Genomic DNA, 72,089 nt, shown 5'->3' with positions numbered 1-72,089 from the left:
ACGGATTTGTGATTGAATAAAGACAGTGACAAATAAATGACATAATTTAAAATATGACAGATTTTTTACGGAGTTATCTATGACAGATGTGTGACGACAATGAAATAACGACAGATCAATGACAAACCTTGAATGTGACGGATTTACGACTGAAATGTATGTGACAGATATGTGATGGAAACGGGATTGTGACGAATTAGTGACCAATATTAGTCAAACTCATACTTCTTTAAAAATATTATGACCGATTTGTGACCACCCTATTTTCCGTCATAAAATATGTCACCGATTTGTGACAAAACTAATTTCTGTCAAACAATATATGACTGAAATGTGACAAAAGTTTGGTTGTCACGAAATTCGTCGCAAAATTAGTCACGTAGTCGTCGCAATCAATTTGCAGAGTTTTTGTAATGGAAGAAGTCACAAATTTGTCACTAATTCGATCACTAGTTGTGACAGATTTAGTGTGTCACAAATTTTCCGTTACAAAAGCCATGTTTTTTGGTAGTGTTATGACTAGAATTAGTATTAATATTAGCATTATAATTAGAATTAGGATTCGGATTAGGATTAGAATTAACATTAGCATAATATAATTAGTATTAAGATTAGCGTTAGCATTAGCATATGTGTATTTTTAGGATAAGAACTATGATTAGTATTATTATTATAAATAAAATTAGCATTAAAATTAAGATTAGCATTATGATTAGGACTATAATTAGGATTAAGATTAAGATTATAATTATAATTATGATTAGAATTAATATTAGGATTGTATGATTATCATTAGCATTAGTGTTAGGGTTAGGATTACCATTAGCATTAGAAGTAGAAGTAGAATTAGCATTAATATATTAGCATCAGCGTATTAGGATTAATGTTAATAATAGCATATTAGGATTGACATTAGTATTAACGTATTTGGATTAGGATTAGCATTAACACTAGCATTAGGATTATAAGATTATAATTGATATTGACAATGGTATTAGCATTAACATTAGCATATTAGGATTATCAGTAGCATTAGTATTACTAATAGTAATAGTATTATTATCAGATTAGTATTAATATTTGTAAAGGAAAAAGGTAATAGTAATGGTAATGGTAATGATATTGGTTTTGGTATTGCTATTTTTTTTGCTATTGGTTTTAGTATTAGTACATTAGTATTGGCATTAGTACATTAATATTAGAATTAATGTATTAACATTAGTAGTAGTATTAATATTAATATTAGTATTAGTATTAATAGTAGTGTTAGTATTAGTATTAATATTAGTATTAGTATGAGGAATATGATTAAGATTAATACTAATAAAACAATTGGTATTGATATTTGTATTGGTATTAGTATTGGTTTTGGTATTGATATTTGTATTGATATTGGTTTTAGTATCAGTACATTAGTATTGGCATTAGTACATTAATATTAGCATTAAAGTATTAGTATTAGTAGTAGCATTAGTATTAGTATTAGTATTAGCATTAGTTTTAGTACAAGTATTTGTAATAATATTAGTATTAGTATTAATATTAATATTAATATTAATATTAGTATTAGTATGATGATTATGACTAAGACTAATACTAATAAAACAATTTTGAAATTGAAATTTTTTATGACATGCTTATCCGTGATTCAGATCCATTTTTTGATCTTATAGAGTTTGTTTACTTGGATATGGTGAGCAACCTGTTCAATCCTGAGTACTTTGAGGCCATAACAATTATTGCATCGGCTAATGAAAGTGTCGGTTTTGTGAATGATATTTTTTGTCGCTCATAACTGGAGAAGAGGATGTTTATTTGAATTCCGATAGTGTGCACAATGAGGAGTTAATATCATAGATCCGAGTTCCTCAACACCATATCGTACTCCAGAATTCCACCTAGGTTGCATTGAAAAGATGTATTCCCGTTATGCTCATCAAAAATATTGATCAGGTTAGAGGATCGTGCAGTGGAACTAGGCTTCAGGTTATTAATATGGGAAAACACGTTCTCAAATGCATGACACTACCCGATAAACATGTTGACCATATAGTGTACGTTCATTGCTCAAATGACATTGGTACCGTCCAACTCTACATCGCCTATTAAATTTTAGCAATGTCAGTCTTCGGCGATGGTTTCCTTTGCAATTACAATGAATAAAAGTTAAAGACAAACTCTTTCCCATGTAGTACTGCACTTGCTCAGACATGTTTTCAGTCATGGATAACTCTATGTCGCACTCTCGAGAGTTAATAGTTGAAGTGGCATAAGGATTTTGATCACGTCGGAATCTAGCGATACAACCAACTACAAATAATGTGGTACAAGGATGTTTTTTCGGCATATATGAAGGTAACTATATAAAAAATTGCTACAATTTTACATAATGACCTTTATTTTGTATAACTTATATGTTTTGGCATTCCTCATTTGTAGGTTAATTTGCATTGTACTAGAAACTTGCTACGGGCTCCACTCAATATTTTTATCAAGGTAATTTATTGTAGAATGATTTTATGTCATTAAATATTTATATTTGTATTATTTTGGTAACGTTTTACTTATTTTGTATAATCATTGTACAAAATAGCAGGTGAATTGCATTGTATTGGATTCGTTACATGCGTTTAGGGATATTGTAGCTGAGACACGCTCAAATAAGCTTCAACAAACGAATCATTGAGCTCCATCCTCTTTACTTGCCTCTACAGTATCCTCTTTTATTTCCTTACAAGGAAGATGATTATCGAGACGATATCTGTTTGAGAGAATCTTCGCTTGCTGATAATAGATAATGGATGAAGGTAAGCATGCGAGATTTCTTTGCATATCTAATCCAGAAACGGCGTTGATAACATTTGTTACTTTTGCATTTCAAGAAGTTATTTCAGCAGTTATGTGGTTATGGATTTTCGATGGTAAAGTCACAGAGGTTGAATTTCATAAGGTTGAATCAAGATCAACTTAGGGTTGACATGTACAAGGGTATCGAAGAAAATATTTTTAAAGGAGACACTGAGGGTAAATCAGTTGGACAACGCATTATAATTCCAGGGTCGTTCACCGCAGGTCCAAGGTATATGTTTAACAACTTCGTTGATGCTCTTCAAATATGTAACTGGATTGGATCTCCAACCATCTTCATTGCCATCACATGCAATCCTCAATGGCCAGAAATACAAAGGGTGTTGAAAGATACAAATCTCAGGCCGAAGGATCGGCCAGACATTCTTTGTCGTGTGTTCAAGATGAAGCTCAATAGTATGATGACAGAAATCAAGAAAGGTTGTATATTCAGACGTATTACAACATGTAAGTATTTAATTAGATCTCAGTTTATAATTATACATTTACTTCATTCATATAAATTAAAGAATTTGCTCATGTGTGAGTTTAACTACTTATTACTTCCTTAACTAAATTAATGCATATTTTTTTAATACCATATGTTTATATTTTCTATGCAGATGTATGCTTAATTGAATTTCAGAAACGAGGTCTACCGCATGCACATATTTTATTGTGGTTTCATAATAACGATAAGCCCAATAACCCAGAAGAAATTGATAGGATCATATGTGCTGAAAATCCTGACGAAGTAAACGACCGAAATATGTACCAGTTGGTGGAGAAGTATATGATACATGGACCGTGCGGTCAGGCGAATTTGAAATCTCCCTGTATGAAGGATCGAGTTTGCACGAAGTGATTTCCAAAGCCATTTGTGCAGCGAACTGAATCAGATACAAATGGTTTTACTGTGTACAGGAGAATGGGAGATGGCATAACAGTTACGAAGAAGAAGACTACTCTTGACAATGGGTTTGTAGTCCCGTACAATCGTATATTGTTGAGTAAATACCGATCTAACATTAATATCGAGTTATGCAACCAGAACAAGTCAATCAAATACATGTTCAAATACGTAAACAAGGGGAAATGCCGAGTTACGGCGACATTTTATGAAACACGCAATACAGATGGCGGTGCTGAGATTTGTGATGAGATAAAGATGTACTACGACTGCAGATATCTTTCGGCATGTGAGGCAATGTGGAGGTTTGCAAACTTGGGTTAAAAGAGGATTCTCGAACTTGGGCACCAAGGAAAAAAAGATTTTCTATTGGTAGGCTTGCGAATGTTCATCCTGGAAAGGGGAAAGACTAATACCTTAGATTGCTACTTAACATTCAGAAGGGATATACGTTCTACGAGGACATCAGAAAAGTTTTTGACTCCGTCTACCCTACGTTCATGGATGCATGTTATGTGTTGGGTTTATTAGATAACGACAAAGAATACATATATTCAATAATAGAAGTGAATACTTGGGCACCGAGGGATTATATAAGAAGGTTATTTGTAGTTATGCTTCTTTCCAATAGCTTAAGTCGGCCCGAATATGTTTGACAAAGTTGTTGGTTGGATTTGGCTGAGGGTATTGCTTACAAACAACAAAGTCTTCATAATAATCCAGGTATGGCAAATTGTATAACACATTATTCAATTAGATTTTAAATATTGCTCATCCTTTTAATATTGTCGTCTCTCACCGAAATAGAAAAAATATTGCAAATCAATGGTAAAAGCTTGCGAAATTACGCGCCCATGCCAGTTCCAATCGAATTCTCAGCGGATGACACAGTAAACATATTGGTGTTAGATGAACTGGATTACGACCGGATTGAAATGGGTAGGGAACTTCAACGGTGTCTTGCTTGAATTACAGACGTGCAAACAAAGATTTATGATGTAGTCATGGATGTTGTATCCAATGACCGTGGTGGAATGTTCTTTCTATATGGCCATGGTGAAACGGGAAAGACGTTTCTATGGTAAACTCTTTCGGCTGCAGTTCGTTCCAAGGGAGAGATTGTAATTAACGTTGCATCGAGTGGTATAGCATCGTTATTGCTCCCCAGTGGAAGAACAACTCATTCTCGATTTGGACTACCCATAAATGTACACGAGAGTTCCACCTGTAGCATATCGCAACAAAGTCCACAAGCGGAGTTGTTCATAAGGGCAAAGTTTATTATATGGGACGAGGCTCCTATGATGCATAGATACTGTTTTGAAACGCTTGACAAGACAATGAAGTCAATATTACAGGTTGACAAACTCTTTGGTGGTAAGGTGGTTGTTCTTAGAGGAGATTTTAGGCAGATTTTACCACTTGTGCTCAAAGCATCAAGGCAGGACATAGTACAAGCTACGATAAACTCCTCTCCGCTGTGGAATTTCTGTCGTGTCATGAAGTTGACTAAGAACATGAGATTGCAGTCATGCTCTTCTCCATCTAACGTGGATGAGGTAAAAGAATTTGGAGACTGGATACTGAAGGTTGGTAGTGAGGATGTTGGGGAACAAAATCATGGTGAAGCTTCGATAGTGATTCCCGATGACATGTTGATTGGTGATTCAGAAGATCCATTCAGAGACCTACTGGAATTCGTTTACCCAGATTGTTGAGTAACATGTATGATCCAGATTATTTTCAAGGGAGAGCAATTCTTGCACCAACTAATGAATGCGTCGAGTTTGTGAACGATCACTTAATGTCTCTCCTTCTAGGAGAGGAGAAGATGTACCTGAGCTCAGATAGTATGTTTAGGGACGAGCAAACAATGGAGGATAATGCAGAAATTTATTCGACTGAATTACTCAACACAATAAGATGCTCCGGACTTCGTTCTCATGCGTTGAAGTTAAAGATTGGTGCACCCGTTATGCTAATAAGAAACATCGATCAAGCTAAAGGATTGTGTAACGGGACCAAACTTCAAATTATTAGAACTGGCATTCACGTTATGAGTTGCAAAATTCTTTCCGGAAGAAATATCGGTGACATGGTGTTCATTCCTTGGATGACTTTAATACCATCTACCGGACTGGCAATTAAATTTCAGAGAAGACAGTTTCCGTTGATTGTTTATTTTGCAATGACGATCAATAAAAGTCAAGGTCAAACTCTTTCGCATGTTGGTTTGTATCTTCCTAAGCATGTCTTCAGCCATGATCAACTATATGTTGCACTGTCCAGAGTTACGAGCAGAGGTGGCATTAAAATAGTCATCAAGTTGGATTCGGGTGAACTCACCAATGTTACTAGAAATATCGTGTACAAGGAAGTATTTCATCGAATTTGAAGGTAGAGAATATTTTCATATTTACCAATTATTCATGTAACATGTCTTTTTTTTAACAACTTATTCTTTGGCAGGTGTTTCTTCTCTATTTAATTTCTCCCGTGCGATGTTATTTTCAGTCATGTCCCTAGGATTCTCACTGCAAATTTTATTATCTCTAAGATTTATTTTTTACGATATACTAATATTTAATATTATTCTTATGATGTAACTATGAAGAACATGATGCTTCAATATTGCTGGTCGCGTTTTGTATTTAAATTCAATGAGCGTAATAATTTATATATGCGTAAATTTATTTTTCAGACATGTATTTTCAGTTGAAAATATGCCACCCCGTGCATCGCACGGGTGAATACTAGTTTTAATCAGTTTTCCTTATTAGTCCATAAGCACCCTAATATATGATCTCTTTATTTCAACATAGAAAGAGGAGGAAAGAAGGTAAGTAAATTTGACGGAATATTCCAATTTTCAAATTAAATTAACATAAAATTCAAAATATGATGGTAGATTGAGATTTTCTAAGAGACTCCAAAATTATTACTATAAGTTTTGCTTTGACAAGATCCCACTGTATATATAATTTCCTTGTTTCTTTTTATTTATATTTTTTGCGTAGAATTCCATCAGTGTGATATTCACTTAACATATAAACATTTGACTTTTTCCTTATCGAAAACTATAAAAGAGACAACTTCTATGAAAAAAAAGAAACCTAAATTAATCAAAAAAAATTAGAAATAAACTATAAATAACCCTTCAAAAGTCTAATTAATTGCATTCATAATTCGTAAGCTAAGCTTCATAATTTTCTGCATCCATCTTCCGTATTAGCTTCTCTCTTGTAATGGCTGATCAGGTGATTTATTTCCCTATGTTATATTTCACTTCTCTCTCTCTCTCTCTCTCTCTCTCTCTCTCTCTCTCTCTCTCTCTCTCTCTCTCTCTCTCTCGTAGGCATGTTAATATTATATATATATATATATATACAGCCAGCACAGCAAAAGGTGGTGATGAAGGTGTTGGAGATGAAAGATGAGAAAACAAAAAAGAAAGCAATTGAAGCAGCTGCTGACATTACTGGTATTATATTACGTCTTAAAATTTTTAAATACATTATGATCTCAATTATCATAAGTCATAATCCAACAACAATTTAATTAATTTATATATATATATATAATTCAAAAAAAAAAAAAACAGGCGTGCTCTCAATCGAGTCAGATTTGGATGCTCAAACGCTGGTAGTGATTGGAGAAATGGATTCGGTTGCTCTGCTTAAGAAATTGAAGAGCAAAGTTGGCAAGATTGAAGTTTTATCAATTGGCCCTGCTGCATGATATATTGGATGATAATAAATTATTAATGATTTACTGTTTTTCTTTTTACTTTTCTAAGTTATTTATTCTCGGATTTTTCTAATTTATTAATGAATATTTTGTTTTACTTATCATATTCTGTTTGAAGCCATGCATTGATTCGATTTCTTGTTTTTCTGTACATTAGCTGTTAGTTTAAGTGTATGCAATTAGATATTAAAGAATGACGCACGGTATTCATGACATGTTGTATACAATACAATTGCAAAATTATTATTAATATAGATTATCTATCAGTTTGCTTTAACTAATCGATTTATAAGCTGAAATAATCACAATTATATTAAAAACCAGAACACCAATTCACACAATTTAAAAAACAAACTGCACTAATCTTCGAAAACGCCTCCGACAGTGCAATATCTTCATCCCCGGCTTCAGTGTTTCTGCCAAATATGCCTCTATTGACGCCCCTTACGAGAAATAATCAAAGCCAAAAAGCCCCCTAACAGCTTTTCGTGAAATGAAGTGCGGATTGTGGGAGTAGGAGTGTGTGTTTTGACTTGAGAAGTTAAAAATACCCTCTGAAATTCTTTTACAAATTAACATAAATCCAATCGGATTTAACTATAAATAATCCAAAATTTTGGATGAAATTGCAATTTAAAAAAAAAAAAAGATTGAAAAATAACGTCTTTTTTGTTGGAAAAGAAAACAAAAGAAAATTAAAGAACAGAGAGGAGAAACACTGTCTTCCCCAAAATTCTTAATTTTGGATGTACTATACACATGCGATAACCGGACAACAGTTTCCAAGAGGGACAGTCGCATCGTATGAAGTGGGATATTAATTAAACGAATGTGCTCTATTTGTGACGTAGATTGATATCCACCAATTTTTAGAAAGAGAGGTTGTCATATCGCTCTTATGTGGCCACACATGTGCCAAAATCCCGCTACCACGGGAAACCCCTATATGCGTCAGTTCGGTTTCTTGCAGCGTATTCCGCGCAATCCCGTTTTACTGCCGAGGAATAACAAAAAGAGTTAGAGGAGTTACATTGTCATGTAACCTTCTTTGGACTTGCATTGATACATACATGGGATTGTCGATGTCCCTTTTTACCAGGTGGATGGATATATGGATTGATAAATGATTGCCGATTGGTACGCATTTCCTTATGCAGTACCCGATCGATGGACCCTTCATGGCGGATTCGAAGATCCGAGTCTCCACCACTCCTAGAATTTACAACATTGTATGCAAATATACCTCTGTATTGGAGATATTTGTTGGAAATTTTATTAATAAAATATTTTTGAATGAAAATTAAAAAAGGTTTTTAGGCACCTATTTGATCAAATAGGTGTGACAATATGAAGAGGTGTGGTCACATCTCTTCACTTGTGTAATTTTCTAAGGGTTGTGTTCATTAATCACATCCATTGGAAACTTATAAATAGAAACTCTACATGTTTGATTTGATAACATAAAAATCAATTCAATTCCATAATTTTGTTCTATAGAATTCTTCTTTCTTTAGCACGTACGAAAATATTCTTCGTAGAATATTTTCTTTTGTATTCGACTCGAGATTTGAGACACAAAGTAACGTTCGTTGTACTCGCGATTTTGAGTGCTCATATTCCGAGTTTAGCCGTTTATCTTGGGAGACGATTGTCAAATAACCATAAGCATCGTAGCGGGGCAATATCGTCTTATGGAAAGAGTTTTCTCGCCTCGGCTAATCTTTTCGTATTTTCATAACTAATTATTTGTTCGACCATTTTACTAAATTTATTACCTATTTTATATACCGGGAAAAACAATCTCAAGACGATATTTTAATGTTTATGTGATGTAGTAAAGTGATTCTTTTTACACACGTTGGTAAACGGGGTGGAGAAAGAAGATAGTCAGCCAAAAATCAAGAAGTTACCAAATCATAGTGGAGGAAATAGTTTATTTTTCGGACAGAACACGAAGTCCAAGTTTCTGCAAATTTTCGAACGTGTTCAAGTCAGAATATGGAAAATTAGCATTCCACAGAAGTTGTAGATAATCAAGTTGGCTTTAAAAAACATATTAAATTTTCATAATCGGAGATGTTGCGGAGGAGTTATAATGAATACACGAAAGCGTGCCAGAACTGCAAATGCACATTTTCATGAAAACTACAACCGTTCGTGACCAATGCAACTTGTTGCATATTAAACGCCTCACCAATGTCCATTGCACGAAATTTTGGTGAAATAAGAATGAATCGAAGAATAATGATGAGGTTTTATATTATTTTCGATTCATGAATATTAATTAATATTTTTTGCGGTTCCACTGTAGGTGCATTTTTACAGCACACATATTCCGACTTCGAGGCTTAAATTGATCATTATCTAGTCCAAATATCATAAAACGTGGACGGAAGTTGTAGGAAATTGCGTTAGCGATTTGGATCATATAGAATCAACAAAATCGGACATCTGATGCGAAAGATATGATTAAATCATTTGACGCTGCCATATGACGAGTGAATAAATTCGCACGTTTCGGAATGCTCCAAGGAAATTTGAAAGAAAATTTAAATTTGATCGTGTACGATTTTTAATTATAAGATATATATTTGTACAATAAATTGATAATGCTATAATGGTGGATTATTGCATGATAGTTTAAATTCCATATGTGAAAGTATAGTAAACCAAATACAATATATATGCTTTAATGAATATTCATTATCTTTTTTTATCTACATTAATGAAATAAATAATTTTATCCTAAATGCAATAAAGTGAGAGCGTATGTGCTAATTATTTGAACAAGTTTATCATAAACCGTATGATAATAAGTGCTATACTACATGACATTTCTCATGAAAATGCAATATTTATTTACATATAGTTGTGATACGGGATTAGCTTTCTCACAATTGCCATTTGATGTGGAGCCGTCCAATTGATTGATTTCGAATATGTTACATGAAATTTGTGAGTGCGTGATTTTATTAACATTTTTATTATTGTCTATGAATGATTAAACTTGTCTCGTATATTAGTATGAGTTACTTAGTAAGAGGAATACTATTATGCATAAGTGCAAAATATTATGAAATATGTGCAATTAATAAAATGAATAATAAGGAGACATATTAATTCTTTAGAATTTTTGTTATTGCATGAGCACGTATGGATTACATGCTATAGATTTTATATCAATTCATTATGTTGGACATGAATAAATGTATGCTATGAAATATTACGTCGAAACTTTATGTTATTATATACTAGTGGTATACTATGTACATGTTGATAAAGTATATTTGGTCTATTGTTTCTTTCTATGATTAACTAGTATGAAAGTCGTGCTTACACCTCAAACAATGTCTACAATATTGATCTACATATATTTTATATATGAATCATACTACAATGCAATTAAAAGCATGGTTGAAATGAAATAAAAAGAAAGATCAGGAGCTCTATTCATAAGAGCACATGAGTAGTTTTTGTCTCAAGAACATAAAAGAAGATCGAATCGCTGGTTCAATTTGATTTTTTTTTAATATCATATTTGCAAGATGATGATCTACAATGTGAATGGATGAGATCGGATTTTGATTTTTCAAACATCCGAAATACTTATAAACAACAATGGTTGTTTTCTTGAAGAAATTCGAGCAATTTACTTGAGAGCTCGTTTTATAGAATTAAATTGTTGGATTGGCTAAATTTTGTACGGCATATTTAGGACATATAATCCTATATTATGAGCGGTTAAGATTATAATTTGTATATTCTAACTTTAATATTGAATAGTGGATGTCAACCATGATTTGGAGAGATTAATATTTTCTTGTTTATTGACAAGATTTAAGTATCTTGACGGGTTTTCTCTCTTTGAGGAAAAAAAAATCTTATTATCTCTTATTTGTTGACAAGATTTAAGTATCTTGAGAAGTTTCTTCTTTTTGTGCTTTCTTACGAGAAAGAAATACAATACTTTGTAATTAAATCATATTGGTGATCCAAAATATTTCTCTAACTAAAGAAGAAATGTATTTTGTTACATTGTGTATCCTTATTAATAAAATAAAAATAAGGATTTCAAAGCATTTGAATGCTATGTGAATGAGAGTTGGAAAAGCCAACTTTGACAAATGAATTAAATAATGAGTACTGAAACTCTTGGAAAAAGTTTATGGATATCATATTGATAAATTCTAGAATACATACTCTAGAATTTGTGGGGGAAATTATCCCGAGCTAACAACATTAATATTTAGAAATGTGGGGGTCTTTTGGCCCTAACCACATGAATATTTAGAAATGTGGGGGTGTTTAGGCCAAGGTAAAAGAAAAAGTACTTAAGTTAATATAAGACCTGGTATAGTTAAGTGGATAAATATTGACTATATAAATAATGATTGTGCAAGAGATAGTCACTCTTGATGCACATTCATTACATTGTATTTTCTTGTAAAAAAGGAAAATAAATAAGTTATAAATAAGAGAACTTATGAATGTGTAAGTGGTAAATCATCAAAGTGATGAACAACCAAGATACAACAAGATGGCAAAGAAAATCGATACATTTGATTTTGATTTGATTTTATAACTTATGAGTTATAAAATGAAGGAAGGATGATAAATGATATTGGAAGAATGTATGTGAAAGTTAGTTTGTCTTCTTCCAAATAGTAAACCATTAAGGTTTAGATGGAGTATTCAAAAGAAGGATTAAAAGGGTGGTCATATAAAGCTAAATTAGTAGTTATGGAGTTTTTTGATTATTTATAACAAGATATTGGAATCCGTTAAGTCATTCTAAAGTAATATTTGATACAATTGTGTTTTCAAATTCTCGTAATAACTTGTGTGACCAGTGTGTTGTTTATATTAAAAGCACATGGAAGTATATGTCTATAGAAGACATTATAATCATGAGATAGTGATCATGATATGATTTTGAACGTTGAGAAAATATTGAAAAAAAATAAAAATTAAATATTTGATTTGAAAGACGAGGGTCTTGACGATGTAATCTTATAGATTAAATTCACTGAGACAAATACAATGTTATTGAAAGTCTCATGTTGAGACACTACTAGAAAATTGATCTAGTTGTCTAAAGACCAAGTCTTTACTTTTCCAAAAATAATGATGAACAGTGGTTCAATTACAAATATTTTTTGGATAGTTTGGCAGCATAGTGGATTGCAAACTAGCAAATAGGTAATCCCAAAATAAATAACCATTCAATGATATTTATTATAAGGGTTCTTAGGTAATTAAGTATCGCCTTTAAATGGATTACATTAAAGAAAATATCCAATTGTATTAAGAAAGTACATTGGATACATGAGTCCACTAAGATTATGTATCTTGGAAATCCTCAAAGGTGGAATTCGATTATATAACTTGAGATAAAGTTAGAAAAGAAGTTGAATAAACTTCATAAAGAGGATGTTTTATGTTGGACTAAGTTGGTGCCTGCAATTATGAATAAATTGTGATATCAAATCGGTTACGATAAGGGAACTAACGACGTGTATAATGACAAGTATCAACATATTCGTCGTACACATAAGACCATTAGGCAACTGATCTCAAAATAAATAATTAATATAGATTATGAAAATCAATGGTTAATAGCGGATCCGCAACTAAAAGTCAACTAAGGAGATCAAACATATTGCATGTCTAGGGCAGAATAAAACCCACAAATTAAGATTTTGTAAAGTGGCCGGTAACCCAACCATGATGACTGGAGATACCAAAAACTGGTTCAAAAGGGACAACTAAGCTATGAAAATTGAGTGATGCACTAAAGAGTATATATTCCTATGGAATTATATATTTCCAACTCATTCCCGTGATAACATTTAGTGTTGCCTGCAGAGAGGGTAAAGGATAAGCGAAAGCTTTTAATGATTCCAAAACCTTGACAAAAGTTGAGGTATTGGCAGGATACCTTTAATCGGACATCACGTATCTATGTGTAGAAGTGTGGGCCGCACCAAATGAATATTCATTATGCTTTTGTATCTACATTAATGATATAAATAATTTTATCCTAAATGCAATAAAGTGAGATCGTATGTGCTAATTATTTGAATAAATTTATCATAAACTGATTGATAATAAGTGTTATACTTTTAATAGGACATCACCTATCTAAGTGTAGAAGTGTAACGTTCGTGTACTCAGGATTTTGAGTGCTCATATTCCGAGTTTAGCCGTTGTATATTGGGAGACGATTGTCAAATAACCGTAAGCACCGTAGCGGGGCAATATCGTCTTAAGGAAAGATTTTTCTCGCCTCCACTAATTTTTTCGTATTTTCACTAACTAATTAGTTCGACCATTTTACTAAATTTACTACCCGCTTTCTATACGGCGGAACAACAATATTAATATTAAATGATATATTTCACTAATAGGTTAAGCTTTTGGTTGAGGTGGCGACTTCACATGGTATCAGAGTCAGACCAAATGAAACGGTCTTGAGTTTGAATCCCACAACCACACATTTCAAATATTTCAAGTGCAATGCTTCAAATATGATTCGCCTGTACTTGAGGTCATTGAACACGTATTGGATATATTAATATTAAATGATACATATCACTATCAACTTAAACTTTGGTTAATGCGGTCATTCAACAATCCGCAGCTGAGACATGGATGTTCTACGTAACCTAGTTGGGAGTGTCTAGGGTCCGAGAGGCATTGTACTTCTCGGACCTAAACGATTGAAAATCTACCAACAAAAATGTGCCACGTAAGATAAGTACGAACCCCATAAAAAAAGTACGACATATGGGTTATAACTAAAATTACATAAATACCCTTAAAACTAAAACTTAATTAAAAACTAATAATTATAATTAATAACTAGTAACTAAGATTTGATTAGATATATAAATAATAATTATAATAAAACTATAACCTAATCGTCTATTAAATCTTTCTTTAAGAAATAACAATTTATATTCGTCGTCTTCTTCATATTACTGTAAAGCCCTAATCACCCATCTTTCTTTCTTATGTTTTTCTCCACCTCTCTTTTTTATCATCAACGGTTTCTCTTTCTTCTTTTCTTCTTTTTTTTTTTTTTTTTTTTTTTAGCATTCTAGAAGTACTATAATGTAAATACTAATAAAAGAAATATATATCTCAAATAGGAAAAATTGCATTCAGTCATAACAATCCTTCAAAATCTCCAAAGATAATAATAAATTCTGAGGCACAACAAAATTGAATTTAAGAAACAGAAGAAAAAAAAAATCATTCTTCTTCCTCTATTTCGACCCTTCTTCTTCATCATCAGTCATTACCACCAATAAGCAACATGCATTGTATATTTCTTCATCATCGTCCATATTATTATAATTCAAATTGGACCTTATTTCCATATTGTTATAATTTGTCCATATTCAAAATTATAAAAGTAATATTTATAAATATTGCTCTTACTGTGAGATTGATTTAGAAAAACTATTACACTAAGCTATAAGTTATAAACAAGCAATTTCTGCAACACTATGATACGAACCATCCCCAAATCTCCTAAGATTCAATTTGTCCTAAACCAAAATTAGAATTCAATAAGATATCTTCAATGTAACCCATCAAAATTTTCTTCCGCTAAATTAATAAAATAAAATTTTAATTACAAATTAGGAAAAAAAATATATATTAATTTAAAATTTAACCCATGTAACACTAAACCTAAAAACTCAGCTCCTCCTCCATCACAATTTTCACTTCCGGCACAAAACGTTTGAAACGACAATTCGATGGGGTAAGAGTGAGGGTGATGGTGAGGATGGGCTGTTTCTCCGCCACCAATGATTGGACCGAAGAGGACCGAAGAACTGTGCTGTTGTGGAAGAAAAGTGTGTGATTTAGAAATAAGAATGATAAGTTTGAATTATTTTTCATTTTGGTCATAATTTAATTAATGATTTAAGGGTAATAAAGTAATTTAAATAGAGTACGAAGTGAGTACGATATGTGTACAATCTATTTTTGCTAGGTTCGTACTTTAATTTATAGATTCCTAGGGTCATACTGTATCGTACTAGGCCGTACTTAAAATCAACGATTATAATTATTTACGTAATATTTTTAACGCACCAGATTCAACCGTTTAGGTGCGAGAAGTACAATACCTCTCGGACCCTAGACAACCCCATTTGAGATAGCATCTCACTAGCTTACATAATGTGGAAGAAGCCCAAGCTTTTTTTTTTTATTTTTTTTTTATGTTATTTAGTAAAATCCATTAGTTCTGATACGAACACAAATAATTAGCTTATACCATTTTCACCCTTTCAAACTCTAATTAGGGTTTGTTTTATCTTTATTTTATTTTGATTATTATTATTTTTATTTATTTATGAAAAAAAATTCAAAAAAATTATTATTATTATTATTTTATTTTCTAACTGTGGGCTAGGTAGTCGGAGCCTCGCGTAGCTGACTCAGTATTAGTTAAATCAATTAGTTGACATTTTTTTTTCTTTTATCTTATTCTTTTTTAACTTTTTTATGTGGCGGCGGATCGTCAGAGGTTCGTTTAATTAATTGACTCTTCATTAGTTAACATCAGAATTAGTTGATATTCCAATAATTTTTTGCGGGTCGTCGGAGCTCCGGTTAGCTAACTCAACATTAGTTAAGTTCAACATTAGTTGACATTGTTATGAAACTTGAAGGTGTGGGTGACCACCATTACTCACCATTACTCCCACCACTACTCCCCTCATTTACTCTCCATTATAGGCCCATAACTCCTTGTAACTCATGACCTTTCATGGTCTTACTTGTACTATATATAGTGCTTCATTGTATTGAGTTGGATACACAAGAAGAACAAGAGAATAATATATTTGTTTCTCTCTATATTACTATGTCAATTCATCTTTGCTTTGTTTTTCTTTATTAGTTTATTAATATGTTATCAACACGATTGTTCTATTTTCATTTTCGAGAAAAGATGATCCAAGGAAGATAATTCTTCTCAACATTAGAAGATAAAAAGGGAGTTGATTTCAAATATTTCATTGATGTTTTAAATTTATTAAATATTAATCATCTTAATTTTGTTGTAGGTGAATTTTCGTGCAATTCACGAGTCTGTACTTCGATGTCTGTTTTTGACCTGATATTGTCCGAATTTCTGAAAATTCAAAATACGAAACTTGTAGAATTTTCTGTTGGCTGTTCGGAACATTTTGAATCATCAAAATCGGATCTCTATCAAGAGAAATATACTTAAAATACTCAGCTCTGTCAGAGTTGTCCCTTGTGTGAATTTTGAACATGATGTTCTACAAACAAAAGGGACGATTAAAGGCCTAAAGCCTTAATTACATACGAGATTAGAAATCTCGATTGAGTATATTAAGTCTAAATGATGACTCTTGAACATTTGAGTTAGAGGGTATGCTCATTTATAGTACTATTCTTTCATGATCAATGTACTATAACAATTTTATTATATATTGAGACTTGACGCCCAAATCGAGCAGGTGCAATGAAGTGTCTCGAAGATTTGAGTGATATATTAAAGAAAAAAAAAGAAAAAAAATCTACTTGCTCTCTTGTTTATGCAACTTGAAAATCTCAATGAATCGAAAAGAACTCGAAGTTCATAAATTTTAGGCTCAAAACCTAGTTTAAATATGAAAGCTTGAAAGCTTATGTGGAGGCATATCAAATATAAAGGCTTGAGGCCTAGATTAAATTTGAAGACTCGAAGTCTCGATTGAATATATTAGACTCAAGGTCTAAGTGATGATACTCAAAATTGAATATTTGAGATAATGGGTATTTCCCACTCCATGTACTATTTTTTTTTTCCGATTAAGTACCAATTATAAAGGCTTGGCATAAAACGAGTACATAAATTCAAGGTATAAAACTCAATCCTTGATATTTGAATAATATATTGTACTCGAAAGAACGATTCAATTTGTGGTCCAATGATATATATGAAGATTTGAGTTGATTATAGTACTATTATTTTATGACAAATACTATATAATGATTTATATGAAGCCTTCTGGCTCAAATCGAGTACGTAATTTTAAGCAATAAAACTCAAATCTTGATATTATATATATATATAGGTACTCGAAAAGACTATTCATTTGTGATTCAATAATATGAGTCATATCACGCAATTTGAAATTATATATATTCGATAGTTCAAGAACAAACATAACTATAAGTTATGGATCATTGAAGTTGAAGATCCGTATATGTGTATTGGAAATACAAGCCAAGTATTTCATAATGAAAATGTGTCTAGAAGACACCGAGCAAAATATTTTTGTTTCATTTTCAAGAAACGAGTACTTAATTGGGGGTATGTGTCTTGAACACACAAGTAAAAGTAACATTACATCTAGTTACTTATGAAGAAGAAGAGAGATAGATATTTGATCCTCTCTATAATTTGTTCTCTTTAAATCTTGACTTGTTGTTTTGAAAACGACAAGTAAAATATTTCATATTCATATATGTGTCTTGAAGATACATATAATGACGAATTGTAAGACAAAATATTTTCTAATTTATGGATCTATATTATGATCATGAAGTAACAACTTAAAAACTCAAGTTGCACTCGTAATAGCAAAATAAAGATTTTTAATAGCATATCTTACTATAATACGAGTTGTGAGCTAATACAAAACTCGTTCAATTGTTGTTATTTTTTGAAAGTGAAAACAACAATATTAAAAAATTCAAAGAGATATGTTGACATGAAAAGCTATCATGGTGCTAAAACTTATTTACTATAAATTTTATCTCATCATTACAAGTGGAAGAGAGGTGTGAAATATGAAAAATGATTGGTCATATTTATTTTATGAGAAAGCATGTTGATAAGCTTTATCAAGCACCAATAGAAGAGCAAAAGAAATCGCGTTGATTTTGGTGTCACATTATTGACCAATTCAATTAAAGATTTTGAATCACAAAAGTTTAGTGATGCAAATTTCATTCAAAATCCATATCTATGGATGTATGCGCATGGTTTTTTATACTTGGTCTAGATGAGATGACATGAAATTTCAAACCAAACGATAAAAAGTGGGATCTCATTTTCTTGTTAAAATTTGAAACATCTGCATATTCTGATTTTCAAAAATTTACAGTTTAGTCCTTCAAAAATTTCAAAAATTTCATTTGACTTCCCTAGATTTAAAATTTTGAGATTCGGTCCAAATGTTTTTCAGAATATGCAGCTCGTTCCTTTCATCATCCACAATTATGAATCTATTTCAACATTTTCAGTTTTCACTGATTTTTTTAAAACTGCAGCCTTGTTCCTGAAGTTAAAATATTACAGTTTGGTCCCTAAATTTTTAAAATTTACAATTTTGTCCCTGAATTTTCAAAGTTGTGAAATTTGACCATTTATGTTCAGAATCTATTAGATTCTCAAACGAAGTTATATAGAACCACATAACATGATATCATGTGGTTTTTTTATTTTTTATACTATGCAAGATTTTGCACCCCTAATGGGAGATATTTCTATGGCATACATTGTCAATTGTCATTTTAATGAGACAATTTTTCCGCCGTTAAGGGGGAGATAAGAAGCCGGTTCTTGTATAACGGCGTGAATTATACGAAATGATATTTGTCTCATCTAAATTTGTGCATGGAAGTATTTAAGCACAAAAGAAAAAAGAATTCATTTGCAACAATTTTAATGTGTAAAATGCTAGATGCATTTATCGACAAAATAGCAACTTGATATTATAATATATGTTGCAAATGAGTGCAAGAAAAAATGTCTAAGAAGGACACATTGCACATTAGATTTTGCCATGAAAGGCTTAATAAACGAATGTCATCGAAGGACAAACCTCACATTGTGATTGCATCGTGAATCCCTAAATGGGTGAAAAATGATTATGGTACACAACTAACCAATCTTAATTTATGCATATTATAAGAGGGGGAGGTATATATGTTGGTTCGAATGATTAACACACTTATAAGTGGTGTGAATACCGTTCAATTAAAGTCTACTAGCGCTAGTAGCATCGTACTATCATCCTATTACTTATCTCATTCGATGAAAGGATTCGTCTTAAAGACAATGTTGGGGGACGCCTAAACCAATATCCATTACTGCGATTTGGGAAATTTTTGCCAGCTATGATGGCATAAATAAAATAAATATTTGGATGAGAAAATCATCGATGATATGGTAGCTACCGAGATCATTTTAAATTGAACCATTATATGTGCCAATAAAGAGTTGATTGGCAAATAAATCATGGTTAGCTTCTTCTCTAAGTGAATAGAGAAGCATTTGAGACTTTTAGTTCTCAATTTTGTTGTTGTACCGATATAATATTTGAAAATTCTTTTTGAATGAATATTCATGTACCAAATTGAATTTGTTTATATTGAGTTTGAAAGTGGAAAAGTAGTCCTCAATACTCCCTCCACATTGTGAAACTCAAAAGCGCGCGTTTTGTCCATGTAGGACATTTTTATTGAAATAAATAATGAGCTCAAGCACATAAAGTATTATGAAAACTTTATTGATGCAAGAAAATTCTCTATAAGAGAAAAATACATGGTACATGAAAAGATATGGATCTCTACAAGAGATCGTACCCACAAAGGCTACAATCCCCATTTATATGAATATAATTCTCTAAGGAGAATCCGGTACCGGAAAGTGAAATAGTGAGCTCTTGATTGATTATAAAGAAATATGGGGAGTACGAAGGATGTTATCTAATAACTATATGTACAATTATTTTTATAATCTGAAGAGCTTGAAGCTTGTACATTTTAATAGATGTCGACATCCAATTGGTCATTAGTATATGCATTCACAAATGCAATTGACCATGATTATTTGAAATTATTGATTACATGAATTGTACATTGACTTGCGGTCATTACACATAAAGTTGTAAAAGCCTTTAGTGCAAAAGTGAGTAAAATTATTGCGGTTCATTTGAATACCTTTTGAAAATATATTTATATGATGCAATCACTTTATGATGGTATTCAAAATACTTGGCACGCATCATATGGATGCAATTACCGCATATCTATATGGATGATAAAATTAATGGATAATTGATAATACGTTGTGCATATAATAAGAGGTTTCGTGAGTCGTACTCTAGAAATGATCCATTTACATATTATCTTCAAAATATGGTACATTCACATCAGTGAATACCTTGTCAAATATCAAATAATATGACTTACCATTATCATGGTATAGATGTGAATGACCTAAATTTTGTGGATACTCACGAAGAGCTCACAAAGATGGTCAATTATTTGGTGACATAATTTGAGATGAAAAATATTGGAAGGGCAAAATGCATCTCGAAAAGAAGATCATCAAACGAAATGTATCCATTAATACAAATAAGAAATGGATAAGACTCATCTATTGAATGATATTATGTGTGTCCAAGTTTTTATTCCAATAAATTATCATATTCATATATCGGAGTATTGCCAACTACTTCACCGAGAAGATGATTAAAAGTCATATGTCGGAATCAGGGGGAGCATGAGCACTACTTATAACAACACAGTACTCTTTTCTCCTTTGATTAGGTTTTGTCCCAATTGGTTTTCCGAACAAGGTTTTTAACGAGTTATATTCCATAGATGGTGGACATCCAAGGGGGAGCATTATGAAACTTAAAGGTGTGGATGACCACCATTACTCCCACCACTACTCCCACCATTTACTCACCATTATAGGCTCATAACTCCTTGTAACTCATGACCTTTTATGGTCTTACTTATACCTCCATTGTGTTGAGTTGGATACACAAGAAGAACAAGAGAATAATATATTTGTTTCTCTCTATATTACTATGTCAATTCATCTTAGCTTTGTTTTTCTCTTTATTAGTTTCTTAATAGACATTTGACATTCCACTTTTTTTTATCTTTTATCTTTTATCTTTTTTTTTTTTTTTTTTTTTTTTTTTTTTTTTTTTAATTTGTTACCGGTGGTGGGTCGTCGGAGCTCTAGTTAACTGACTCAACGTTAGTTAATTTCAACATTGCTTAATTTCGATATTAACTGACATATCATTCTTTTTCCCGACAGCGGGTCGTCAAAGCTCTGATTAGTTGACTTCAGGGGCGAACCCATGGGATTTTGGGTGGGGGCCTAGTAGGGGTGTGCACGGGTCGGTACGGTTCGGTTTTTGCAATAAACCAAACACATACCGATAATATCGGTTTTTCATATTTTAAAACCGTGTATGTCGGTTTTTTTCGGTTCGGTACTAATCGGTTTTTCGGTTTTCGATAAACGGTATCCGTATTAATTCGGTTTATTTTCGCTTTCGGTTTCGTTACCGGTTCGATTCGGTTCGGTATAAAACCGATATTTGATTAACGGTGAATTTAGACTTCTATCACATTTCTTTGAGAAAATTAACAAGTAACAATCCAAAATTAACTAATAAAACAAATTTACTGCCATTAAAAAACAAAACTTTGCTGCCATAAAAAAACGTAATGAGATTAACTAATAAACATAATGTCATCAATGTCATCTTCAAAAAATAAACTTCTTGCCCAATCACAAAAGAAGTCCAACTACATCAAAAGAATAAGTATGAATATGGCCACATTGATTACCAAAAAAATTTACCGATTTTTACTATCTATCAAACGACCTAGTTTTGTATTCCCAAATCGGTTCGGTTCAGTAAATCGGTTCGGCAAATTTTCTTTTCTCCATACACATACCGATTTGTTCGGTTTTTCAAAAAATATTTACCGTGTATGCGGTTTTAAGTCGGGACGGTGTATATCGGCTCGGTTTTTTCGGTTTTCGGTTCGGTTTTTCGGTTTCTCGGTTTTTATGCTCACCCCTAGGGCCTAGAAATATTTTTATAGTCTAAAAGTGTATAAAATTTTAACTTTGGGGAGCTAAAGTACATAAACTAATAGATAAAAATAACACTCTAATATTAAAAAGGGCTAAATACAGTTTGCACCCTTAAACTATAAGGGTGGTAACACTTACCCCCTTAAAGTTACAAATGTAACACTTACCCCCCTCATTAATGAATTTAAAGATATAACTTTGACTTTGAATGATGTGGCATTTTTTCTTCCCAAATTGTCCTTCTAGCCATTAATGAATATGTAATAATAAAAAATTCGGCAACTTTGCCAAAACTTAATTTTATTATTTCAATATTGTAAATTTATGAATGAAAAAAATTGAATTTTAGTTTATTTTTGTTTTACCTTGTGTTCATTTGTAGCTAATAAAAAGTTAACCATTATTCGAATTTTAATTATAATTTTATAGTTTATATAGTTATTTTAATGCGTATATGACTCTAATATAATCATCTCACTTTTTACTTTGAGAATCACAAAATGTATTCAAAAGTTAATAAGAAATTATAATTTAAACGTCTAAATATTTAAATATTATTTTATTAAAATTTATATTTAAGTAAAATAAATTTTCAAATCAATAATTATTATAAAAAAATTGGCCATTTAAGTCTTGAATATTTTTTTCTTGCGAATGTTTAACGTATTTTATATTAAAATATTGAGATTTTTATTTATATTAGGGTCTATAGTAATTAAAATGTGGAATTAAACATAAATCAAAATATTTTTTTAATAATTATTATATTTTACAAATTTTAGTTTTTGATATATTATTGAAAATATTTTATTATATATGCATCAATATAATACCTAGAAGGACAATTTGGGAAGAAAAAATGCCACATCATTCAAAGTCAAAGTTTATCATTAAATTCATTAATGAGGGGGGTAAGTGTTATATTTGTAACTTTAAGGGGGTAAGTGTTACCACCCCTATAGTTTAAGGGTGCAAAGTGTATTTCTGCAGGGACGGGGCCGCCCCTGGTTGACTTGCACTAGCAGATTACGTATTAATTAGCGGGACATAATCTTGGTCCCCCCTCCATAATCCCTTTGGTTGCGCTCGACGACGAAAATCCAACCAACATATTTTTGCAAGTAGCTTCTAATGTGCCGAGTGCCATCCACTGGTTGAAGCCGACCTCTATCGACACCTGAAATTCCAAAGGTAAGCCTTTCAGCGAACGATGCAATAATGTGTTTGCAGTTGCATTAAAATAATTCGTCTTCATGTTTTTTGCAGATGACGATGATGATGATGGTGTAACAATATTTGTTCTGGACCATTTATCGTCCCACGTAAACCGAAAGAAAACGTCCAAATCATCGTATTTGAATTTATGATACTGTCCGGGAGAGAAAGACAAGCCTATATTCCACTGCGCCGCAAAATATTCAGAAGAATCGTTGTTGACTAAAACCGTAACCCCTTCAACTTTGAAAATCGGATATCCATGTAACATATGGTCAACCATAACGAACGTCATCACCAAAGAAAATAAAATTAGAAATAATGCAGAGGCACCGAGCGCCAACTTCACTTGATCACAATATAATGATTGAGAAGATGAGTGAGAGGCGTCGCCGACACCATCGGAGTACAAAGAGAAGGCAGATGGCGGCGGTGCGGCGGCGGCACGAGTGGCGGAGATTGGGGGATGCATGTGGTGCTGTTGGGTAGCCGTATGGGACCGGTATTCCGATGCTGACTTGTTGATTCATGGTTATTGCAAAAGTTTCCAACAAATTAAATACCAAATTTGCGCACACAAGGTTTAATTTTAATGAGGCGTTATGATTTCTGTCAATATATTATAAGGGGACCCGATTATGACTAGTATTCCTATTGAAACACAAAAACGTACTTATATTTAATTATCGACTCCATTCTGCACTACACATCATAAAAGTATGATATTTTCAATATAACCCCCGTGAATATATACTCCGCCGGTATGAAAATATTACATTGTGCACCTGTGTTATTTTCTTTATTTATTAAAATCTTAATTATTTTATTTCCAATTCGAATAACACAAGATTTTCTTTTCTTTCTATTAATAATAATAATAAATAATAATAATAATAATTTATTATTATTATTATTATTATTATTATTATTATTATTATTATTATTATTATTATTATTATTATTATTATTATTATTATTATTATTATTATTATTATTATTATTATTATTATTATTATTATTATTATTATTATTATTATTATTATTATTATTTCCAAAAATAAGCTGTTAGGGAGCTTATAAGATATTTTAAAAAAAGTACCTCTACCCCACATATTTTCTTTAAGATCTTATTTGCTTCTTTACTAAAATACTTAAAATACAAAATTACCCTCAAATACTTTATTATATTACATGAATACTATTATTATTTATATTTTATCAAAACAACGTATTATTGTAATCAAGATTAATAATTAGTTAAATATAATTATCGTAATTATCATAATAATTGTAAAAAAAATTATTCTCTATTTATATTTTATATGTATATAAAAATACACGAATATTCTGATTATCACCATAATAAATTATATTTCTTTCATCTATAAAAAAAATCTATATTTCTTTTACAACTTTTATTTTATATTATTATATAATTTTATATTATTATTATTATTTGAAAAAATAATTTGTAAATATTATAATAATATTTTATGAACAAAAGTATTTGAATCAAATAAGTTTAACAATTATACTGGCGTCATGTACTTTTTTGTCATTATAGCAATAAGCAGACCTTTTATTTCCAAACACCTGAACAACTTATAAAAACAAAAAGTAACTTATAAGCTACATATCCAAACACCTTAAAAAATAATTTTTAAAATAAGATCTAACAGCTTATCAGCTCCTAAAATATCTTATCAAATGTAGGAACTTATAAGATGTTTTAAATAAGCTTAGCCAAACGACTCTAAATAACCCTATTAAAACAGTTTTGAAAGATCTTTAACCATTTGGGATAAATAATGTAAATAGTACATAGACCCAGTTCTAAATCCGGAACTGGGGAGGAAACTTTGCAATTTCCTTGTAAATTCCTTATTTCCTCAAAAGCTACCAAATTTAATTTCAAACTGGAACTTTGAGTTTAAAACCCATTCCAAGTTGAATCAAATCATTTGAGTGAGTAAAATTTTGATTCCAACGCAAGACTCCAGACGGACTCTTTTTTAGTGCAGTTTTAGAAAACAATTCATAACAAACTCATAACCTATCCAAATCATGCAAAAAACCTATAAAAATATCACACCATAGGATGCAAAGACGCATAATATATCATGATTTTATAAACATAACACATATACGAAAAGTATTTTTGAACTTCGGGAGTAAACATAGAATATTACTAGCCGAAAAGCATTTATAAATGCGTTTGGTAAAATTTGCTTTCATTTGCAAAATGCTACGGACTACCGAGTATATGAGCAAAAATACGGTAATCCTACTTACTATTATACATAATATCTGTAATAATTTGCACCGTTCGGAGGAAGCGATTGATAGTAAATACATAGTACGACTAAAAAATGAGATGTAGAAGAAAAGGCAAAGTAAGGAAAAAAAAATGGAGAAAAATAATGGGAGAAAAAAAAATAGAAACAAAAAGGGACGAGATGAGAGAAAATGGGGAAAATGAGAGAAGACAGAGAGGAGAGAGGAGAGAGAGAGAGAGAGAGAGAGAGAAGAAGAAGAATAAAACAAAAAACAAGTCAAAGTGAGGAAAAAAAAGGAAGATAGAGAAATGAATGGAGAATATAAAATGACGGATAATGGTCATATTCGATCAGCTCCGATCACCTTCTTTCATCAATTTCGATTTCGTTTATGATCCATTCCGATCAAGTTTATGATCAATTTCGATCAGGTTTCCGTTCGAACTTACGGTTACGAATGATCTTACGTTCATCATCCGTTCATGTTTAGATCTGATCTGATATGAGTTAATGCTAGAAATTTATCGTACATACATACAAATTCCCAAGAACCAACATGCTTGAATTAACGAGAATTATAAAGAAACATAAACACGGAAGCGTACCTTCCATCATTGAATCAAATCTTCGAATCTCAACTAGATTTGGGACATATCTTCGAAAGAATTCACAGTTCCTTAATTATCTCTCTAACGATGGATTTTAGAAGATACGGAATGATTGCGTTTCTTTGGGGACCATGACCGTTAATATAACTGTAGAGTTCAGTTATATTACAACTGTGATTCAGCCCCATCAATAAATCACAATTAAGCTCTAATTGTCTCTACACATTAGGCCCATACCTGTAGTCTAATACCCATAAGTCCAATCCAATAATCTTTATTAGATCACAATTAATTTGGGCTTTCTTTTAGATAGCCATACACATTTACGTTACATATGTGAGCCCACATAATTATTGAAATAATTCCAACAATCTCCCATTTGGGCCACATATGCTATATACCTTATAAATGTGTATACCTTATGAGCTCAAATATTGCTATCATATAAAAAGGTATTCCTTACAATCTCGTCCATTGACCATACTAATATAGGACTAAAGACGCTTTCGTCACATTGACCGTGTCTAAGTCCAACAGTAATCACGTATACCAATATAGCCAAACGACATAGATCAAATCATGGTGTGTAGCATGGAAATTACATATAATGTGATAACATGCCTATTACCAATTGGTCCCACTTTAAACTTTATTGAGACCAAACCTTAACATAATTGTACAAAGCGTAACCAAATACTTTATTTAAGCAGAAAAATAAATACACAAAATTTTGTCCAAACATATCATAGAGCTACCAAAATGTGTTTATATTTACACATACATACAAACTCCCACTGAACCAAAATAATATCCTTAAATGATATAACACCTACATGAGCAATGCTCATGAATACCTTATGTGTTAATCATTTAGTAAGAGGATCCACAATTGTGGAGTTTATCTTAATATGCTCTACTGTTCACTTTGAACCTTTAAAAACAAAGAACTTTTATAAGCTCTTGTTGTTGTTCGAAAGTATAGCTCTTAAATATTGTCACCGTATAACTTTAATAAAATCATAATGTGCAGCCTCGTGACAAAAGTTTATAGCTATATTGCAAAATAAGATGCCAAAAATTACCATAAATTCTTAACCATCGTGAAAAGAGCTTAAAGTGTTTGCTTAACACCTATGTCGAAATAGCTCAATCACTTAGGTCTACATTAACCAAAATTGATCTATACTTTATACTCATCATAAAATTCAAAATCATGAATAAACCAGACGATCTCCCAAAATATTTGATAAATGAGCATATGTATGTAACTTACATTCCCTATAATTACTGTATAACCCATTTGGTTGCTTTGCTAAATGATCCACTTTATAGGGTTATTGAAAAATCTGCCTAACCTTATGCATGCCTTAACCGAATGCGTACATTCTTTTACTCTAAAAAATTTATTGGGCATTGAAATGAGACTAAACAAGTCTCCTTTGTTGTGAGATTATCTCCCACTGATCCTTGGGTATGTACAATCATTAACTTTATTTATCTCAAAGTACATACGTGCAATTAATATCCTTCAAATCTTCGAAGTTTAAGATTATATGGTTGCACTTTATTGTTCCATATATATTACCATTTTAAAAACATATACGTTGTGCCCATAAATCTCTTAATAAAGTCGATATTAGTGAAATCTTTAATGACTAAACGTGCCATATATCTTTCAATATTGCCCATTTGAATTACATTTTGTCTCAATTATTTGTAACCAAAAAATTTCACACCTTACGGCAATTCGATAAGATCATAATGTCTTGTCATATAAATTGCAACTCATCTTTAATGCTTTATTATCTTAAGGTTGTTGAGTTTGCTCTTTAGTAACAATTACCAAAACTTGATTGAGGAATTGTTTCACATTGTCTTATCAAAACTCCAAATCTACTTTTCAAACAATGACAAGTATAAAAACATGTACATTGTCAAAAACAGTATTAGGAATCGAACTGATTCCTCTTTAAAGACAATGTCTATAATCTAAATTTCTCCCCTCAAACTCAACATCCTTAAAAGATTTTAAATTTCCCCTTTTACAAATAATATATTGCAGCACTTTCATGTTTCTCCTAAATGTACCTTAGTGAAAAAAGAATGACTTATCATACTTCTTTAAATGTCCTTGAATGTTCTATTCTTGAAGTTTGTACCATTTCAAATTGCTTTTGCAAGATTTTACTGTATGAGACTTTTACTTAAATTATAGGTCAAATTTTGAATTATAAAATAGACCAAGCTTAATGTTTCAAATGAACAAGCTAACCGAATTTGTTCAAGAGAAAATGTTAATCTATCTAATAACGGTACCAAAGGTCTATTTCATAATTCAAAAGAAAAGCTAAGAGTCCTCATAGCCTCAATCCCAAATGTCTTACATAACCTTCGTAGATGTATATCTTTGAACATCAATTAAATGTTCGTTATGTGAATAACCCTTTATATACACACTTATATGAATAGTGTAACCCATGATCTATTCACTAAATGTGTCTAGGTACAAAGTCGAAATATACTTTAGAACAAATTAAAGTAAGAAACAAGCATAATTACGTTATTCATCGTACCTGAGATGTAAACTGCAATTATATTGATTTTATCGTAAGGTGTACTAGTCAAATTAGCACTTAGTCTTTTCTCCCTTAATTATTTATTCTTGTGAACAATCAAAGTTTTACAACAAACCTTATATTGACCGTTCACGGAGAAAAATAAATTAAATCATATGCACTTTCAAGTCATTGAATTAATCACACTAACTGAAATGTTGTAATCGAAAATGAGATTAGACTATTACTTAATGTGCTTACTTATGTTCCTTTTCTTTATACATAATCCAAACAAGTGATGTCAAAATCTCATTTATTTTAGTTTTATTGTTTTTAAAATAGAACATATCTTTAAGGAACTATCTAGTACGTAGCCCCTAATTGAACTTTATGTCCAAAAAAAAGAAAAAAAAAATATTTAAGATGGTGCACCTAATGATCTTAAGCTTCAAAAAATAGAACGTTCATATACTCTAGGTTCTTCTATTGTTCTATCCAAAATAAAAAATCAAGATCTACGCACCATAATAAATAATAATAATAAAAATATTTGTGCAATTAAGCACAAAAGTGTTATAGACAGACAATGTGTAAGCCGATAAATAAATTAAATAGAGAACGCAAATAAAATCAATATGCTCACATTATAATCCAAAGTTTGACTTTGAAAATTTAAATAATTACGGAATACATCTCAAGATGCCTAGCACAACATTAATATCAAGTCGTAGGGACAATGATATTAATGGTAAGTGACACTCTTGTTATAGTAATCAAACATTGATAATAAATCCTATCAAATAATAAGTTCATCTTCGGGATATAACTTTTATTCACATGGAACCAAATAATCATCACACGTTTATTACCACAGTTGCATATGTGGTTCGGCCAAGTATTAACCTACCGTAGGGGTTGTGTTAAAATTTGCATGAATTCACATACACATAAACATCTTGACATTCTCAATTAGCTAATGTACACAGAGAGGTCACGAAGGGTTGCGTCATGCTTCAATTAGTTCTTTTAAATGTCAGACAAACTTAATAACAAGTCATTAGATGTACCAAAAAATTACTCAAAAAATTAAAAGTCGTTGTTGAACGCTAAGGCTCTAAAGACATAAGCTGATCAGCGCTAAGAGTATGTATCCAACACTAAGGTTGCCTCACTGTATTGTTTTCGAATCAAACTCAGTAATATGGTTATTCATAAAAATGAGTACGAATTGAAAATTTCGAATCCATTTTTATATTGAATTTGAGCAAAGATGATGTAGAGTTCCCAAGTCAATCTTATTTAGATTGAGTGGCCAAAATAAATTTTAACCGATAAATCTAACTTTATATGGATTGGAACTAAATTAATAAATTTAATTAGACTTAAATAAAATTCTTGAGTCAAATATCGAAAGTGTCAATCTTTTAGGGGTGAGCAAGTCGGACCCATCAACCCGCTACACCCGTCAAACCCGTGAAAAACCGCCCCGTTGGGACCGGACGGGTAGATCCATCCATAGGATTGGGTCCTAAAATGGTGTAGAACCGTGGGTTTGGGTCTTAGACGGGTTCAATATTTTTTAATACCCGTGAAACCCGTTCCGCCCCGCCATACAAAACGGCGTCGTTTTGTTTACATTATATAGTATAAAAATTAATAATATTAATGAATAAATTAAGTATCTCTAGTGTATCAAATACATAAATCAACTGAACTATAATTGTGGAAGTAATAGCTATAAAGATTATAAAACTCTCCAAGAAAATGTAGGAAAAAAAACATATATATACAACGGTCAACACACGGCAGAAAAAAAAAAAAGGAAAAAAATGGTGTTGAATGGAGCTGAATATCGTTTGTTATGCTTGAAAAAGCTATATTTATTTTATTAAATTTTGTCTTTTAAGTTATGAATTAGTTATTTTTAGTTTTATATTAATTTTTATTTACTCTTGACATTTACATTATTTATGTTTGGTTTCAATTTAAAATTTTAGGTTATTCATTTTAGTTTCTAATTATTCTCCCGTAAAACTTATAAATCATATATAAAAAAAATAGTTTAGACGATAACGGGTTTCGACCCGTAAATGTTGGGTCCTACTACAAACCCGCCATGGACCCGCCTATCGTAAACCCGTTAAAAACCCACAAGTTTGGTTCTTCAAAATCAAGAACCGTTGTTTGACGGGACGAGGGCGGGTTTTGATAGAACCCGCGGGTTTATGGCCCGCGCACACCCCTACAATCTTTATTTGGTTAATAATAACCACTATCCATATTTTGACTCATCAACGATTAAATGATAATGGATCATAAGTTTATTGAATTACAAATTAATTTGTATCCTTAATTTTGACCAATTAAAAAAAAAAATGGATCAAAAGCTTACTGAATTACAAATTAATTTGTATCCTTAGTTTTGACCCATTAATCAAAAAATTTAAGTCTAAACGGTATAAACTTTATCATCTGAAAATTCTCCAAATTAGCCTTAGAAAACCGAATTCAAAATTAATTTCACTTTATTGACCAAACAAAACCTTAAATGAATTTAAAAGAATTCACATATTAGATTTGGTCCCTCAAAATAATTGAAATATTTTAAACAGCCCCAAAACCTTAAATCAACTTTTTTATTCCTTAAAAATTGCCCTTGCCCCAAATCCATCAAATCTTAAAACTTGAAGGACTGAATAGAAATTTTGTAAGGAAAGTCTTTGATTTAAACGGACCTGAGATTCATAAATGCTTAATTTTGGGGGTTAAATTGTATTTTCTGAATGTCCATCACAGTTTTGAGAGAGACTTTAAAATCAGGGACTTAAATGCAGTTTTCGGGATCATTGGGAGGCCTAATTTGAAATTACAGAAACCCTAAATCTGGGGGTTAAAATGTAATTTCCCAAAACTTGATGAAACCAAATTGACTTTTGTTCTTTAACCACAGGAACACGCTGCCACCATCTTCACCCCAATTTGCCATGAACACCCCCCACCCCCCACACCACTGAGAGTCGCCGCCTCACACTGCCGCTTAACCATCACCGGGAAAGAGGAGCCTTAAAGCAATTCAAAAGGAGGAACTAAATGAAGTATCAAACTAAAAAACTACCACTTTGATATTCCAATTTGATAATCTATTTGGTACTTGTGGTTGGAGTGAATTTTTTTTCTAGAAGTATCAAAGTATTATATCAAGTATCAAATGAATGTTTAATGCTCCATTTTGATATCTCCTCATTGTAGTTGCTCTAAATGCTGCCACGCCTTGTCGCGTATTTGATTACCGTAACGAAGAGGAGAGCAACTATTTTCCTCCGTTGTCGGCGTCCTCAGTGCGGACATCGGTATCTTATCGGCGTTCCAGTTTATTCAACCACGACTCGAGAAGAAACAACTCTCGGTGGCCAGGGGAGTCTCCTGCGCATGGCCCGAAAACCGGATCGACCATGCCCGCCCGTCGCCGCCATGCCGTGAATTGCGAATTGCAAATTCCATCATCTGATGGAGATGGTTGCCCCTTAATCCTTGAATTATTTTGTGCCATTCATACTAAGGCCCCGGTTGGTTGGCAAGATAAGATTAGCCAAGATAAGACCCAATTATTTTATTGGAGCTTAAAACATCCAACAAAAAAAACTCATTAGAAGGTAAGATAAGCCAAGATAAGGCAAGATAAGCCATGATTATATAATTTTGCCAGGTCGACCCGGCAATTTATTGGAGATACCAAACATCAAATTAAGTCCAACTATTTGATTAATCATTAGTTTATCATGGGTTATCTTGGCAACCAAACGGGGCCTAAGTAACCCAGATTCCAATTTTGACTCATGAATATCAAGCCATACGGAAATTAATCAATAAGACGTTGAATTATCTCAAAAATTCAACCTAATTTCAGATTAGAATATGAACAAAGTTTTACAACTGAATCCATGAAAATCTAGATTTCATATAACATCGAAACAAGCAAATTTAGCAAACATAAAATCCCCGATGATCCAAAACATGCTGGCTCTGATACCAATTGTTAGAAATTTATCGTACGCATATATACATACGAATACCTAAGAATCAACATGCTTGAATCAACGAGAATTATACAGAAACATAAACACGGAAGCGTACCTTACATTGCTCTAGATCTTAATAACACAAAACAATTGTTTGCACCACCCTAATCAACACCAGTATCTTCCACCATGGCCACCGTCCAAGCACCATGGATTTTGTAACTTTCCTTCCACTCACGGCGACCACCGCTTTACCTTGAAAGGATATTTCTTTGGCAAAGGTAAGGCCTTACAAATGATGATGATATATTTGTCGAGAGACCTGAAGACCACGCTCATCAAGAACTAAAAAGAATGAGAGTTGTCATGCAAGAATCTGCACATAAGACCAATGCTCAAACATACAATATAGACCAACTCTGCAACTCCAATGAACAAGATTGGTACAGTGTTGTTGAAAGTGACAATGATAGTGATCTATAGAGTTTGAAAGGTTCAGAACATGAAGGTGATGGGTATGAACTATAATAAGAGAAAAAATTACCCCAATATGAATGAGTTTGAGATAAAAAAAATTGGTATTAAATTCCCTAATAGAGCCATCTTCAGAGAGGTCTTGAGAGATTGGGTACTTAGGAAGGGCTGGGATTTATCTTTCAAAAAGTGTGAAAGGCATAAAACCACAGCAATTTGTAAGAAAGGTTGCAATTGAAGACTCACGCTTCGTCTGTAATGAGAACATTAGTATTTCAGGCGAAGAGTATAAAATATACAGGGAAGAGAATTTGTGGATGTTGTGAGGGATAATCCTTTTGAGAGATTTGAAACACTTAAAGAGGAAAATTTGGAGGGACATTCAGGTAGATTGTAGCTTGCATATTGTATGTAGAGCAAAAAGATATGCAATAGTGCCGATCAAAGGAAATGTAAAGAGAGAATACAAAAGGGACTGTAATTGGCACATTTTGAGGTATTTCAACATACCCATTCTCCTAACTAGAATCATGTTCATGAACTTGCTCCTGATCCACTCCCACATGCTAATAATTGTTAAATCCATTGCCTCCAATATATAGCTATTGAAAGACTCGGACACTGTTGACTAACACAATTACATTTGGTTCTTGTGGGGAAATGAGATCTTGCCCAACCAATGATGTGCAGGAATTCTATTAAGCCAAACGTAAGGAGTAACTTCATTTTCCGCGGTGATATAATATTTGTCATCAATTGCTTTCATGATCTGATAATGCTCATTCACATTCGCCGTTCAAGCAGTACTCCAAAATAAGTTGAGTCCCTTGAATTTTAATTTAAAGTTATTGTACATGTGCCGCAAACAATACCTATGCTCAGCATGTGAAACAAACATTGTGAAAAAGGTAGAAAAACAAGTGGAATTAAGTAGGAATTGCTTCTCGAGTTGGGTAGGAAATGACAGGTTCGAAGTATTGCATCATGAGAACAATTATGTTGTCAAACTTAATAACAAATATTGCAGTTGTGGGATGTTTCAGGTGCCGGACTATGGCTGCCATCAGTCATCACATGTTGGAGGTAGAAGATGATGTGGAGCATTGGTTCAAAAAAGACACATATTTGGCTACTTATGATCACATGATTCGTCCCGTACCTGGAATGAAGTTTATTGCAAATAGTAACCACGGTCCAGTAGATCCTTCAATCATTAAAATAAAGAGCGGAAGGCCACAAAAGAAAAGAAGAAAGGACGGTAATGACACAAGAAATTCAAATATTGTATCAAGGAAAGGTTTGACGCACACTTCTTCTAATTGCTTAGAGCTTGGACACAACAAGAAAAGTTGTCGAAATCGTACTCATAAGAAGTCAAAGTTATACAAAGTAAGTTATTTACAATTTTACATTTATCTAAAATATTTTTTTTAGATACTAATTTATTTTTAATGCAGCCATCAAACACTAACATCAGGGAAAATAATGAAGTTAGAGGACGAGAAACAGAGACAACAATGCAAGATGTTACACCTGATGTTCCATTTCATCGATATACAAAAGCAACAAAATTAAAAGTTTTAAAGAAGAAACAAGATATCCAGGTAAATTGGTTAAGAGACTTTTTTATGATGTAATCAATAGGATCAATGTACTTTTATCTTTATTCTTATAATTATTTCTGCTGATTAATAGTATTTGCTTTATGGTTCTTAGCTATGTAGGTACCAAGGTCAAATGTTTATATAGTTCCCCCTCGTTGTAGTTTAAGGCCAATCAATAATGCATTGGCCTCTGAATATTTTATCGTAAATAATTCCGACAACTTCAGGACAAAAGGAGGCATTTACATATTACAGAGATGGTGTGATTTGATTTTTTTTTCCGTTTCTTTTCATTTATCTAGGTCTTACGAGAAAGACCTGCGATTCAGGAAAATAAAAAAAAAATCTACGCTTGTTGAAGGTGAAGTTTGGAAATAGAACAATTCTTTCTGTCATGCATCCTCGATTAATGCAACCTCGGATGCTATGTTTCAAATTTGATTCTAGTATTGAGCGAAATGTTACACCTAGAGGTTCTCTATTATGGGGCAATTCTACTCCACTAGTACCAATAGACAGCATAAGGGAAGAAGCACTACACCCAAGAATCAACAACACGAAAACCTTGGTAGAAATTACCCCTTATCCTTGTTGGGCTCGGGATTAAAAGAATAGTTTGAACAAAAAACATCCATCTTGTTCGTACTTTGGATACCAATATAACCATCGAAGGTTGTTGAAGTGACTAATTCCTGGAAATTTGGAGGCGTTGAAAATAAATAAATTGTTGGAGTTCTCATTTCTATCTAGTCCCTACACACTTGATGTTAAGAAAAGATCTCTTGCAGGAGGGTTGGCTAGAGATTTCTTGTAAAAATGCTAGCCCTGCTCAGTCCATGATGAGAATATTTTCATCTTTTTTTTTAATTTCATGTATTATTCTCCTTATGTACCTAAGGGAGGAACTGTATGAGATGAAAATCTCACGTACGGTTCTGGAACAGAGATTCTTTTAATTGAATTGCGACCGTAACGGATGTCAGCTCAATCCTAAGGAAATTATGCGGAAGCTTTACAGAATTATTATGAAGCTATGCGACTAGAAATTGATCCCGATGATTGACGTTATATACTCTATAATATAAGTCTTATCCATATAAGTAATGGAGAACATACAAAAGCTTTGGAATATTTTATTTGGAGCACTAGAACGAAATGTAAAAATAATTCACGTCTTTCTGGTTTATATTTTACAAGTACGTAATTAGTATAATATATTTTTAGTGTTAAATATGTAACGTACAATTATTCTTGCAGGAAAAATGTCTTTAGAGAAACATGTCATTTAAGGTTGAAAGTTGTAGAAAAATTGAAGCCAACTTTCGGATCTTTGGCGTGAAAGACATACGCTGACAAATTTGACAGTTAGGAGAGTGTGTGCAAGAAAAAAATAAAAGGGTATTAAAATATACATGTCTTTGGTGACAAAACTTATTAGAACTAAATGACAAATTCAACTAAACATTTGCTTCACATTCTTTAATAAATTCATTGCAAAAATGCTCCTCTATTCACAAATTCAATATTTACACTAAGTAATATTCAAACTGCATTTATCATTTTTCATCATGCATTTAATATCTCCATTTTGCATCTAACATATTTTATTTTATTTATTTTTACAGACTTATTCTCTTTATTTTTTTTCATTCCAACATTGTTTTATTATTATAAACAACTTATTTTTAACATTATATTGAATATTACGAAAAGAAATATATTTCTGCGTTTTGTTAAATAATACAGCAGATTGGAAAAATATTCTGGTGTACTATAGTGTACTTTGATGTACTATGGCATACTATGGTGTACTATTTCGAACACTATATATCACCCCACAACTGCCAGCCGCCGCGAAACCCTAACATCCAACATCTTTCAGCCGTCGTCAAACCATAGCAACCAACAAATTCCAGCCGCCGCCAAAACTTAGCAACCAACAATTCCCTTGCCGCCGCCGAACCCTATCTACCAAAATCTAGCTGCCCACCAACCCTAGTCGCCTACCAAATTAAACTCTAGCCGCCACCAAATTAAACCTTAGTTGCCCATAGTCGCCACCTCCCACCATAGATCTAACCTCACACTATCATAGCCGTCGTCTCCTCACACCATCATAGTCACCACCTCCTTACCTCCATAACCATCCGCTTCATTGCCGCCGCCTCCACCGCTATAGTTGCGCCATATCAACCGCCCTTCAACCAATAAATGGAATTGTGGAGAAGAGAGAAAGAGAGAGGAAGCGAACGAGAGAGAGAGAGAGAGAGAGAGAGAGAGAGAGAGAGAGAGAGAGAGAGAGAGAGAGAGAGAGAGAGAGAGAGTAGACCTGAGAATAACGTGATTCTAGAATTTATGAATCTAGGTTAAGGGCAAGTTAGGGATTAAAAAATAGAGGATGTGAATCATATCTTTTTTAAAGGATTCAGTTAAAAAAAATATTAGAGTTGTATTCCACATTTAATTATGTTTCCATCTAGGGGCCACTAGTATATTAACCTAAGAATAAAAGGGGATTCTACTCAATAAAATTAAATATAGGGGGATTTGGTGATGGTTTTACAAAACAAGGGCAGTTTTATGCTCTTTAGTCTTTACCCTTATGTATAACAATAGATAGATTTTTTAATATATATTTTGGCCCACCAATATTGATGTTTAAGTGATTTTTTTATTTTGGGTAAACGACTCTATATATACCCGTGTATTTTACTGCATTTATCGCATATTTTTTTTTTTTGACAAAGCATTTATCGCATTCACTAGCTTATATTTACTTTAATTGCTAAAAAAGATTCTTGTTATTAATATTATCAAACACGCCCTAAAAACATATTACCGTTTAGGAGGTTTACTAGAATATGCAATATATATACATGTAAAGGTCTAGGGTTCGAGTCCCCCTCCCCTACTTCTCCTTGTAATAGACTTGAATTTACTAAAAAAAAAAAAATAATAACATGCAATTTATGCACGTACACGTATATGGTTAAGAATTTGAAGTTTCAATTGAATCGTAAATCGTAAGATTTAATTAAACTGTATTATTTGAATCAATTAAGCTCGAGTGTTTTCAATTCGAAAACAACATTCAAAGATTTGAATCGAATAACCTCAAGTCCTTTCAATTCGTAAACAATATTCAAATATTTGAATCGATTAAGCTCAACAATTTACAAGATTGTATTAATTGAATTCACTATGTATATTCAAAGTTTAGTATTTTTTTTTATTGAATTTTATTTCCCCATTTTCGGACATGTCGTTTCCCCGTGCCCATTCCCCCATTTTCTCGTATCGCCTTTTTTCGTGTCTGCCCTAAATAAGTTTTGGGAGTTTGTTACTCCCTCAATTTCAAATTATTTGTCCATTTGGAGAAATTTTTGTGTTCCATATTATTTATCACTTTATAATTTCTGATTTGACCTAAACGGCCGGATAGAGAAACTAAGGTATGCGATGGTCTGAAGGACCACCAAAAGAAATCCCAAAGAGGAAAGCCCACTCTCAGCCCAAGAGACCTGCAAAAATGGAGTACCAGGAGGAGTCTCCTGGCGTTATCACTCTGATAATCAAGTCAGTGGGCTGCTTTTGAAAAAGACCTTTATATGTGAAAGTGTTGTTTTCCTTGTACCTCAAAACTGCTTTTTATACCAGCCCTTTTGGTGAGGCGGTGGGTCCCGCTGTCACTTTGCAGCCATACCTCTCGTCAGGGTGATGTTACCTTCTGAGTTTACTAGTCTGTCAAAGGCGAGCCCTTACTTTGGATTGCGAGCTCTTTATCGTGGGTAGTGAGCACTGACGAGCTTTAGCGGGCCCTATTAGGCCCTAGCGAGCTCTTTTGGTTACGCGGAGCGGAGGCTCGCTTTTTGAAAGGACGGTGCTTGCTTTGAAGGAGAGCTCGTTTCGACCCCACGTGGTAGGTTATCTGGTCTTTATCACTGCAGATCTTTTCGTCTTTGTTGTCACTTCAGTCGCAAAGCTAGTCCCATCTGTCAGCCGCCCATTCCTTGTGGGGAAGGGTGATGGGTTTGGGCCCAAGGTAAATTGGGCTTTTCTTACTGGGCTTTAAAGGGCAAATGTGCCCGGATCAACTGCATCCCCAGTTCGCTTGTAGAGACGACGTCTATTCGAGCTGAACATTATTTTGCAAAGTACTCCCCCAATTTGCAGGACAAATGGAGAGCATCTTTTGCCACCAAATACTTAGAACTCCCCTAGTTCGTTGAGCAAATGGAGAACATCTATTGCTACCAAATACTTACTTCTCCCCCAGTTCGCTGGGCAAATGGAGAGCATCTTGGACGAGCGAACTATCTTGAGAGAAAATCTTCAGTGATCACTTCCCTACTAGCGCGTCGATCTTTGTTTTAACACCGCAGCGCGTGGCGTGTCTTTTCAACTGAAAAGGCGTGTATGGCATTTAATATAATCAGTGTGTTTGATAATGATTCACTTCCAAGGATTGTGTTCCTCTGGCCATATTTGCGTGATGCAGTCTTTTCGTCTGCCATTTTTGTCAGTTATATTCCCCGACCCTAGATCTACACGAATCGTGTGGTTAGGGTTTAATGATGATTTCCCGGTTGAGCCCACATTTTTATTCTGAAATCTGCGCAGGGCTCTTGAGAGGCCGATGGATGTCTGCTTTATTAAATGTGTTGTCGTGTTTTTTGAACTGCCTCTGACGTGGCCCCCTCGGCGTCGTCCGACCGAGCTTGCACCATCGGTGGATCTTCCGGCCCTTTCTTCTTCCCTTGACCCATATAAATATGACGTACAAATGCCTTAGGCTTCCTTCTTATGCATTCATACTTTACTTTCTTCTTCGAAGGTTTTTGACTTCGTTATTATTTAGGTGTGTGCCAGTTTCTACAGGTTGTTGATATATTAAATATTATGAAATTGAGCACTTGAAATAAAGTATCTTTATTAGTTCGGTTGATAGTTACAAAAGAGATACACAAGACCTTGAAGAAAAAGCTAAAATTATAAATTAATCCTCTTCACATAATCTTGGTCCTCCCTCCATAATCCCTATGGTTGCATTCGACGACGAAAATCCAACAGACATGTTATTGCAAATAGCTTTTAAACTTGTCCAACCATCCAACAGACTTATCATTACCTCGAATTCCAAAGGTAAACCTTGGAGCGATCGAGCCAGCGATGTGTATCCAGTTGCATTAAAAGAATAACTCGAGTTTTCTCCGGATGACGTAACAATAGTTCTCGACCAGTCTTCGGACATAAACCGAAAGAAAACATTCAAATCTTGGTATTTGAATTTATGAAAACTGGTTCCGGGAGAGAAAGACAAGCCCATATTCCACTCTGCCGTCGCATATTCGGCACAAGAATTTTTAGAGTTGTGCACCAAAACCGTAACCTCTTCCACTTTGAAGCTCTTCGGATATCCCTTTGCGCAGAGGAAAAACAAAATTGAGAAGGCAGACATACAGATGGTAGTTGTTAATACTAATACCCAAGCCATGATATTGCAATCTTCTCCAAATTGACAGGCGGCGCCGCCACTGGAGGTAGGTGGAGGCCGTGCCCGGGTGGAGTTAGGGGGACATTGCAAAAGCTTTTGTTGAAGAACCGTCATTGCAAAACTTTCAAATTAGGTTTTATAAATTCTGTAGCGGCTGTCAATATAAGAAGAAATTAAATTAGGTCATGACCACTCATTACGCTCGGTTGGGCTTTGGACTCAAACTTTTATATATATATATATATATATATATATATATATATATATATAGGGCTCGAGGCTCGTTTGGTTCGCAATACAAGATTAATCAAGATAAAATTAAATAAGATCAAATTTTATTAATGATCCATCATCTTCACATTTAGTTCTACTTTAGTCCTCAATGTTCAATTGTCGCATTTTCATCCTTCATTCCTATAATTCATCTCATTATCACCCATTGGTATATATAAATGTTAACTGTAATAATTTTTTTTTAAAAACGGATTGAATATTTCATTGTTAGAATTAACTTTGATAAATTATGACTTTTTTCAGTAAATAATAAAGATTGTAATTTAAAAATAATATTTGGAACCAACAAAAATATAACTTATAAAAATATAATTTGTACAAAATATTGATTTATATTAACATAAAACGAATTATTTATTTTATGGATATATGACTTGAATTTAGAAAGATATTTATATAGTTATAATATTTCATCTACATATATTCTCTATCAAGAATTTATTTATATTTTTTTATGACCGTATGTTAATATTTAAAAAAATTAGGGCAAATGGCAAAAAGGCCCATGACAATGGCATTTAATTAAAAGAGTGACATCTGTTAAGTATATATTTTTATACTTTATCGTACCTTTTTATTTGAGCTTTTGGTGTGATTTAACGATAATTGGTGGTTAAAAAGTTGATTTATTGTATTTTAGGTATAAATTGAAGAATTGGAAAAGTTTGAGGTCAAAACTGCAAATTTGGAGAAAATATGGGCCAAAAGTGAAATAATAAAAAATATGCTGAAATTGGCTGAAAACAGGCCCGCACGGCCGTGCCAAAATTAGCCTATTTTTGGCACGGCCGTGCCAAATGCTGAATTTGGGCAGAAGGTTCGGCGATTCTCGCGCGGCCGTGCGAGAATTGCACTGATTTTCGCGCGGCCGTGCCAAATCACATTGGAGGCAATTTTGGACTTTTAAACACACAAGGAAACCTAGAATCATCTACCAAGTTGGGACATCTACTTAAGCCCAAAACAAGCATGAATCAAAGGGGGACTTTTGACACAACCTTGGAGCGAGAGGAGCGAGAGAACGAAGAATCGAAGACGGAGAATTGACAACTCTTCATCACAATTCTTCTTTTATCTATCTTTTCTTAATCTATTATTTTTATGTTTTTATTATGTTTTTCGTAGAGAACATGCGTAGCTAAGTTTTTAATCTAGGATTTTGTTGGAACCCTATGTAGGGATTGCGAACCCGTTTTCTTGAGATTATGGAATTATGATTTTATGATTATTTCTTCTACTCGTTATGATTGTTAGTGCATGAACTTGATCAATTTATGTTCTTTATCTGTGATTATTGGGATTGACTCGACAGAGCTATTTTGATAATTAGACGGTAAGTATAAGAACCTTCGAGTAGTTTTCACCGGATGAGTGTGTCAATTGCATGTGGTGTCGTAGACATACAGATATCACCTTAGGTAGTCATTTACGAGACTTGTTAGTTAATGCTTTATTTGTAATTGGTTTGCATAGACATATAGTGAATCGTTTATGAATAATAGACTCGTAATACACGCGACAGCGGGTTATGAGTAAATTAGTGTCTCGGGTTAATAATCATGAATCATATATTTCATAATTGAGGGGTTTTGGGTGAGCAATTCTTGCATAGGGGGAAGATAAAATCCTAGGTCCGTTTTTATTGATATTTTCTCGTGTTTAATTGCTTTCATAATTAGTTTAATTGTTTGATTGATTTTATTTGACAAACTTGCGTAGGCTGGATAAAAATCGTAATTGTTAGAATTTGGTATTTAGGATTAGGTAATTTACGTATTCCCTGTGGGATCGACATCCGACTCTCACGAGTCCACTTTTACTACTTGTTTGCGATACGTGCACTTGCGTGTTAGGTATTTAGCACCCAACAAGTTTTTGGCGCCGTTGCCGGGGAATACGGCTAAATTATCTATTTATCCTAATATTAAATTTGAGCAATTTTTCTTACTTCAGCCGTTTTATTTATTTTATTTAATTATTTTCTTTGCTTATTTTATTTTTATTATTTTTTTTTAGGTACTTTTTATGCGAATGGAAGAAGAGAATAATCGTAGGGGAGATGACCAAGGGCGCCTACCGAATGCGGCAGGAAATATCGTCAACGAGCAAGAGCAACGCCAGATAATTAATCCACCACCTCGTCAACGAGCACTGCATGAGTACACCGTCCCGACACTCAATGGGTTCCAATCAAGCATCCAGCAGCCCCCCATTGCAGCCAACAATTTTGAAATTCGAGCGGGACTCCTCACGATGCTTCAAAACAATGGTTTATTCAGCGGATTGGCTCATGAAGACCCACATCTCCACTTGGTCAAATTCCTCGAGACGTGTGATTCACACAAGATGAACGGAGTATCCCCCGAAGCACTGCAACTCCGCCTGTTCAAGCACTCCTTACAAGGAGCGGCCCGAGAATGGTTACAAACTCGCGCACCGCACTCCATCTCGTCTTGGGCCCAGCTAGCACAACTTTTCATGAACACATACAACTCCCCAACAAAAACTGAGAGAATCCGGAGAGAAATACAAAATTTCATACAAGAAGCCGGTGAAGCGCTATTCGAGACGTGGGAGCGGTTCAAACAATTAATTCGGAGATGCCCGAATCATGGACTTCAAGAGTGGCGGCAACTTCAAATATTTTATGATGGATTGCTAGATAATTCGAGAACGGTGCTCGATTCAGCAGCTGGCGGTATGTTCATGAGCTTGACCTATGACGAAGCTTACGAACTTTTGGAGCGAATCGCAAGGAACAAATACATGCGGGCATCGGACCGATCAAATAGCGGAGTCATAAAGACGGGAGGAATTTTGGAGTTAGACGGTGTCACCGCAATCACCGCCCAGTTAGAAAAGCTATCAAAGCAAGTAGCAGCTTTGCAGATTCAGCAAGTCCATGCAATCCAAGGACCCGGCCAGTGCTTAGAAGAAACGGAGTCTCTAAATTACGTCAATGACACCAACCGACAACAGACGAACCCGTACTCCAACACTTATAATCCGCGATGGAAAGATCACCCCAACTTTGGATGGGGAGGAAATCAGCAAGGACAAAGGCCAGCTCCCGAATTCCAAAATCCGCCTCAAGCTCCACCCCAAGGAGTTGACCTCGCTGACATCTTAGCAAAATTCATGACGTCGACTCAAGCATCCATTCGGAACCTTGAGACACAAATGGGTCAACTTGCAACCCAACTAAACGCGAGGCCGTCGCGAGCACTGCCGTCGAATACGGAAGATCCTCGAAAGAGCAACATCGAGCAGTGCAATGCAGTAACTTTGCGAAATGGGAGGCAATTAGAGGAAGGTCCTAAAAAGTCTGTTGCACCACCGCCTATTGTAGAGGAGCCCAAGGAAAAAATCGAGGTCGGGCCAAGCAACACAAAGATCACAGTAAGTGAACCTACTCCCAAGGTACCTTTCCCTCAACGTTTTCAAAACTCTAAGCTTGATATGCAATTTCAGTCATTTTTGGATTATCTTAAAAAATTGCATGTTAATATTCCTTTTGTTGAGGCACTTAAGCATATGCCGAATTGGGTTAAGTTTATAAAGGAACTTGTATCGAAGAAGATGAGGCTTCCGGAGTGTGCAGCAATCATAGACTTCAATGAGCAAATTAGTGCTATCCTTGCAAATAAAATTTCACCGAAGCTTAGAGATCCGGGCAGTTGTACCATTCCATGCACAATAGGTACTAGGTATTTTGGGCGGGCATTGTGTGATCAAGGGGCAAGCGTAAATTTAATGCCTTTATCAATCTATGAGAAATTGAATTTAGGAGAAATTAAGCCTACTTCCGTGACCTTGCAGCTAGCCGATAGATCTTTTACTCACCCTTTAGGTATAGTTGAGGATGTATTGGTTAAAGTAGATAAGTTCATACTCCCGGCTGATTTTCTAGTACTTGACATAGAGGAAGATGAAAATATTCCCCTTATCTTAGGACGCCCCTTTTTAGCAACCGGTAGATCAATTATTGATGTAGGAAAGAGAGAGCTAAGAATGAGTGTGGGGGACGAAACGGTGATCTTCAAGGTGTACCAGGTGGATGAAAAGCCTATTACGGCTAATGGATGTTATCTTCTTGATGAGGTAAGTGATTCTAAACTTTTTCCTGTTAAATTACATGATTTAAATTTTTTTGTGGATACTAATGTGCATGTAGGAGAACAAAAGAAAAAGGTTGAGTTGGTTACAACACCTACTCAAAACACCGTGATAAAAGACGATGTTGGCAAGCCTCATGACATCAAGAAGAATAAATTCAAGGGCATTCCTAAGCGAACCAGTCGAAAGAAGAATCGGATCAACCCATTTATTCAAGACTTTCTCCAAAAGGAAGTTAAGATATGGGTTCAAAAGCTAAGGAATTGAAGAGAAGGAACAAAGTCTGGCTGAAGACTATAAACTTAGCGCTTCTCGGGAGGCAACCCGAGATTTTTGTTTTTATTTATTTATTTATGTTTCTTGTTTTATTTTATTTATTTATTTTATAAGCATGCAAGCTAATTAAATAAGCAATTTTTTTTTGATTTTCAGGGGTCAAATCGCAATTTTGCAGCTCATACGGCCGTCCCAAAACAAGGCTTAATTTCACACGGCCGTGTGAAAAATCTGGAAGCTACTGCCCAATTTTGGCAAATCGCACGGCCGTGCGGAAAATAGTTCAAAATCTCATACGGCCGTGCGAAACTCAACAGAAGCATAATAAAGGCGAGGGTGGAGAGAAAACCGGAGACAGCCAAGACGACTTATTCAGGTGTATTCTATCCTTAAACTTCGTGTTAATTACATTGAGGGCAATGTAAATTTTAAGTTTGGGGGTGGAAAATTACCAGTTTTTATGTGCTTTAATTTTTTAGTTTGCATGCCTGTTTTTATGTGCTTTAATTTTTTAGTTTGCATGCCTTAAGTTTTTTTTTTTTATTTGAGTTATTTTATTTTAGTTTTTTCTTTCGAAAAAAAAAAAAAAAAAAATTGTGTTGAGATAAATGCTTCGATGAATCATGATGATGAAAGATGGTTGATGTTATGAAATTGCTTGCTTTATCTTGATTGTGATTGAATTTTGGTGAGCTTTTGATTCAAAGTGTCGTAGGAATGAGTCATTGTTAGGAATCACGAATTATGCCTTGCTTTGGTTGAAAGTTTTGTGTTTTAAAACGTGGAATTAATTTATGCTATATCATATGCTATTCGGTTTTAGAACTTGCCTTAGGAATTTACAAAGTGAAATATTAAATTGTTGAGCAATTTGGGAAGTGATTTGGGCCATCTTTGAACCGTTTGAGCCTTTCAAGCCTACCTTTAAATTTTTATCATTCGAACCTTGATTGAGCCTTGGAGAAACGGTGTTCTTTCTTTTAGCCAATGTGTATAAGGTAGAATAAGTGGAGATTTTTGAAAAATTAACCCTTGGAGTTCGGTCGAAAAAAATTTTATAAGGTCCTTCTTCTTCTTAAAAAAAAAAAAAATAAAAATAAAATAAAATAAAAGAGAAAGAGAAAGAAGAAGAAGAGACTAGAAGGGGAAGTAAGGACTAGTTGTTGAATTGTTTTGAAAGCTCGATCCATTGTCTTAAGAGCAAAAGTGGAGACTTTTGAACTCTTCAGAATCGAGTTTATTAAAGTCCTTAGAGGTGAATTCATTGTTTCAAACGCCTATCTTTCAAAATTTGGCGTAATCACCTCAATTCAAGAAGCATAGCCACATATACCCATATTTCCTACCTCGAACCAAAAAGCCCAACATTTGAAAGCCAAAAAGTCCCAATGATCCCAATAGCTCAATTATTTGATACTAGCCGAGTAGAGAAATTTGGTGAGTCTTTGGAGTTGAATATTATTATGTAAGTATAAATTTTCTCCATTTTTAATTTGTAAATATGGGATACTTGAAGCGATAGCATGGTTTGTGGTTTTTAGCAATGGTGAGTGAATACGTATCTTTGAATTACGAGCTTGTAATTTTTTGAGAATTGTCATGATAATTGCAAGTTCTGAAAAAATGAAAGTTGACCATTAATCTATGTGATGAGAGGCATTTGTTGAGAGTGTTGTTGTGAAAGTTGCTAGTTTTTGCTTGAGGACAAACAAAAGATCAAGTTTGGGGGTGTGTTAAGTATATATTTTTATACTTTATCGTACCTTTTTATTTGAGCTTTTGGTGTGATTTAACGATAATTGGTGGTTAAAAAGTTGATTTATTGTATTTTAGGTATAAATTGAAGAGTTGGAAAAGTTTGAGGTCAAAACTGCAAATTTGGAGAAAATATGGGCCAAAAGTGAAATAATAAAAAATATGCTGAAATTGGCTGAAAACAGGCCCGCACGGCCGTGCCAAAATTAGCCTATTTGTGGCACGGCCGTGCCAAATGCTGAATTTGGGCAGAAGGTTCGGCGATTCTCGCGCGGCCGTGCGAGAATTGCACTGATTTTCGCGCGGCCGTGCCAAATCACATTGGAGGCAATTTTGGACTTTTAAACACACAAGGAAACCTAGAATCATCTACCAAGTTGGGACATCTATTTAAGCCCAAACCAAGCACGAATCAAAGGGGGACTTTTGACACAACCTTGGAGCGAGAGGAGCGAGAGAACGAAGAATCGAAGACGGAGAATTGACAACTCTTCATCACAATTCTTCTTTTATCTATCTTTTCTTAATCTATTATTTTTATGTTTTTATTATGTTTTTCGTAGAGAACATGCGTAGCTAAGTTTTTAATCTAGGGTTTTGTTGGAACCCTATGTAGGGATTGCGAACCCGTTTTCTTGAGATTATGGAATTATGATTTTATGATTATTTCTTCTACTTGTTATGATTGTTAGTGCATGAACTTGATCAATTTATGTTCTTTATCTGTGATTATTGGGATTGACTCGACAGAGCTATTTTGATAATTAGACGGTAAGTATAAGAACCTTCGAGTAGTTTTCACCGGATGAGTGTGTCAATTGCATGTGGTGTCGTAGACATACAAATATCACCTTAGGTAGTCATTTACGAGACTTGTTAGTTAATGCTTTATTTATAATTGGTTTGCATAGACATATAGTGAATCGTTTATGAATAATAGACTCGTAATACACGCGACAGCGGGTTATGAGTAAATTAGTGTCTCGGGTTAATAATCATGAATCATATATTTCATAATTAAGGGGTTTTGGGTGAGCAATTCTTGCATAGGGGGAAGATAAAATCCTAGGTCCGTTTTTATTGATATTTTCTCGTGTTTAATTGCTTTCATAATTAGTTTAATTGTTTGATTGATTTTATTTGACAAACTTGCGTAGGCTGGATAAAAATCGTAATTGTTAGAATTTGGTACTTAGGATTAGGTAATTTACGTATTCCCTGTGGGATCGACATCCGACTCTCACGAGTCCACTTTTACTACTTGTTTGCGATACGTGCACTTGCGTGTTAGGTATTTAGCACCCAACAACATCCAACTTTTTTATCTATCAAATAAATCCAACTCATTCAAATTTATTTGCAAATAAGGAAAATCCTTTAACATATATCAAAATTACCCCCAATTCATTGAAACCCAATTCAACTTTAATTTCATGATTTACACCCCAATTTAGCCCAATTTCATCAATTAACCAATTTTAACCCTAATTTCAATTTTGACCCGCCACCACCGGAGACCGCCGGTCGCCGTCGTTGACCGACGGTCTCCGGCGTTGAATTTTTTTTTTTTGATAACTTTTTTCTTTTCCGGTAGGTCAACTGCCGTTGACCGCCGGATCTCCGGCGTTGACTTTTTTTTATATATATAATTTTTTTTTCTTAAAAAAAATACATTAATTAATATTACTTCTTGGCTGCTAAATTACTGTCGCCAGCAGTTATTTAACTGTCGGAGACAGTAATTTAACTCTTAATTGACTTTTTTTTTCTTCAAAATATTTTAATTAATATTACTGTCTTGGCTGCTAAATTACTGTCTCCAGCAGTTATTTAACTGTCGGAGACAGTAATTTAACCGTTAATTGACTTTTTTTTGAAATATTTTAATTAATATTGATGTATTCGTTGTAAATTACTGTCTCCAGCAATTATTTAACTATTAATTGACTTTTTTATTCTTAAAAAAACATTTTTTAATTAATATTACTGTATTGGTTGCTAAAGTAATAATTCGCTAAATTTATAAGATAATACGCATTCAAAACTTTTAAGGGTTTTCGTGCATAAGTCTCTGACCAACCATCTTTATTATTCTGGGTTAAGGGGTTATATCTCTTTCACCAATAAGCCCATAACTTTAATATTTATTATAAATAAAGGAAAAATTAATGTATATGACAAAATTACCTCCAACCCTTTACACCCGATTCTTAAATGTAACCCCAATTTAATCAATTTTGACCACAAAAAATCAATTTTGACTTTTGTTTTTCAAAATATATTTTTTTGCCGCCGGTTTCCGGCATTGTCTGGCGGTCAACGCCGGTCTCCGGCGTTGACTTTTTGATTTTTTTTTTTATCAGCCGCCGGATTCCGGAGATGACTTTTTTTAGTGATCTTTTTTCTCATAAAATGTTTATCCATTTTTTTTTACGCTTGCCGCTAAACGTTGACCGTAATTGTACTGTCATTAACAGTAATTATACTATCACTGACAGTACATTAACGTAATTATACTGTCACTGACAGTACATTAACGTAATTGTACTATCGTTGACAGTACATTTATGTAATTCTACTGGCATTGACAGTACAATTAGAGTTAACGACAATATTATTATTTTGTTGGGTTTTTTTCATTTTGTTTGATTTGTTGACAAGTCAACGTAAATATATTATTATCGTTGACAGTAAAATAACTGTAAACACAATAATATTACTATCAACAACATCAATATTATTACTCCATCTGTTCCACAATAACCGTCTCTTTTTAAAATTATTTTTGTTCCATATTATATGTCACTTTAGATTTCCAATATTGCATTAAATCCATTTTTTCCTGTTTTAACCTTATTAATTCAACTATAAGTATTAACTCTCTCTTATCACATTATTAAATAATCAAGGTTATTAGTCTTTCTAATATATTTTACCTAAAATCAAGACACATTTATTGAGCTTCTTAATCTTTGTGCAAAGCCAAAAACGACACTTAATAGGGAACGGAGGGAGTATTTCTTTTTGGGCTTTTTGTTTTGTTTGAGTTATTGACGGAGTAACATAATAATATTACTGTCTATTAAGTATAATAGTACTGTAAACACAGTAATACTACTGTGGTTGACGGTAATATTACTGTTGTTACAGTAATATTACTGTCAACCACAGTAATACTAATTCTCTTGCCTTTATATTATAATTTTTTTTTTGAGTAAATTCAAGTCCTTTACAAGGGGAAGTAGAGAAGGGGGGACTCAAACCCTTAGACCTTTACCCTATTGGTAAGGCTAGGTACCAACTCTCCTCACGAGGTCCTTTACCCTTTTTATTATGTTTACCTTTGTTGAACAGTCAACATATTTATATTACTCTATTACACAATAATAATGACTTTTGTTGTGTCAATATTACTGTGCTAGAGATTAATATAGCAATATTATTGTGTTAAACTGTAATATAGTTAATTTTACTTTGTTTAACAGTAATATAGTTAATATTAGTTAATATTACTGTCAACCGCACCAATATTGGTATTTAAACGGGGGGCAAAAAGATGTTAAAGAAGAAAAAAAATTCAGAAAAAAATAATCAAAAAAGTCAACGCCGGGGACGGACGGAATTATCCATAAATTTGTGTTTTGGGTCAAAATTGAATAATTTGTAACATTTGGGGTCAAATTGAGGTTAGATTAAGTTAAATGATGAAATTGGAATATATTAAAATGTGAGGGGCTATTTAAGGCTTTTACAAACCTGTGGACCATGTGTGAACTTTTTTGTAAAAGTATTTTTCGCCTAGACCCATTTATGAATAAGTACCCATTGATGGACTTATTTGTAAAATGTCCAAACTTTTAAGAAGCCACGTATAATATATAAATTAATAATGCATAAAAATAATTCTTAAATTACGCAATATATAATACATTTGTTTCTTGTTGAAGTTCATATTACCATCAGTCTTGTCCATCACTTTTCTTAACATGGTAGAACTTCAGGTTTAGTTTTCTAATAACTCAACATAAAATTGTTCACTATGGGAAAATTATAGTTTATGTCCCTAAATTTTACCACTAAAACGATTTATGTCCTCAAACATTTCAATCCACGAAATATGTCCTCAAACTTGCCATTTTTTATCACTTTATGTTCTGTCGTTAACGTCGGCAGCTAACTTCGACGGAAATAGCACGCGTGGCTAACGTGACGTCTATGTGGCCGTTAAATGTGACGTGGAATAATATATTGAATATTAAATGTTGACGTGGCACAAGAATATACTAATTTCCTCTAACTCACTCTCCCAAATCCCAAATCCCAAATCACGTTTCGTTCCCATTCCCAAATTTTCAATCCAATCTGCATTCTCACATTTGAAGAGTTTTTTCCTTCTCAAAGAGCAGCAGATTCACGTGCAAACACATGCCTGCAATCGAGAGGAAGAAGGCAAATGCGACTTCTCTTCTGGTTCTGAAAAAGATTTTAGAGGAAGCTTTAATTCTTCTCCCAACTCCGTCTCTAGAACATTGGGGTCGTGTGATTCTTCGCCTGCTGATACCTGTGCCCCTTATGGTCTCGATGAAGCGAGCACAAGGATGGTGAAAATGGCACAAATTCTACCCAACTCAGCAGTTTCAGAACCTGCCCAGAAGGTGTTCGACAAAATGTCTGAACCAATTCCGGAAAAAAAAAACATGCAGCACCTGTCAAAGCTGCATATAATAATTTTTTCGCCAAGAATAGAGAGCCCAAGAATGGATTCCAGCTCCCCGACTTCCCCAACGAAGTGGAAGAAGACACGATATTTCGGCCCGAAGATGAAAGTGAAATTGAAGAAACATTCGACATTTGTTTATTGGGCTATTTTGCTGGTAAAACACCACGAAAAATGACCATGGATTCACAGACGATTCTGCTATTTTCGAATTTCTCCTCAATTGAAGGATTCGAAATGGGGTTTTAGGGATTGGATTTACGGGTTCATTGGGGATATGGAGAATTAGGGATTTTAGAATAGAAATAGGGGAGGAGAATGACGTGTCACTCCACATCACGTTTCGTCGACCAAGTAGGCACTCGGTGTTGTACAGCTCGACATTTAACGGCCACATAGACATCACGTGAGCCACGCATGCTATTTCCGTCGAAGTTAGCTGCCGACGTTAACGGCAGAACATAAAGTGATCAAAAGTGGCAAGTTTGAGGACATATTTCGTGGATTGAAATGTTTGAGGACATAAATCGTTTTAGTGGTAAAGTTTAGGGACCTAAACTGTAATTTTCCCGTTTGATACCAACCGCCCTAAACCCATGTAATGAATCCAATACAATGCAATTGACCTGCATACAGTGTTACCTTCATATACGCTGAAAAAATTCCTTGTATACAACCTTATTTGTAACGTTGGCCCTCCCGCCACATTCCAAGTTGATCAGAATATTTTTGCCACTTCGATTATTAATTCTTGAGAGTGTGACATAGAGTTGTCCGTGACTGAAAATAGGTCTGGGCAAGTACAGTCCTACATGAGAAAAAATATGTCCTTTACTTTTATTGATTGTCATTACGAATAAGACCATTAGACTCTGGAAATCAATAAAAACTAAAAAAAACCTAAATACGCCGGGAAAAACGACCATTTTGCACACAAAAAATGTGCAAATGAGTTAAAACCTAATTCTAATAGACCTCGTAATTTAAGAAACAACCCAATTGACGGCAACCCTCATATAATGTTTCTATGAATTAATATTGATTTTCTAAGACTTTCCGTATATAGCATTAAATTGATTTATATGAATTGAAACGACGTCGATCACCAAAATATGACGCGATTCATGACTATGGTCATGAGTTTTGTTCGTCAAGCCGTTTTGATTGGGATAGGGTTGTTAACGTGCTATTAAAACTCAAAAACTCTTAATAAGTGGTGAAAAAAGACCTTTTTGCAGAAAAATATGAAAATGAGGCAAACCAAAATTCTATTAGATATGGAGATATTAGAAACAATCCACTTGACGGAACCCTCGTATGATATTTCTATGAATTGATATGAATTTTGTAAAACTTTCCTTAAATAGTATAAAATTGATTTTTATGAGTCGAAACGACGTCAGATCACCAAACTCTGACGCGATTCATGAGCTATGGTCATGAGTTTTGTTCGTGAGGCCGTTGTGCTTGGGTTAGTGTTGTTAACGTGCTATTAATAATCAAACAACCCTAATAAACCGGGATAACGACCATTTTGCTGAAAATGGGAAAATGAGTTAAAACCTAATTCTAATAGATCTCTCAATTTTAGAAGTTACACAACTTACGGAGCCCTGATATGATAATTCTATGAATTGATATGAATTTTCTAAAACATTCTTTAAATAGCATTAAATTGTTTCTATGAGTCGAAACGACGTCAGATAACAGAAATCTGACGCAATTCATGATTTATGGTCATAAGTTTTGTTTGTTGAGTCATTTTGCTTGGGATATGGTTGTTAATGTGCTATTCAAACTCAAAAAATCTAACTAAGTCGGGAAAACAACCCTTTTGGAGAATAATACGAAAATGAATTAATACCTAATTCTAATAGATCTCACAATTTCATAAACAATCCACTTGACGGAACCCTCATATGACGTTTCAAGCAATTGATATGAATTCTCTAAAACTTTCCGTTAATAGCTTAAAATTGATATTTATGAGTCGCAACGACAATGGATTACCAAAATCTGATGCGTTTCATGAGCTATGGTCATGAATTTTGTTCATCGGGCCGTTTTGCTTTAGATAAGGTTGTTAACGTGCTATTAAAACTCAAAAAATCTTAATAAATGGGGGGAAAAGACCATTTTGCCGAAACATGCGAAAATGAGTTAAACCAAAATTCTATAGATATTCCAATATTAGAAACAACCATCTAACAAAATAATCATCTGATGTTTATACGAATTGATATGAATTCTTTAAAAAAACCTCCTAAAATAGCAAAATTTAATTTCTATGAATCGAAACGATATTAGATCACCGAAATCTGATGCGATTTATGAGCTATGGTCATGAGTTTTGTTCGCCCGACCATTTTGCTTTGGTTAGTGTTTTTTAACGTGCTATTAAAATTCAAAAAACGCTAATAAACCGGGATAACGACCATTTTGTACAAATATGCGAAAATGAGTTAAAACCTAAATATAATAGATCCCACAATTTTAGAAGTAACACAACTTACGGAATCAACATCTGATGTTTCCATGAATTGATATGAATTTTCTAATAATTTCCTAAAAATAGTAAAATTTGATTATTATGTGTGGAAATGACGTCGGGTCACTGAAATCTGACGCGATTCATGAGCTATGATTATGAGTTTTGTTTGTCGGTCCGTTTTTCTTGGGTTAGTGTTGTTAACGTGCTATTAATAATCAATAAACCAGGATAACGACCATTTTGCAGAAAAAATGCGAAAGTGAGTTAAAACCTAATTCTAATAGATTTCCAAATTTTAAAGTAACACTACTTACGTAATCCTCATATGATGTTTCTATGAATTGATATGGTTTTATTTAAAATAGAAAAAATAATGATTTCTATGAGTCGAAATGACATCGGATCACCGAAATCTGACGCAATTCATGAGCTACGATCATGAGTTTTGTTTGTCGGGCCGTTTTGCTTGAGATAGGTTTGTTAACGTCCTAAAAAAACTCAAAACACCTAAATAAATCAAGCAAACGATCATTTTGCAGAAAATTGCGAAAAATGAGTTAAACCAAAATTTTATTAGATATCGCAATATTATAAACAACCCACTTGATGGAAACCTTCATATGATGTTTCTATCAAACTTTCCTAGAATAGCAAATTTGATTTCTATAAGTCGAAACGAAGTTAGATCACTCAAATTTGGCGTTATTCATGAGCAAAGCTCATGAGATTTTTTTGTTGGGGTGTTTTGCTTGGGTTAGTGTTGTTAAGGTGCTATTAATACTAGAAAAATCATAACAAACCAGGATAACAGGCATTTTGCAGAAAAATGCGAAAATGAGTTATGACCTAAATCTAATAGATGTCGCAATTTTAGAAGTAACACAACTTATGGAATCCTCATGTGATGTTTGTATGAATTGATAAGTCAAATTTATTTTTCATGAGTCGAAACGACGTCGGATCATCGAAATCTGACACGATTCATGAGCTACGGTCATTAGGCTTGTTTGTCAGTCCGTTTTTCTTAGGGATGGCAATGGGTACGGGTTTGCCGGGTCTTAGATCCGGAACCAACATGTTTGGGGCGGGTCTGAGTAAGTTAAATGGTTCTAGGTCGAGTAATGGGTTTAAGTTTCTAAAACCAGATGGTTCTGGGTCGGGTTACAGGTCTTTTTGAAAGCGACCCAGAACCGACCCGTATAAATATATTACATTTTATAATTAATATATATATATATATATATATATATATATATATATATATATATATATTAAATCTCAAACATTCAATTTTCATCGGGGCCTATTCTCATTTACCCATTTTTCACAATTTCATTTTTTGAATCTCATTTCTCATAAGTAAAATCTATCATTTGTCGACCACCACGCGCTAGCCGTCTTGCCTTTTGAACTTTACTTATCGTAGAAGTTAAATATAATTAATTATATAATTTCATTATTCACTCTATACCACTTGTAGAAGTATTCTAAAATATTGTATTTTAATTTCTATATTATTTTCTTAAAATTTAGAAGCAAAATATTATGGAAGTTAAAAAATAATAAACTTTTTTTTTTATGTTAACGGGTCTAGCGGGTCTGGCGGGTCAGAACCGTTTAGTTCGGATATAGGTTGGGGCGGGTCTAGGTCTAAACTCAACCGGGTTGGGGCGGGTCTTGGTTGTATATATTTTTCACGGGTCGGGTCTCGGGTTTAGATAAAACCGGCCCAGAACCGACCTATTGCCATCCCTAGTTTTTCTTGGGTTAGTGTTGTTATCGTGCTATTAATAATCAAAAATCCCTAATGAACCGGGATAACAACCATTTTGCAGAAAATGCAAAAATGAGTTAAAACCTATTTCTAATACATCTCGTAACTTTAGAAGTAACGCATCTGACGGAATCCTCATATGATGTTTTTATGAATTGATGTGAATTTTCGAAGAATTTCCTAAAATAGTAAAATATGATTTTTATGAGTCGAAACTACGTCGGATCACTGAAATCTGACGCGATTCATGAGCTATGGTCATAAGTTTTCTTTGTCAGACCGTTTTGCTTATGATGGGGTTGTTAAATAAAACAACATTCAATTCGATCATATGTTTTACTAATATCAATTTTGATGACCATATAATCCTACAACTATAAGAATTCATCTTGATATAGGGGTTTATCTCGAAAGCAACCAGAACATCGTTCGTAATGAGCCGATTAGGAACGAAAGCAGATTGGGTAGGAGAAATTAAATCATTAAGTACTAATTTGAGTCTATTAGCAATAACTTTAAACCCAAATTTACAAATAACATTGCATAAGCTTATAGGCCTAAACTCAATGATCTTTGGGATAGGGTTGTTAACGTGCTATTAGAACTCAAAAAACCTAAATATCTCAGGAAAAATGACCATTTTGCAGAAAAATACGAAAATGAATCAATACCTAATTCTAATAGATGTCGCAATTTTAGAAACAACCCACTCGACGAAACTCTCATATGATGTTTCTATAAATTGATAAGAATTTTCTCAAATTTTCCTTAAATAGGATAAAACTGATTTTTATGAGTGAAACGACAACGGATAACCAAAATCTGATGCATCTCATGTGCTATGGTCATGAGTTTTGTTCATCATGCCATTTTGTTTGGGATAGGACTGTTAATGTGCTATTAAAACTCAAAAAAACTAAATAAGTGGGGAAAACGACAATTTTGTGGTAAAATGCAATAATGAGTTAAACAAAAATTCTATTAGATATCGCAACATTATAAACAACCCAACTAACAGAATAATTATCTAATGTTTATATGAATTGTCTCAAACTTTCCTAAAATAACAAAATTTGATTTCTATGAGTCGAAACAAAATCAGATCGCCGAAATTCTACGCAATTCATGAGCAAAGTTCATGAGTTTTCTACGTCGGGCCATTTTGGTTGGGTTAGGGTTGTTAACGTGCTATTAATACTTAAAATACCCTAATAAACCGGGATAGCGGCTATTTTGCAGAAAAATGTGAAAATGAGTTAAACCTTAATTCTAATAGATCTCTCAGTTTTAGAAGCAATACTACTTACGGAATTCTCATATGATGTTTCTATGAATTGTTATGATTTTTGTAAGAATTTCCTAAAATAGTAAAATTTAATTTTTATGAGACAAAACGACGTCGGATTACCGAAATCTGACGCGATTCATGACCTATGGTCATGAGTTCTGTTTGTCGGGCCGTTTTGCTAATGATGGGGTTGTTAAATAAAACGACATTCAATTTGATCATATGTTTTACTAATATCAATTTTGATGACCATATAATCCTATACTATAAGAATTCATCTTGATATAAGGGTTTATCTCGAAAGCAACCAGAACATCATCCGTAATGAGCCGATTAGGAACGAAAGCACATTGGGTAGGAGAAATTAAGTCATTAAGTACTAATTTGAGTCTATTAGCAATAACTTTAAACCCAAATTTACAAATAACATTGCATAAGCTTATAGGCCTAAACTCAATGATCCTTTCTGGTTGCTTAATGAACAATATAAGTAAAATTGAAACGAGACGGAAGCAAACGATTATTAAGAAAGTTAAGAATGCAAGAGATAACATCAGAGCCCAGAATGTCCCAATATTTAGTATAGAATAATAATTGTAAACCATCGGGACCAGGGGATTTGAGAGGGGCTATTTGGGAAATGGCCCGATGTACCTCATCCGCACTGAAGGTACGGGAGAGAAGGTGACTGGTGGCACTAGAAATCCTTGGCTCGACACATCCCATCACCTCATCTATATCTTTATCAATGGGGTTCGTGGTTTGGAAGATGTGGCTAAAATAGTTCGAAATGATCTGCTCAACTTCCTCAGATCTGTTTTTTCACTCCCCCAATTCATCTATAATTTTGTCAACTCGATTGGTTCGTTGTCTCTGCGTAACCTTTGTATGGAAATATCCCGTGTTACGGTCCCCATATTTCATCCATTGAGCCTGACTTCATTGCCGCCAGTAGATATCATTGTCCGAGTTAATCGGTTCCAATTCCTTCCTCAACCTTAGAGCTTCTTCTTTGGTAGCTTCAGTTTGTGGGCCTATATAGAGAGAGATAGTGAAGCAATTTTTGAATCTCTTTTATGCGCCGTTGACGAAGTATCACGGTTGTCCTGTTCTACTCCATGAGCGCAAGTCGACATTCATCATTTTTAGTGAGAACCTCCTCCATAGGGTTCGAACCGACCCCTGCCGCTGTCCAAGAGTTATCGATCAGCACAAAACTCGATCTAACCGGCTTCGCACCGTATCAGGTTGTTGTCTATTTTTGCACCAACTGAATAGGGTGCCAAAAATTCCCAAGTCTGCAAGCTTACATCCATCTAGATCCGAGCGAAATGCCGCAATCGTTGCTTAACGCTTCATTGAAATCACCTCCTATGACTCATGGCAGATTGTTGTGCTGTCGGAGCTCGCGAATCAGGTCCCATGCATGAACATTGCCGTTGAGATCAATCGGGAAAGCCATAGAAGCCAGTAGTACATCTCCATTCACCTCTCCCATCATTTGGTTGGATTCCAACGTCAACGTGGTTACTCGAAAAACGAAGAAAATTAGTCGTAACTTCCTTCCACAATAGCCATCTTATTTTTCCGTTTTTGATTCGGTACCACAATTTTGTTTCGAGCGTTAGAAACCGCACCTTGTCCCGAGTAGAATTGAACAGTGTCTGTGTAGAAGAAGTTTCGGACTCGGTCTCTCGTGCTCCCAAAAATGAGTGCTGGCTTATCTAGGAGCCACGTGCATCCTCCTAATGCATGCTTTCGATCGAGCTGGTGGTTGAAGTCAAGAACAACCCTTTTGGTTCTGATGGGTTGGATAGTGCAGCCTTTGACCGGTTGAAGCTGTCATGCATAAAACATTGGACTTGAGGGTGTGGAATGTAATGAAATTTCTTTGGTAGTTACAATCCTCCCTAGCTACAACGTTGTGATCGCTGATTGGGGTGTTGGTGATTGTTATGCTCCTCTTCCTCTTCTTCTGTCAAACCGAAGTTAGGGCTAGAGATTCATTGAGTTTTTCCATCAGGGTAGATAGATGAGTAGGGCGATGTGGACCTAGGGTTGTAGGCTTCCTAGCTTTCCGACAACATTAATGCAGACAATGCACGACGGAACATTAGGCTAGCTCGTTGGTTCTGAATTAAGAACGTTGGCTCCTGACGACTACACAAGCCCCAAGAACGTTGGCTTCGCAATAAGAAATTAAATACTTTTACATATGAGTTTCCGAGAAACAAAAATAAACAAAAATTATTTTTTAGTAATAGGCTAGTTAAGTATTTTTAGTAGGGTTGGGGAGTGATTCATAAGAAAACAAAAAAAGTAAGGAGGGACAGTGAAAACATTCTTGAGTGGGGACTGAACCATAAGTTAAAATGGGGTTTGGGGATTTTTTTTCTCAATTAACCCTTACTTCTATTTATATAACTAACCAATACTATTACTAACTAACTATTATATATACAGACTAGTTTTTTCTTGAGTACAGATTAGATGGTCGCCATTCAATTAAAAGAATCTCCCCTTCTTGATCCAATGTAGAGAGACAGGATATGTTTTATTACAATGAATAATAACGAAAGTGTTATAGAATAAACCCATTAGCCCTAAAAGTCTTTGTATATTATATATATATATATATATATATATATATATATATATATATATATATATATATATATATATATATATGCACACGCGGATATTGAAATATAGAAATAAAACAAGAACAACATTGCACTGTACGAAGAAAGCAAAAGAAAATATTTGCTGGAGGAATTCATATCACTAATTCTATTGCCCAGCATCACTATTTATACAATCTAATTACAAGATGTGCCATGCTTCCAGAGATAAGCTACAAGTAGGAGGTGACACGTAGCTATCAAACCTTAGTCCACAAGATTACAATATTATATATTATAATACTCCCCCTTGGATTAAGTATTATCGGTAGCGGCTGCAAAGTGGATGAGTGAAAATATATGTCTCGTTAAAAACCTCAAGTCGCAAAACCCAGTGGAATAAAATTGATCAAAAGAGAAAAAGAGTGCATAACTCAAATCGAAACCCTGTTAAAAACCTTTGCTGGAAAACCCAACTGGACAAAACCAGTCAGAAGGGAAAAAGAGTGCAGCGCTATTGCTCCCCCTGAAATGAGCAGTGTAAACCTCCGGGGTGAGCTATCAATCCTTCTCCATATCGGTTCTTCTCATTTAATGTCGTGTACCAATTTCTCAAATGTAGAAGCCAGGAAGGACTTGGTTCGATCGCCTTTTATGTTATCGCCTATATGCTCTAAGCAACATTATATTCATAAATGACACCGAATGCGCATATTTGGTAGATCGTCAAGAAATACCTGCATATTATAGAACATAATTCACTGTTGTAATCATCATAAATGATGTAATGAGAAACCAAGAATGTCAAAATATAATCGACGATTATGTTATTTATATCTCATATTCATTGGAATAATTTATGAGATTCTCGGTATTCCCGGGATTTGATATTGCTTTTCCGATATCAAGCTCAACATAAATGTTCTGGAGCACACTCACTAGGAACCGTCTCATTTTAGGGTTCATTGATTTTCCCTTTCTCTTTTCAAGGAACAATGTCCTTTTGATCCAATAGGTCTACCCCGATTTTGTCGTGGGGGATCATCATTCATTTTCGCGTGTTATTCAGGAACAACGATCCTAGCTGGCACATTCACAGCTGAAATATAAGACTTCGTGACTTTACTGGCATCATTAAATGCATCAGCAAGTCTATTGGCAATATTTTGTAAATGAATAATTCTATGGATCTCATTTTCACATTCAGAGGTATGTGAGTTTAGATGAGATAAATGTTGCTCACACCATGTGAGATTCTCGATTGATTTTTGTTTATCATTATCACGGATATTCTGAATATCCTTACCAATCGGTATAAATAATGTCTCATCAAAATGACAATCCGCAAATCTAGCGGTAAATAAATCATCCGTCTTTGGTTCCAATAACTTAATAATTGACGGTAAATCAAACCCAACGTATATATGCCAAGTCGGCGTTGGGGACCCATTTTAGTCCTCTGAGGAGGAGGAATTGGCACTTGCATAGCTCAACCAAATGTGCGAAGGTGCGAAATATCGGGCTCAAAGCCTAATGCCAATTGCATTGGGTAATGCATATGATAAGCAGTGGGGCGTAATTTAATCAGTGCTGATGCATGCAATACTGCATGGCCCCATGCTGCACTAGTGAGTTTAGATGTCATCAGTAAAGTACGAGCAATTATTTGGACGCGTTTAATCAGAGATTCCGCAAGTCCATTTTTAATGTGAACGTATGCTACTGGGTGCTCGAAATTTATTCACAGTGCTGCACAATACTCATCAAAACTTTTTGATGTAAATTCTCCAGCATTATCCATCCCTACATTTTTTATGGGATAATCAGGGAAATGTGCTCGGAGTTTAATAATTTGTGCTAGCAAATGAGCAAATGCAACATTTCGCGTAGATAATAAGCATACGTGGGACCATCTACAAGATGCGTCCACCAAAATCATAAAATATCTAAACGGCCCACTTGCAGGGTGTATTGGTCCACAAATACACAATGAATACGTTATAAAAACGATCGTGATTCATAACCGACTTTTTCAATGGAAGGTTTTATAATGAGCTTTCCTTATGAACATGATTCACAAAAATATTAATTGGACATCAAGATTTTTGTATCTTTTAATGGATGTCCCTTAGTATGTTGTACAATCCTACGCATCATAGTCGTTCCTGTATGACCCAGTCGATCATGCCATAACCCGTGTATATCGGGATTAACAAGTTTCCATGGCATAATGACGTAGAATTCGAAAGCTCGAATTTGGACACAATACAGTCCACAAGCTGGCCGCTTAGAACTTCTCATGAACAATTCTTTTGTCCATGACATATGATGTGACGCATAGACACGCCCCGGTATTTTCAACCAGTGTCTCTAAATGATACACATTGTGTCTCACATCCTTAAAACCCAGTAGATTCTTGTTTGATCTACCACATATCAGTGCATTTTCAATATGCAAAGTGGTACCATTAGGAAACACTATTGTTCCGTTCCCGGAGCCATCTATTATCTTCGCGGAACCTGCTATGGTTTTAACTTGTGTCTTGCACAAAGTCACACTCAAGAAATATATTTTATTATTGAATATTGAGTGTGTAGTTGCACTATCAAGTAGGCAATTATCATATTTGTCCATATTTTTCCTGTACCGTGATCAAAATTCAGCTCGACCTCGGGTATTTATCCTCCAAGGGAGATATATACATGTGTCTTTATTCAAAACAACTCAATCTTGGGAATCACACCTTCCAAGAAAGATTTATATACAGTGGGTTCAAAATAACCAAAAACCCTTAAATTTGGACTTGTGATTAATAGCCTCTAAGTTGGCTCTTGACAGGTTTTACCTCGTCTAGTAACTCTACGAGCTTCAGGCTCGGAGATATTTTCAGATATTTGGCCTTTAAATCGACTTTTGACGGATATCATCACTTCTTGATTCAACGAGCTTCAGGCTCGGAGTTACATTTATGATTTAGCCTCTAAATCGGCTTTCTTGTCTCAACGAGTTTAGACTCGGAGTTATATTAACAATTTTGCTTCTAAATCGGCTTTCTTGTCTCAACGAGTTTAGACTCGAAGTAATATTTACGATTTAGCCTCTAAATCAGCTTTCTTGTCTCGAGCTTCTGGCTCGGATTTATATTTGATTTACTTGACGGGAATTCCAACGTCTCAACTCAATGAGTTTTTCGGCTCAGAGTTATAGAATGACCTCAATATGGTCTCTGTTAAGCTCTACGGGTGCTATGCCCGGAGTTAAAACGATAGCCTCTAAATCGGCTTTAAATGGAGATTATTATTTTCCCAACTCCACGAGCTTTGTGCTCGGAGTTAATATCATAATCTATAAATCGACCTTCAACTGATATTATTATATATTTTACTCTATGAGCGTCGTGCTCGGAGTTAATATCTTGGCCTCTAAGTCGGCCCACATATCTGTTAAAATTAGCACGTGCTTATAACACTGCTAGGGATCCACAAGCTTGCAAGTATAAATTTAAGCAGTAATTTAACAAATATATGAGCTTTATATGTATATAAACGAATCCATCATATCCTTTGAGAAATGATAGCGTATAATATACTAAAGTATTCGCTAATCATTCTCGTTTGTCTTTTTGACAATAGATCGAGGATCTGGATTTTCGTAAAATAAAATAAAAAGGAAAATACGAAAATAACAAATCCCTCTCGAGCAAAATATCGTGCTGATAACGTGTTATAGAATAAACCCACTAGCCCTAAAAGTTTTTGTATATGTTGGGATGTGAAGCCCAGGAGTCAATGAAAATTCGCAAGAGGTTCTAGATTAGCCGGATTTAATTTATTAACATGCTTTAATTAGATTCGTTTAAATTGGAATAAATTTAATCTAGCAACTTACAATTTTCACGGGCATATTCGTTTCTATCTTTGGCGCACGAATGAGGACCCACACCAAGACTTCAATCCTCAAAAAACTGCTGTCCAGAAATTCACAGCCTTCTTCCTTCACCAGTATCTCCGAGATGGTTGATCTGATGGAGCAACCCTTTAGACACAATATAGTACTATGGGTTAAGAAGCTAGTGTATAAGTTTCAAGTCTATCGGACGAACGGTTGATTTATGGCGAATTGCTTCGCAGGACTGCTCAGAAATTTCGGGAATAATAGTTTGCTCTAAGAACCTATAGTCTTCTATTGTATATCCCAGATTAATAATTCTTCTACAAGGGTGGACTTGTACTTGAAGAAATTTAAACCTATAATCGAGAAACTTAGAGAGAAAAGAAGAAGAGAAAAATATTTTCTCTCCAACGCGAAAAAGGCATGTGGAATTATTCATCTCTCATCAACCTAATCTCTATTATATATAGCACAAGGAATTAGAGTCACACGTACAGAGGATTACATCGAAACAAATCTCACTCCTTCTATAACTCTATATAGTCAAAAATTGCACTCCAATGGGAACTTAATTTTTGGCTATATTAATTCCAATATATAATATTGGTTTAACTTTATTTCTCGATTAATTAGAAAATGGCAACGAATATTTGCAAGACGAAAATTACTAAGTGCAAGACCTTACTTCATGCAAGACCAAAATATAAATAAATTTACTAAGATCAAGACTGGAAATTACAAATATAACCCCAATAATAATTTAGATATTATTAATTTAAATTAACCTAATTGCTATTGCAAGACCAAAAAAAAAAATACAAAATTTTTTTACCAACATCTTCTTCTTCACCCTCATTTTACACATTTTTTTCCACAAAAAATCTTCCATATTCTCCAAAATCCTTATCACATAAAACCCTCAAATCTTTACTAAAACTTGAAAAGAAGGACATTATGGATACACAAGACATAAATATGGAGGATTCTAAGGTCGAAGAACACAAAGAGGTAATAAATATTGTACTTTGTGATCGTTTTTCTCGTTTTTCGCACCTCATTTCACGTATAAAAAATTCGACATGTACAGGTCGAAATATCCGCTTAATATCGACACAGTAGTGTCGAAAATTTCAACATAATTCGACACTCCATAACTGTCGAATTATATTGAAATTTTCGACATTCTGGTGTCGAATTATATTGAAAATTTCGACATTCTGGTGTCGAATTATATTGAAATTTTCGACGCTGGTGTGTCGATTTTTCAAAAATCGACACCAGTATGTCGAAAAATTTCCAAAAAATCGACAAGTACAGGTCGTTTTTTGTAAAACCGCAACTCCTTCAACAATAGTGCTACAATCGAACCCTAGAATCATTAATTATGTTCTAAAATGACTTGAATTCATTATTCTAACAATAAAATCATGTTTATCACATTTATTTCTCAAAAAAAAATTAATTCAAAAAGTAATTTCCTTGTTTTTCGTGAGATTATTGTGGCGGGGTTGGGGCAACAACGGACTTCAACGGCGACGGGGAGGTGGTGGACTTCAACGGCGACGGCGACGGCGACGGAGCGATGGGGCGACGGTTGAGTGCTGCAATTGATTTTCTTGTTTTCTTCTTCCCTTCTTCCCTCCTCGTTTTTCAATTCTCAATTCAATTTCTTTTTTCTTTCTTTTTTTATTAATTTTTCTTTTTTAAACTGGTCTTGCAAAAGGAAATTAATAAAATAATTTTTATTTTGTTTGTATTTTATTAAGGTTATTATAGTCTTTTTATACTGAATTTAATAAAAAAAATTAATTTGGTCTTGCACTAAGTAATTTTCGTCTTGCAAATAGTCGCTGCCTTAGAAAATCCATTGGGCTACAATAGGGACTAAAGAAGAAAATATAAATCGGGCAACTAATAATTAATTAAATCCAAACTCTTAAAAGAATTCATTTAATTAGTTTTAAATAATTATTTATTTTCCACTACCAAATAATTATTGAACTCCTGTTTATATTCTCAAATATTACATTCGAGCTCCGGTCGATCATTACTTAGATTCTCCCCACATTAAGAAATCTTATAACCACCTAATAATTTATTCACTGCTAAATAAATTAAATGATTTCTTTTCACGAGTCTTACCCGCTTAACTTATTTGAGTATGCCGAATACGAAATCCACCTGGCCAGGACTTGGCATAAACAAATCTTATAAGCTACTCAAGGGTTATTATCAATCTCATATTTCAGAGATGTGGATTCCTTTCGATAATTAATTTTCACCTATTAATTCTTAATGTCTCTACCCAACGCACCGGGGGCCATTTGACTCAATATAGGAATCTCTCCCATTGTGACATCAAAGTAGAGATCATCAATTAAATATGTACGTTAATTATCTAGGGATTAAGAGAGTAAGTAATTTACTGTCAACTAGAAATAATACAGTTTCATTTATGAACAGTGATGAAACAATTATTTCACTTTGTCCGGTTCAACACATGCCGGGTGTGCTAGCACAATAAGTCAAAACAATAACTACAAAAGTTATTCTATGTCTACTGTGATCAAGGCCAATCACTTACATATTGTGCTACAATCTTTTACCAATGGTTAGTCCATTTCCATCTAGATTGTGAATGTTTATCTTTATATTCTAAACGAACTTTCGAAATGATCTTTCTGTGTGCCGTAGCACACCATCTCGAGTACTATTAGAATATTAGACTTATGCTTTTAATTAATTGACAAACAATCAATTAAATGCATTGAATATCCTTGTGCAGATTCTCCTAAGCTGATAATATACTATTTTGTTAATTCAATAATAAAATTATGTAGCTAAAAGCGAGACTTTTAGTCTACTATCCTAACAATATATACATATATCCACACACGGATGTTGAAATATAGAAATAAAACAAGAAAAATATTGCATTGTACGAAGAAAGCAAAAGAAAATATTTGCCGGAGGAATTCATATCTCTAATTCGATTGCCTAGCATCACTATTTATACAAACTAATTACAAGATGTCTCATGCTTCCAAAGATAAGCTACAAGTAGGAGGTGACACGTAGCAATCAAAACTTAGTCCACAAGATTACAATAATATATATTATAATAGAAAGTTCTTTTTTTATTTTTTTGAAAAATACATATCGAAGTGATGGGAATGTAAGGAAAAAAATGGAGGACGGCCTTTTATAAATATTGTTCATTTTGATAAAAAAAAAAATAGTTTTCTTATCCTTCTGAATCGGATAATTTATCCAACAGTAGATCCTTTATTTTCAACTTCGCCACTCCCTTGGGCAACATCCACTAAGTCAGAACTTAATTTGAAAATCATATTTCGACCTGGACATTTTCTGGATGCCGCTAATAACCAACAAATATCAAGTGCTTTTCCTTGTGTGAATCCTATTTCAATTGGAACTTGATGAAATGAAGGGTTTAAGTGTAACAGAACAAACAATGTCGAGTCAAGGGCACCCTCCTTCCAAGACAAATGCAAAAGACTTTTATCTATAATGATATTTTTTTAGTTTAGGTATAGTAATGGAGGGGCCAATTTTTTTCTAGAACATTTGGGCCCAATTTTTTTAAAATTAGAATAGATTTGCAACTTCTTTCACTTCTAAAATAACACGTCAATTGTATTTACGCCTTTTAAGAAGGTGCCATGTGTCAAAGTAAATTGTGGGCCAATTTACTCATTCAAGGGGAAAAAAATGAAGAAAATGTGAATTCCACCTGTTCCATAGTTTTTCCGTTCGGGGGTGAGGTAGGGGTGTGAACAAGCCGAGCTCGCCTCTTTTGGCATGCTCGAGCTCAAGTCTATTTTGTCGAGCTCGTCGAGTTCGTTCTTTTTTTGGATTGAGCTCGAGCCGAGCTCATTTTGTTGACTTTTTAATTTTTTAAATTTTTTTTTTTAATTATTATTTGATTATTATGAAAAATTATTTTTTAAAATTACAAAATAAAAATAAATTGTAGTTACATCTATTTTTTAATATCTATATTTTATTTTTATTTATTTCTATAATATTTTGTATTATTATATATTATTTAAATCAAAATTAATATATAAAAAATAAAAAATAAAATAAATCTAATAAATAAGGCTTGTGAGCCGGCTCGTGAGCTTACGAACAACTCAAAACTGGCTCGAGCTCGACTTGTCAGAAAGCTCGAGCTCGAAAAACTCGAATCCGAGTTCGAGCTTTTTTCGAGCTGGCTCATCGAGCTCACGAGTCGGCTCGGCTCGTTTACCACCCCTAGGGTGAGGGGTGGGTGGGGCGGGGGGGTTTTGGGTTATGTGTGAGTGGGGGCTGTGACCCCTTTTTATATTATTTTTTTCTTTAATTTCTCTCTATTTTTCTCTTTTGTTTTTGCATTTTGAAGTACTTTATTTAGTTTCCCTTAAAAAAAGACTAAATTACTAAATTACGAAAATCTTCTTGAACTTAGGCTAAGTAACGAAAAACATCCCCACCTATTCGTAATAACCAAAACCCCCTTCTAATTAATTGTTGATTGAGTTTTTTAACATAAAACGTGTATAGTCTCTTATACCTTCTGTTAAATACGTGAGAAATAAAAGAACATATCTGAAATTGTGTAAAGTCTATTCCCTGAAATAAATAAATAAAAAATCCGTGAAAAGTCACACTGTAAGGGGTTGGTGTAAAATGCAAACAAATATCAGGGGGGTTTTTGATAATTACGAATAAAGGAAGTGTTTTCGTTATTTAGCCTAAGTTTAGGGGGGTTTCGTAATTTACCAAAAAAAGAGTATTTTATTTAGTTTTATTTGAACAACTATAATAAAACAGTAAGTAAGTAAAAACTATTAATTAATTTTATTGTTTCTTCATTTTTTTTATTTAACTTTTTATGAATCATTAATTAAGAAAAATATTTTTTTAGGGGTTACATGAGATAACCCCTCATACAATTTTCTTAGAGGCAAACATTCACATTTGTATCCACCGTTAGGGATAACCCCCTCACTTAACATAATACTCTATTTACTCCTATTATATTCATAAAAATATCAAAGATTAAACATCAATTGGATTAATATGGAAAATAAATTAAAAAATTATTTCAATATACTCCTCTGATTTGAAAAAAAAATTGTTTTTAATTTTGATTTATTTAACTTTTTTATTTTTAATTTCTTGTTCATTTTAAATATATATTTTTTCCTACAGATTTTGCAAATCGAAATCTACTACATACTTAATTAACAAAATCCACTATTTAACTAACATAATCCACTAAGTATTTTTTTTTTAATTTCTTGTTTTTCTTTTCCACCGGGTTTACCAAAAATTGAAATCGACTACACACTCGTCAAAATTTATCAACATTCACTAAACGTAATCCACTATTCACTGAAAATGCACTGTAAGCGCTATCAATGACCCACCATTCTAACATAATCCGCTATACATTGCGTATGAGAATTAGAAATCCACTATTCACTGAATTTGAAATCCACTATTCATTGTAAACGCCTCGTTCTCTACTCCTCTATTAATCGGGCCTGCATCAGGTATATTTGCCGGCATGAATGGTGATATTAACGTAATCCACTAAATTAATGTAATTTGGCTACAATCTTTATTAGCCAACTTCAACAAATATAGATAAACAAATAAATCATCGGTACTAAAAAAATACAATTTGCTTTGCAAGGAGAAATAAAGAACGATTTTAACAATTCTAATAAAAGTACTACTACCTCTTTGTTTATTTTCAAATAATGGCAAGGAACTGGACACCAAAACAACAATGTTGCCGCCACCGAAGTAGCAGAGTTACCCAAGCATCACTCGGCTTAGTCACCCATTCCGCCTGCTAAGGACATGAACCGAAGAAAAAGAAGGCAACAAAATATAAGTTCAGTTCATTCAAAATTTTTCTTTTCCAAAAGCAAGAATTTGAAAACCTACTATAATCTCGTCAAAATCCACAAAAAAATTATAGAAGTCCGGGAAGTTAACGTCATTCACTACGAAATCATCCTAATCCACTACAAACCAATTACAAAAATAACGAAAACAAATTACGAAAACAACAAATATAACTAAAATAAACATTAAATTTCATTTATCAGGAAGAAATTACTTGACAAAAGAGATAACAATTGCAAAAAAAACAAAAAAGATTTTGTCCAAAGCAGCCTCAAGAAAAGTTAGTTACCTTGAGTTGCGTTAAACGAAAGCCTTCTTGAAGAGATGGTGCCATATTCTCTATAAATATGTAGATTATAAAATAAAAATATTAGAAAAATGAAGAAGAATTACAACAATTTTATATGAAGACCAAATGTGCATGCGGCATACAATAGAAATATTGAAACTCATCATTAATTAATTACAACAATTTTAATTGAAGACGAATTAGATATAATTTTGTAGCATTTGAATTAACTTCAACCCCCAATTTCCAATTCCAAAAATTCAAAAGACATCATTTAAGAAAAGGGCAAATGGCAAATAGGCCCATGACAAGGGCACTTAATTAAAAGAGGGACATCCAACTTTTTTGTCTTTCAAATAAATCCAACCCATTCAAACTTATTTGCAAATAAGGAAAATCCCTTTATATGTACCAAAATTACCCCCAATTCATTGAAACTCATTTCAATTCCAATTTCATGATTTACATCCCAATTTAGCCCAATTTCATCAATTAACCAATTTTAACTCTAATTTCAATTTTGACCCCAATTTTGACCCGCCACCACCGGAGACCGCCGGTCGCCGCCGTAGACCGGCGTTGACTTTTTTTTTTTTTTTTTATAATTTTGTTTTTTCTTAAAAATAATATTTTAATTAATATTACTGTCTTGTTAGCTAAATTAATGTCTCCGGCAGTTATTTAACTGTCGGAGACAGTAATTTAACTGTTAATTGATTTTTTTTTTCTTCAAAAATATTTTAATTAATATTACTGTCTTTGCTACTAAATTACTGTCTCCAGCAGTTATTTAACTGTCGGAGAGAGTAATTTAACTGTTAATTGACTTTTTTAAAAAATATTTTAATTAATATTACTGTATTCGTTGCTAAATTACTGTCTCCAGCAGTTATTTAACTGTCGGAGACAGTAATTTTATTGTTAATTGACTTTTTTATTCTTAAAAAAAATATTTCTAATTAATATTACTATATTCGTTGCTAAATTACTGTCTCCAGCAGTTAGTTAACTGTCGGAGATAGTAATTTAACTGTTAATTGACTTTTTTTTTTTAATTTGTTTTCTTAAAAAAAATATTTTAATTAATATTAGTGCCTTGGCTGCTAAATTACTGTCTCCAACAGTAATTTAACTGTCTTAGACAATAATATTAATAATGTTACTGTTCGGGAAAATAATATTCATAATATTACTGTCCCAAATAGTAATATTACTGTCTGAGACAGTAATTTCGTAGCCAAGACAGTAATATTAATTAAAATATTTTTTTCTAAGAAAAAGAAAAACAAAAAAAAAGTCAACGCCGGAGACCGGCGGTCAACCACCGGTCAACGGTGGTTGACCGGCAGGAAAAAAATTTCCGAAAAAAAAAATTTTTAAAAAAAACAAAAAAGTCAACGCCGGAATCTGGCCGGAAAAAAAAAATTCAGAAAAATTTTTTTTTTTGAAAAAAAAATATTTTGGGGGTTAATGTGATATATTTGTTTAAATCCTGGGTCAATGTGTAATTTTAAGGAAGTTAGAGCATAATCGATGAAATTGATAAGAATTATATTATGGAGGGTATTTTAGACTAAAGACATGGGGATGGGTTTAATTGAGAGACTGTTTTTTTTGTGGACCAAAATGCATATAAGTCTCATGTGATGGGCCTTTTTGCCATTCGCCCTTAAGAAAATGAATTAATAAAATGATGATCTTTACCACCAACGGCGACGACATGTCATTATTAATGGAGTCAAAATCTCCGTATCCAAATCGCAAAAAACCTAATTACTGCATGATTTGAAGCATTGTCTGCAAGAAGAAAACCTCATCTGCCACTGCACAAAGATCGCGCAGTGAGCGGTGGAGGCAGGGGAAAGGGCGCGGCAACGATGGAGATGGAAGAGAAGGGGCGCTGACGGTAAATAGAGAAGAGAGGCTGCAGTTATTATGGAGAAATTAGAATTTGACATTAAGGGGAAAAAAAAGAAAAAAAAAAGAACGAGAGAGACGGCTATGACGAGAGTTTGACT

General features: G+C 33.6%; 3 protein-coding genes and 1 long non-coding RNA gene across 4 annotated transcripts; all 4 read left to right on the top strand.

Moving 5' to 3' along the window:
* Nucleotides 1-4,761: 4,761 nt before the first annotated feature.
* Nucleotides 4,762-5,475, top strand: LOC105976796 (uncharacterized). Its single transcript, XM_088824654.1, has 2 exons — nt 4,762-4,838; nt 4,926-5,475. The coding sequence occupies exons 1-2, from the start codon at nt 4,762-4,764 to the stop codon at nt 5,473-5,475; spliced, it is 627 nt and encodes a 208-aa protein (XP_088680780.1).
* Nucleotides 5,476-5,480: 5 nt separating this feature from the next.
* Nucleotides 5,481-6,152, top strand: LOC148767531 (uncharacterized). Its single transcript, XM_088824653.1, has one exon. It carries the CDS (start codon nt 5,481-5,483, stop codon nt 6,150-6,152), a length of 672 nt encoding a protein of 223 aa, XP_088680779.1.
* A 713-nt stretch (nt 6,153-6,865) lies between these two features.
* Nucleotides 6,866-7,625, top strand: LOC148767530 (uncharacterized). Its single transcript, XR_016033947.1, has 3 exons — nt 6,866-7,014; nt 7,148-7,238; nt 7,359-7,625. It is a non-coding gene; the product is annotated as an uncharacterized LOC148767530 (long non-coding RNA).
* Nucleotides 7,626-35,568: 27,943 nt separating this feature from the next.
* On the top strand, nt 35,569-35,866 carry LOC148767529 (uncharacterized). The gene is given in 2 exon segments (XM_088824380.1): nt 35,569-35,747; nt 35,749-35,866. Coding segments are annotated over 2 exon segments (201 nt in total). The 5' UTR covers nt 35,569-35,625; the 3' UTR covers nt 35,828-35,866.
* Nucleotides 35,867-72,089: the final 36,223 nt, after the last annotated feature.

The sequence above is a fragment of the Erythranthe guttata genome, chromosome 10 (genome assembly GCF_056151865.1).
Source record: "Erythranthe guttata isolate IM_541 chromosome 10, IM_541, whole genome shotgun sequence".
Lineage (NCBI taxonomy): Eukaryota > Viridiplantae > Streptophyta > Magnoliopsida > Lamiales > Phrymaceae > Erythranthe > Erythranthe guttata.
The sequence above is the reverse complement of the archived record's forward strand: the minus strand, read 5'-3'. Positions and strand labels throughout refer to the sequence as shown.

Coding starts and splice junctions, on each gene's coding strand:
- LOC105976796 (XM_088824654.1), top strand. CDS start 4,762: ATGGATGTTGTATCCAATGACCGTGGTGGAATGTTCTTTCTATATGGC. Junction 4,839..4,925: donor ACGGGAAAGACGTTTCTATG/GTAAACTCTTTC, acceptor ATTGCTCCCCAG/TGGAAGAACAACTCATTCTC.
- LOC148767531 (XM_088824653.1), top strand. CDS start 5,481: ATGTATGATCCAGATTATTTTCAAGGGAGAGCAATTCTTGCACCAACT.